The sequence below is a fragment of the Rhipicephalus microplus genome, chromosome 10, assembly GCF_043290135.1.
Source record: "Rhipicephalus microplus isolate Deutch F79 chromosome 10, USDA_Rmic, whole genome shotgun sequence".
Taxonomy (NCBI): Eukaryota; Metazoa; Arthropoda; class Arachnida; order Ixodida; family Ixodidae; genus Rhipicephalus; species Rhipicephalus microplus.
Window position 1 is genome coordinate 89,160,974 of NC_134709.1, and position 60,948 is coordinate 89,221,921.

The 60,948-nt window shown below is 46.4% G+C and overlaps 2 protein-coding genes across 2 annotated transcripts; both read right to left on the reverse strand.

Moving 5' to 3' along the window:
- Positions 1-15,907: 15,907 nt before the first annotated feature.
- On the reverse strand, positions 15,908-25,162 carry LOC142774474 (uncharacterized). Its single transcript, XM_075874813.1, has 2 exons — positions 25,048-25,162; positions 15,908-16,640 (listed from the first exon to the last, which is right to left on the reverse strand). The coding sequence occupies exons 1-2, from the start codon at positions 25,148-25,150 to the stop codon at positions 16,234-16,236; spliced, it is 510 nt and encodes a 169-aa protein (XP_075730928.1). The 5' UTR covers positions 25,151-25,162; the 3' UTR covers positions 15,908-16,233.
- Positions 25,163-30,363: 5,201 nt separating this feature from the next.
- LOC142774325 (uncharacterized) lies at positions 30,364-60,154 on the reverse strand. The gene is made up of 5 exons (XM_075874720.1): positions 60,062-60,154; positions 53,655-53,961; positions 52,454-53,033; positions 46,964-47,143; positions 30,364-30,694 (listed from the first exon to the last, which is right to left on the reverse strand). The coding sequence occupies exons 1-5, from the start codon at positions 60,152-60,154 to the stop codon at positions 30,364-30,366; spliced, it is 1,491 nt and encodes a 496-aa protein (XP_075730835.1).
- Positions 60,155-60,948: the final 794 nt, after the last annotated feature.

A 60,948-nucleotide genomic window follows, 5' to 3' on the forward strand; every position in this document is an offset into this window, starting at 1 on the left:
ACTTTAGACAGCTTCCATTCCGCAGGTATCCAAGCTTTTGTCAAAGAAAAATTCACCAGATTAAGTACTTCAGTTGGACAAATCTCGAATATTACTTTTATCATTGAATTTGTTACCCCGTCTGGTCCAGGTGCCGAAGGAGATAAGTGCCTTATTATCTCTGCCAGCTCATCTAAAGTAACCTCCTCGAAATCCTCGCCTGCCATTGGGTTCACATTGTGCAGTGGTGGAGTTGACATAAATCTATCTTGGAGCCCTTTCGCAATATTTTCTACTAAATCAGAGAGCTCACGGGGGGAAAGAACAGAAGAGTCAATATTTTCAGTGGGTGGTAACATTTTTTGAGATCTTAAAAATCTGAAGAGCGCTTTTTTGTTTTTAGCCCTAGAAAGATACTCATGTCGTTTCATATTATAACCATCTTTTGCTGTACTTACTGTGCGTTTGAAGTCTGCTGCTGCGAATTTATAATCACGCCAATTTTTTGGACATTGGTTGACCAGCAGTTGTTTCCATGCAGCTTTCCATTTTCTATAGCTCCTCGTGCACTCTTCAGTCCACCATGGACTAAAAGAACCTCTTGTGGCCGAGTCTAATTTAAACGTTGCGTCTTTTACTGATCTTTTTAACACTGCACACAGACTCATAGCCCTAATGTCACCTTGTATGTCCTTGCGGTGATCAAAAGTAGCCCTCAAGTCTTTTTCTAATTTTCTATAGTTGAGGAATGAGCGGGCCTTTTCGGCGACATGTATTCTTGGAAAGTTCAGTACAAAACTAATAGGCAAGTGGTCACTGTTAGTAGCACAGTCTAAAGTTTGCCACGAACATATATTTAGAGATGAGCTTGAAAATGTCAAGTCAATTACAGATTTAGAGAGACCTCGGACAAAAGTAGCAGATTGCGAATTTAAACAAGATAAATTCTTGTCAATAGCCCATTCCCACAATCTTTTTCCGCTTAAATCTGTTTTAAAACCCCAGGCCACATGATGTGATTTGAAGTCTCCAGTGATTAATATATCCTTTCTGCAGGCAGAGAACATATCGTCTAGACTTCGTGTATCTTGCACCCCGGCTGGAAAATACGCATTTACAAACGACAAGGGAGAAGCGTCTGGTAATATTATGTCTACTATTAAAATTTCACAATCTGGAGTCACACAACGATAAGAGATCGTAGCTTTGTGACTGAACTTAGTTGCTATCAAGACAGCAAGCCCACCACCTCTGCTAGGTCGGTCCAATCGAAATAGCCGATAATTTTTAAGTGAAACTTCTGGCTGGTTGAAAGCCAGGTTTCTTGCAGTGATATAATATCCGGGGAAAGTTGTGAAGAAAGGTATGATAGATCTGTGGCTGCGAAAAATATAGATCTGCAATTCCACTGTAATATGGTTAGTGAACCTATTTTGACGACAGAACCGTCGCAGAAACCGCTTGGTCCAAAATGTCCTTTCGCAAAAAGTCTTTCTTAGACATGTTCTCAAAGAATTCTTTTTTGGATAGATACTTTTTAGATTTCGAATTATGCGAAGAGTTTTTTGATTGGGGAGATCGGGTTCGCTTCAGAGCCTTATGAGAGTCCATATCCATATCTGCACATGCTTCCGAATCATCCGTAAGATCGCCGTCTTCCGTTGTTTTGGAAGTCCCTGCCTCAGGAGAAACCGCTCGCTGACGTGTTGTCGCACTTTCTATTTCCGTACGCTGCGATACCAATGATGTCTGAGGAGCCCAATCGTTCGTAGATGCTACACCTAGAATTTGAGATAGTTGATTGGAAACCAATTGTGCCAAGCTTTCAAAAAGGTTGTTTGCGAGGCGTTCCATTGCCTTTTCCATAGCCTTCTCTACGGCCTCTGCGATAGATGTTGCGAGAGATGCATCCATGGCGGTGGTATTACGTGCTGCAACACTGGCATATCCTTTGGATCTCTCCTGCATTTCTGCAACGGCTTCTCTCCGAGAGCACCTCTTGCGTTCTACAATATCCAATATGGCAAGCTCCCTTTCTTTTGCTGCACAGTCTGCGGAGTCTGCAGGGTGCGCTCCATTACATAAGCAGCACCTCTCTTTCTCAGAGCTACACTCGCGGCTGTCATGATTTTCACCACACAGACGGCATCTAAGAACTGATCGGCACCCTCTGACGCTATGTCCATATCGCCAACATTTCAAACACTGCAGGGGTTTGGGGGAAAGTGGCTCTACCTTATAGATCAGTGGCCATGCCTTAATTTCGGAAGGTCGGACTGTTCCTAAAAAGGTCACTATCACCGATTCCGTTGGTGATTTTATGTTGTCAATTGTACGGGTGCACCTGTACACTGAAATTACACCCGCCACCGAAAACAAATCGAGCACATCTGCAGGTGTCAGGCTTGTGTCTACACCGCGGACTAATCCTTTCGAGCATGCGAGGTGTGCCGGAATAAATGGGCTTACCGGATGCGCTGCGAATTCGGAACATTGCAGGAGCTCACGAATGCATTCCTGATCTGCGGAACAGCACAGGATGCCTCCGCGACCAAACTGGCGGACCTCAGTGATCTCCTGGGGATGCGAAGTGGCTTTTCGAAGCTCCACTTGAATCGCCTTTGGGTTCTTCATCGGAATACTGCCCCCATCTGTAGGTACCAGCGCCACAGGGAAACTTCTCGCTCCACTGCGTAACAAATAGTCTATCGGCCAATCCTTGGCGGGAGTGGACGCTAACCAAAGGGAGTGCCCTTGGCCGGGGGAAGAAAATGACATCAAAATGGAATGACTCGCTTCAGCTGAGAAAGACCAATACAGTTACCGGAAAATAAAGAACTCTCAAAGAACAATAAGGATACTGCCGCCCGATCCTGAGCCCGGGAAGCCTCTTCACGGTCAAGCCTCACAGTCGAAATGCGACGTGGCGTTCCAAGCGCACCTCCGTTCTCAGGCATAGATGGCGGTGGCTGTCCACGTCCGACGCGCCAGGTGCGTGCGCTCGTTCTAATTCTCGAGCTAGCACCAGCTGCGCGAGAGGCGCGGCGCGGTGATTGAGGAATGATGATGGTGATGATGGCACTACACCGCCAAGGCTGGAGAAGATACCGGGACTTAAAAACACATTTTATGCAGATGATATCACTCTATGGGTAACCAGGGGTAGTGACGCGCATCTGAAAGAAACACTACAACAGGCAGTTAATATTGTTGAAGAGTTGGCAGGGGAGGTGGGACTTTCATGCTCACAGCCCAAGTCCGAGCTCTTTGTGGTTCAGGACAAACCCAGAGGGCTACATGCAAGACACTATATTCCGCCGCCGCCGTTAGAGGTAAAGTTAGGGGGTAGGCTGGTAGCTGAAGCTCAAACGATTAGAATTCTTGGCCTATATCTGCAAACTAACAGGAAGAATAGGGTGGTCCTTGAAAAACTTAAGACCACGGGGAATGCTACTGTCAGGCTAATCAGAAGAATGGCTAACCGTAAGAGCGGGGTTAAAGAAAAAGAATTCTGTAAGCTGGTACAGGCGTTTGTGCTCAGCTGGATTACTTACGCGACACCTTATATGAAGTTGGATGCCGCAGAAAAAGGTAGGGTTGAGGCTATGATCCGGCAAGCTTACAAGGCAGTGCTTGGGTGGCCTAACAACGCGCCTAGAGAAAGGCTGTTAAAACTAGGGGTACACAACACCTTGGATGAATTATGGGAGGCGCATCTGGTGATGCAGCACGCTAGGCTTTCGACAACCAAAGCGGGCAGGATCATATTGGAAAGGATTGGCATTGGAGCAGAGGCTCACACTGGGGACACCAAAATTCATGTGCGGTGAGAGTTACATAAGGCCCTGTACACAAAACCTTTGCCCAAAAATATGCATACGATTCACCATACGCAGCGCAGGCACGCAAGAGCCAGAGCTTTACACGTTGAGTACGGCGAGTACAAAGCGGCAGTCTATAGAGATGTTGCGCAATATAAGGACAAAAACGCTTTTGTGATTGTGGTGGTGGACAGGCGGAGACGCTTGGTCGCCTCTGGATTGGTCGAAACCCGCTTCTAGAAAATTGCAGAGGAAGCGGCAATAGCGCTAACTATAACTAATTCGCAGTCGGATTTGATTCTCAGTGATTCAAAGACAGCCATCCGAAATCTGGCGAGGGGCTGTATATCAGCGACCGCCACGCGATTTCTGCACGGGGCCATGGGACGAGAAATTAGAGAAATAGAAATTGTCTGGGTATCAGCACACTCTGGGAACCCTGGGAACGAGGCGGCTCATCTGAAGGCTCGAGGTTTCGTCAGCCGGGTAGGTGAGCCGCCAATTTTGGGGAGGTCCGCGAGAGATGGGCTGGTGTCCTTTCATGACATAAAGAATCATTATAAACTAGAGCGGAGGTTTTATCCACCCCCGCACAAGCGGTTGGCTGAGGCGCAGGAATGCATCTGGAGAAAACTGCAGACGCGATCTTTTCTCAACCCTTACTTGTTGAACAAAATGTACCCGGAGGAGATTAAGCCGCAATGCAAATGGTGCCAGGCTGTGGCAACATACGATCACATGCTTTAGGAATGTAGCATAGTGCCGCCGCCTGTGGATTTTATGCGTGATCCCTCTCTTGAGCACTGGGAGGCCGTGTTGACTAGCTCAGACCCAGTTGTCCAGTTAAGGGTCATGGAGTGGGCCACACATGTCACCGCTAACCTTGGGTTGATGGCCATCTAACACGGAATCATCCTCAGTTGCTCTCTGACGAAATAAAGTTTTTCCATCCATCCATACGCCACGCTAGCAAAACACGAGCGCTCTATAGTGTGATGCCAGGTGCAACCAGCGCGATCAGCGTCCGTCGGTGTGGCCCGAAGGCAACCCAACGTTACTAGATACTTTTTTCAGTTTGCAAACTGCGGCGCCGCGAGTGCCACCATTCCCTGTACCCAACGTTACTAGATACTTTTTTCAGTTTGCAAACTGCGACGCCGCGAGTGTCACCCTTCCCTGTACCGGTCAAAAAGCCGCAAGCGCGCCCCCTCTCGGCGGTGCCCGGACCCACGCCGGCGGAGCTACTGCAGTTGTGTTCTTATTCCGCGTGCTGCTTTGTTGCTTTCAAGTGTGCTTCGTAGTCATCGCTGTCACTGAGTCCCAGCAAGATTTATTTCGACGTAACTCGCGTAGTGTGTGCTCTGGCTGCAACTTACTACGGTAGCGATCAACGTGGTGCCCGGCGTGGCACCGACGCTGTCTGCGTTGGCGTGATCTGCATGGTGCCGGGTGTTTTTTAATGTCTTCAACTCAGTAATCGCTTTCCTTGTGAGCTACACAGCTCACATGTGTCATGTGACGGTTCTTGAATGTGAGAAAACATGCCTCGCTGCTTTGTGACTGGTTGCCGAAGTGGGTACGATTCGACGAAATCCGCGGCCGAAAAGAAACATTTTTTCAAGCCTCCCGCTGACGAGGTGCGCCTTCAGCTGTGGCGACGGGCTATACCGAGATCGGATAAGGAACTGACAAGCTCTTGCGCTGTTTGTGACCTTCACTTCCGAGAGGAAGATATTGCGAAGGACTACGTGCACCACGTTCATGGTGACGTAGTTCTCATTCCGCGTGGTAAGTGGGCTCTTAATGAAGATGCTGTGCGGCGCATTTTTCTGGGCTTTACGCTTTAACATATCCGGCGTCATTACATGGCTGTAGTGCGTGGCTCATCGTACAATAATATCGAAGGTTCTACGGGCCAAAACCACGATATGATTATGAGGCACGTCGTAGTGAAGGGCTTTGGAAATTTTAACCACCTGGGGTTTCTCTAACGTGCACCTGAATCGAAGTGCATAGCCCTCTAGCATTTAAACTTAATGCTGTGGCCCACTGTCAATGGTTTTTTTTTTACATAGGCAATTGAATTTTAAAGAACAGGAACGCAAAAGAGCTGTATGAACAGAAGTCCCGCAAGATTCGGGCATCGCGCTCACGTCTCTGCCGTGTGGCATCGCCTTAGCGGCTCAACTGGTGATTTACTTGCACACTCGTAATAACCTTCGCTCACCCTCTCGGGAAATAACTCCCATTACACAAAATTAACCGCGTAAATTCCGTTTAACATTGCGCGAAGGCTCCGTTACGATGCGGCGACCGGTCAAATGGCGTCGGAAGCGCCACCTAGAGAGCGGTAAACGAAGGGGGCCGCGTTTCGCCGCCGCATCCCGGCGGAGTTTGCAAACTGAAGTAATCTAGTAACGTTGAAGCCAACCGGTGCCATTTGCGACATACTGCGTTTCACGCCGACGAATTTACTTATGGCGCGTTCACACTTGAGAGTTGAAGAAAAATGAACACGCCAGAGCGGCCGGAAAACCCCGACCACGCGCGTCGAAGATGTTCACATTAGTTCTGCCCCATCCCACCATCGCTGCCGTCGATACCTTGACAATTAATTCAATTTCACCTGCTTTCTGAGAACTACAGTTCGTACCGAATTGCAGTTATTCACGCAAAGTAATGAAAAGAAGCAGCTCGCACATTTACTAAGGTTGTTTTTGGAAATACGCCAGTCGAAACGACACGAGCAAACGCACCGGCGGCGGCGCATTGAGCTGGGTGTACACAAACGAGAGACCCATTGGGGTATACCGACTCGCTGATGCTGCACCGCCTAATTCCCGAGTTCTCGGCGATAGTAATCAAAGTCAGGCTCTCGATGAGCGCGTCCTCGTGGAGACCATCAATCTTCGTCATGCTTCGTCAGCTTCGTCGATTTCAGCCGGTGCGAGCACCGCCGATGCCTGTGCCGCCAAGTTCAATACGCGACAGGCTGGTTAGGTCACGTGGTTTGATATAGCGCAGGAAGGCTGTGAAGCGGAAGCCAGATCCTGTTTCGCGTGGCGGGAAAATCGTGCTCGGACCAACATTTTGCGCGCAGGCCTCACGGCTTGGTTTTTCGGCCGCTTGGGCGGCGATACGAGCCAGTTTCCGGAGAATTTCGCCGGTTTCGTTCTCGCCGAGGCCAAGGATGAAAGCGCCTTTAGACAGCACCGCGTGTGCCTGTCTTCGTCACGGAGGGACGCCGTGTGCGCTCAAACGCGCATGCGTCAAAGCGACGCAGTGCGGCGTGGGCCTGCGAGTATATGGCATGCAGATCCACAATGAAGGTCACTGGCCAGATCCACTGATCTCTACTAGGAGGATATCAGCGTCTGGCGTGGCATCACCGGCAAGACACGATAAAACGAATGCCTGCGCGCACGCGCGCTGGCTCACTTCGAAGTGTATTGGTGCCTTGAGTGTGCCCTGTATTAATGTTCTCACGTGACACGCATCTCAAAAGTATTATGTTTGCACCAGTCACATACCTTCGTCATCCGTTAACGTGAGGTAATAACAAATTTTGGCATGTGCGAAGGTAGCGAATCGGCCACAAGCGCATCATGAGTGTGGGACGTAGTCATGTTGTTACATAACACGCATGTCATGATTATTTTGTTTGGACGTGTCATTTACCTATGTCATCCCTGCGCGTCACGTAATACTGAATTTGGTACATGTGAAGCTAACAAACTGCCGCGTTAGTGCATCATCAGCTTAGCATGTAGCCATGTCTTTACATGACACACATCTCATGATTATCATGTTTGCACCAGTCACATACCTTCATCATCTATTCACGTCCCGTAATACCAAATTTGTTATATGCAAAGCTAGCGAAACGGCCGCGAGCACATCATGAATGTGGCATGTAGTCATGTTGTCACACGCCACGTATGCCATGATTGTGATGTTAGGTCTGTCGCTTGCGTTCGCCACGCAGTCATGTCATACCATACTAGTTTTGCAACGTATCATGTGAATGATACCACCGCCAAAGCAGCAAGACAAATACATGTAAATCATGACATTTATGACATGCATGTCAAGATTTTTATGTTATGACTAGTCAATTATGTTTGTCATAGTCATGTTATATCGTGCCAAGTTTGGTATAGATACCATTATCCAAACCGCCAGGAGAGCTAAAAGCCGTAAGCGGCTAGATAGATAGATAGATAGATAGATAGATAGATAGATAGATAGATAGATAGATAGATAGATAGATAGATAGATAGATAGATAGATAGATAGATAGATAGATAGATAGATAGATAGATAAGCTCAAAGTCTGCAAAGTTTGCTAAGAAATGCTTCGCATTTAAATATTTTATTTATTTATTTATTTATTTATTTATTTATTTATTTATTTATTTATTTATTTATTTATTTCGATACCCTCAGGGCCCGAGGGCATTAGAGAGGGGAGTGGGCTGCATATTTAACACAACATAATGAAAAAGTGGAAAATTGGTGTTTACATAGAGCAGTGAAAGAAACCAACAAGAAATAGTGCACATTATAAGAACAAAAACAGGTATTAAAGAACGACAAAGCGTAACAGGTCTGGTACTAAAAAAAAACTATATAACATTTATCCACAAGCACGCGCCTATCGACAAAAAAAATGCATCGTTTCAACAGCATATGAAGAAGAACAATGTGCTACTGAAAAATAGAAATACCATATTCCTAAAAATTATTGCGACAGGTTAGTTATAGCAGCCTTAAACATAGAGTTATTACTAATCTCGACTAGTGATCGGGGAAGGTGATTTCAACTTGCTGACGTACGGGGGATGAATAAATTGTAAATGTGGTTGGTGTGGCTTGTGGGAATGCCAACCTTATGACGATGGTTGATGCGAGCGGATACATAAGAAGAAGGGGTTATCAATTTATTCTTAAGGAATGAAATGTCCTAATATATCTTGTGAAAGAGGCAGAGGCAAAATATTTCCCTAGGTTGTGAGAGCAGAGGTAAGGATAATGTTGTTTTCATGGAAGTCACGCTAGAGGTGCGATGGTAGTTAGAATGAAACGAGCAGCCCGACCCTGGATGGATTCAAGCTGATGAATGAGTGTTTCTTGGCTGGGGTTCCACACAGATGCAGCGTATTCCATTTTAAAATGGACTAATAATTGATACAGAAGGAATTTTACTGAAAAAGAAGAAAGATGAAATTTACGGTGTATAAAGCCCAGCGTGCGATTAGCGTTATTGGTTACATGTGTTACATGCATCTTCCAGGAAAGATCAGAAGTGATGAGTGCGCCGAGATATTTGTAACATGACACAGGTTCTAGGTTAGTGTTATTAGGAGGATAAGAGGGCACTGTTGTATCGCGACGTGAAACGCGCATGTACTTGCATTTGTTAGTGTTTAACTGCATGTCCCACGTGTTTGTCCAGTCACGAACACGGTTTATATCCTATTGAAGAAGACCGACGCCAGGGTCACTGTTAATAACACGGTATATAACACAGTCATCAGCGAACAGGTTTATTGATGAACATAGATTATCAGGTAAGTCTTTTATGTAGATAAGAAAAAGCAAAGATCCCAGCATAGAGCCTTGAGGCACGGCCGATTCATCTGCAGAAGTGATGGATGAGGTGTTATTCACAGTGACGAATTGGGAACGATCAGTGAGAAAAGAGTGAAGCCATTGAAGAACGTTTGGATCAATGTTAAGTTTGCTTAGTTTTGAAAGAAACAGTTGATGAGAAACCTTGCGGAACGCTTTTGAGAAGTCTACAAATATGCATTCGCCAATGGAACCCCTATCAAGAATGGAATTTAGGTCATGTGTGAGTGTCAAAAGTTGTGTTTCACATGAAAATGACTTGCGAAATCCATGCTGGTGATCTGTAAAAAAGGAGTTTGACTGTAGAAAAGGTGCGAGATGAGAGCAAATAGCATGTTCCATAACTTTACATGAAATGCATGTGAGTGAGATTGATCGATAATTATATGGGGAATGCCTATCGCCAGACTTGAGCAAGGGAATCACCTTCCCTACCTTCCAGTTTTCCGGAATGCAACCGGTATGAAGCGATTGGGGAAATATATTAGTGAGAATAATGACACTGTACACTTTAGTACTAATTAAGAACTTTGAATTGATGCCATTTACACCCTATGATGATGAAACTTTTAGATTTTTTTATGATTTTTTCTATACCGGCAGCATCAAAGACTATGGGGTCCATTGTTAAGAAATCCGGACTAGCATATGTGGGAGTTACGGAACGCACAATTTGTGATAAGCAGAAACAAATACAGAGTTAAGAATGTTTGTCGATTTATCAAGTTAGTTTATGCGATTGTTTGTATTTTAAGGGTGATTGAGGAATTGTCTGTTTTGTTCACTACATTCCATAATTGCTTAGGGTTGGTAAATAAAAGAGATGGTAATGTAGTATTGAAAAATGAATCCTTGGCATCTTTTAGGGCTTGTTTGTATGCCGTAGCTATGGTCTGATAATCACTCCAACGTTCTTGAGTGCCAGTTACCTTTGCAGAGCTGAAAATGCGTTTTTTTTTATTGCATAGCTGTTTAGGCGATTGATTGAACCATGGTGATTACAAGTTAGATATGATGACTATGCGTGGCACATATTTTTCTATGAGTGATATAACCTTTTCTTTGAATAAAGTCCAGTTAGTATTAACAGAGCGATCATAAAAGTTGTGCATGATTACTTGAAAAAGCTGAAAGATCATGATTAATAGTATCAAAATCTGCACGCTTATAGTCCCGGATATATTTTTTGTGGTTCCTACTGTGAGGTACTGTGCAGGTAAAGAAAAATGAAGCAGCAAGTGGTCGCTTAGCTATTGTAAGTAGGATATGGAATAGAAAACATCAGGCGCAGTGGTGAGCACTAAATCTAAGATGTTAGATGTGGTAGACGTAAATTTTGTTGCCTGTGTCATTAGCTGGGACAAGTTAAAATCGTTGCACAAAGTAAAAAACGCGTCTCCCGCTTCGGAGAAAGAATGACAAGTGGAATTCACGTATGACCAAACTATATTCGAGAAATTGAAGTCGCCTAGTAAAAGGTGCGGACTATTCAAACACCATATTGTTAGCATGTAAATGGCATCATGAAGCTCGTCAACAAAAGTGGATGAACAGGATGGCGGTCGATAACAAGCCATCAATATCAACTACTTGGAACACGTTTGCATTTCAACCAAAACAAGTTGCAAAGCACTACTAAAATGAATTGGAAAAGACGAAATCGTGTCTGAAACCGCGATAAGCGCACCGCCGCCACACCGAACAACCTCTGTCACAACGGTAAATGTTGTAGTGTTTTTTGCAATCAAATAATTCACTGTTATCAACCTGCGCAGACAACGAGGTTTCTGTAAGGCAGATTATGTCGGCGTTAGAAGCATCGATAACAGAGCAGAGATCGTCAGGTTTAGGATTTAGGCTTCAAATTTTTGAGAAAAGGAACGAAAGTTGGTTTGCGACTGGTAGCTTTGATCCACTTCTTCTCGCGTAGCGCTATTCGGCGTTGTGCGACACAGATGCACGCGGTGACTCATGCGAGAGATGTGACGGTTTGACTGGTGATTTAAAGGATTCGGAAATTTCACGCACGCAATCATCAGAGAGGTTGTATATGTAGCACTTTCTATTTACGTACAGTCTGTTAAAGCGAAACTTAAGTCTTCAGGATTGGGTCTTGCCAAATTCAGCCAGTTTCTTTCTGGCAAGGTGAGTAGCTGGCGAATGGTCTTCACTAACGGCAACATTTACTTCTTTCAGCTTCGAACTACTCAGAAGTATTGCTGCTTGAGCTTGAAGGAAGAAAATTTGGTAATTGATTGGCGGGCACTTATTGGAAGAATAAACGCCAAGGCTGTGTGCTCGTTCGATTAGTATTTCAGCGGGTGCTATTTATAATCTGGATGAAAACACATTGATCAGCTTTTCATCTGAATGGGCCCAGGACTCTGACTGGGCATCAGGTAGCCCATAGAATAAGAGGTTGTTTCGCCGCTGCATATGCTCGAGCTCACCTTGCCGAGCACGAAGTTGATCGTTTTCGCTGCCATCGTGGCTGATCGACTGGCCAAAACGCTGTATCTCTTCATGGACTTCGTCAATCACGACCGTTTTGCGTTCTACTTCAGTTAATCGTTTGTCTAAAACAGTAAAATTTTCTTGAAAACTCACCTGTGTTTTTTCAAGCTCCTCAACAGATTTGATTAGATCTCCCTGGTCCCTTTCCATTTTATTGGTATGCGTGTTTACAGCTTGTAAAATCTTGGACGTATCATTAAACTTCTTAGTCTGTGAATCAGTAAGAGGACTTTGTACTTGGGCTCTAGTGTTAGGTCAGGGATTGAGCTCAACATCACTGGACAACATAAGTAATTGAGTTACAAAGTCAAAGCACTCATGAAAAATAGAAAACAAAACTATAGGGCGTGGGAACAGCAACAAACAAACGTTATTCGACTTTTTAGCATACAGAGATGTAACCGAACTAACCTGAACGACAAAGCAGAGTGGATTAGTGAATCCGCACTTCATAATGAGAAACTTCATGGTGCACATACTCGGATGACGCCGTGGCACGGTGAACGGCCGCATAAGCTCCAACTTCTATGATCAACTGGAGATCCAGCAAGCTCGTAGGCAGTGACGACAAAGGGTCTCCATTCCTCTTCGGAGGCAGCCTATGCCCAGGCCACGAATTTGCCGAAGTTTTCAATAAGGTTGTTACCATTACGACACATCGAAGCTACCATCTCTGCCACTACCTTTCACAGCCGCAGCACCCATGGCATCCCCTGTATTTAAAATGCTTGGGATTTGTGCTTAATTAACATATGTAGGCTAATTGAATCGTCAAACACCTCCTTAGTGTAATTTTTGTAGGTTTAACGTATTATACAGTAATAATTTATACATTCAAGTAGCTTTATGTAACAATTTTTAAAGTGAATTCACTTCTGTGAGGCGCAGGAGCCACTTCGGTGTGGGGCTGGCTGCGGCGCCGCGCGGCGCAGGAGACGCTGCCAAAAACAAGTTGCTGCGTGAATGTCAGCCAAGGTCAAGTAGAGGCGCGACAAACCTCCTTTGACATGACGTTGGCGCAGTAATACGTAGCAACCGTGGATCAATCCCACATTAAAAGAACGCCCAAACAGCAGCGCACTGACGAAGAACAGCGATGGCAGTTCCAGACCTATTTTTGTTGAAATTCAAGTTCACAATAAATATCTGAACACTAGATAGTAGCGTACATGTTTCTCCCTTTTCTATACACTCCCCTATACTTGTATACCTCCTATACTTTCCCTATGCCATACTATACTTATCCTATGCTATCTCCTATACAAGTATATCCCCTGTACTTTCCTTGGCACAATTATCTGTCAGGGCTCAGTTTTCGTTTACATTGCTTCTACCAAAGAGAACGAGCCCTTAAGTTTGCTCTTTTTTCCTTCATTCATATGAGGGTCTCGTTCTGGCAAGCTTTGTGCCTTTAGGTGGTATGAGAGGGATTATTGGTCGGCTGCCGGATTGTAATAAGTACACGTGCCACGTGACGCCAAAACAGGCATATAATGAATGTTGTTGTTGTGGTTAGTGGTTCATAAGGAAAAGGAAGAAGGCACCTAATTTCTGTCTGCCTACAGGCGACACAGCGCAGTGCCTGATGTTCCACGCTCGCGGTCATGGCTACTAGTGGCGTTCACAGACTCTCTGACGTTTACTGCACATACATACGCCATATAGTATACCGCCATGGAAGCTCAATTGGTAAAGCATCGGACGCGTTATTCGAAGATAGCAGGTCCCGTCCCTGCCAACGGCAAGTTATATTCTCGTTGATATTTTTCTTCAAATTTACATAACAAACACTTCTAATAATACCCTCTATACTTTCCTTGGCATAATAGTCTGTCAGTTCTCGTTAATAATGTTTTTCCCACGCGGCTCTACAAATAATGAAGTGCAGTATTTGAAGTATATTTCATCGTTCCCACTAAGAAGACACCATAACAACCCTCAACCATGCTAAATAAACAAAGACTGTTCAAGTATCTGTTTTGAAAATTTGTTTTCTCATCTTTTTTTTTTTCATACATTGCTTAGGGGTGAGCCCAAATTCTGCTCACACCTGAGCAATGCAGGGGGAGGGGGCGTAGTCAGGCAGTTAAAATTTAGTTAAATAAAACTCAAATTCAATTCTTGTTTTTCTCGAATTCTTGTCATACAGACGGAATTATTTTGCTATAGTTTTTGGTTTATAAAAAGGTACTTCATACTTTGTTTACTGCGTGATCATAACAGTTTACTAAAATGCTGAATACATCGATAATAGTTGCCAGCACTTCTGGTAAATTACCACGTTTCGTAAGTATTATCAGTTGCAGAAAGATAATTTAAGCGCGGACTGTTGTCTAATGACCTCATTAGTCTGTCTTAATGAGAAGTTTGTTATGAACCTTTCAATTTAAGCGAAAGCCATAGATGATTCATCAAACGCAAAAATTGAGCTTCTGCGTCAGCAGGACTGATGCAAACATCTGTAATTTGATGACGTCTCTGTATAGGGTAACAGATTTTGAAATAGTGTGACGTCATAGGGACGTCCTCACACGACATGGTTGCTTGGTTATAAGCCGGCGGATCGCGGAAGCAGCAGGTGACGTACTGGAAGTTTGCAGTGCCTGTGATCACGTAGTCTATGCAGAAAACTTCAAGATTTTAAGATAGATTTTAAGAAGGGAGAATGAGAACATCGAAAAAGAATTATTATGCAAACACTTGAAACGACGCTTGAGCGTCGCCTTCAAGAATAGTACGCGATAGTGTAATTGCGCCCTGAGCGCATCGACTTCAACCATGTCTCAATAGGGACAGAGAACGTTTGTCCACGTAGTGGTTTTAAACCATTCTAAAGTACCAAGTGCAACTGCAGTTGCATTATGCCCACTACGCCCTCATTCTGCTCACCGGAAAATAAAGAACAACAACTCAAGCTGATCGACAGAGCTTGCAAGATGACAAAGGCCACGGGGGTCCTGGACTGAGGCTCCACCGTCGCAGAAAAAAAATATTCGAAATAAAGTTTTGCATTCATTCATTCAAGAATTACAGACATGCCCGGCCCAATGGAGCTCGACACAGTAAGGCGATTTATTGTTTGAATCATTGCATGCTGTTTACGTTTCACGCACGGTATCTTCCTATGTGGCAAAGTTTTACTCAATATCGCCGCCGTCAGCCGACCCGCACTGCTGGGAAGAATACCCGCACGAACGTTTCGTGAAACACACTAGGAAAGAATTAATCAGAGGTGCTTCATTTTGCTGCAAGACTTAAGAAAATTTCACTGTTGTAGTATTTTCCGTACCCCGAATTTACCATATACAGAAAAAAAGAAAGAAAACGGCCTGTCCGTGCGTCGGCCTATACACGACCGAGTCCCACCGTTGCTTTCTTGCATTCAGCCTATATACATGAAGTGCAAAGCTTCAAGTTTATTGTAGGTGCACAACATGTGCTGCAATGAGGCTGCGAGTGGCACCCAGGCCATCTACAAGCAATTATCCCTGTACGTTTGCTCTTATTCTGCACAGAAGTTCCGCTTTCCTGCTCGTCTCGGCGGCAATGGTGCCTCAGACATCGGCTCACCTTCCTCTCGCCGGCGCCAGTTGCACGTGCGCAAGCGCACTGCTGCTTGACCCATACAGCTTCCTATACATACACTAGAGGAAACTCTGGCGCTAGCGCATGGGATCTGTAACGCATGGCGCTTCAGCAAGCACGAGAATGATTGGTATAGTATATGGATTTGCCTAATCTTCATACTTTAGACTTCGTTGGGCTTGGCGTGGCTTGGAGCTGTTTTGACATGAAATGACAATCAGCAAATGTTCAGCAGTTGCAGTTCGCCACCTTAAATCTTTAGGCTCACTGATTCAAATTGGGTTACGAAGTTCAAAACGGTTTGTCCTTTTATTTGAAACAAAACCAAAACACAGCAATCAACGAAGATACAAGTGCTTTCAAAGCCCACAAGCAAAAAGACGAGAAACGTCTGTGTACTACCCATCATTTCCATGTCCGCTGAACGATCACCGGGTCAGAGTGTCCTGTGGTTAATATTAGGAAAGTTTATGGCTTGACTGACCTTGCGAGGACGAGCCATCCACCCTTTCCCACTCCCGTCTTCACAAAATGGGCCGACCTCTGCTTAGTATTCCTTGATCCATGCTGAACAAGCTATGGTGTCACGTAATTAGGTTATCACGGGACGAATTTCATTGATCTGCGATGTCGTCATGGCATTGCGTGACGACATCATGAAGTGATCATTTCTTGAACTATTTGTGTTGACGCCATCGACGGCCTATTTCTCGCATTTGGTGAGGCATCTAACAAACCATTCGTACCTTGCACGCAGCGCCCTATGGATATCACCGTCGCTCATGTTCAGGCCCAAACGCATCCCGTATCTCTTGAAGCACGCCTTATGCCTGGCGAGTCGATCCACAGGCACGCTGTGGTTGAACATCATTTCGGCCATTCGCACGCCCAGTGTGCCGTAGTTGATGTTCGTCTCCGCTGCCGTGGGGTAGAAGAAGTCCGGTATCAGGTACACGGAAGGCACGACGTTTCTTAGCGTCAAGTTCGGGCTCAAGGCTGCCTTAGCATGCAGCCGGCTACCCGTCAAAGACACGTGCTTGACCAGGTTGGACACAAATGCGTCGCCGTACTCGAGGCTGAATCCGTGTGGCACGTTGAGGGTGTTGTCACCTGGTGAAGAATAGTTGAGCATGTCGAGGATACCGCTGTAGACTAGCGCGCACGTGTAAACAGGCTCACAGGCTCACACACGCTGTGGCGCATAGGTGTGTGTATAGTGATCACTATTAGACGGCGTAAAAGGCAAGATTTACCGCACTGCCCCATCCCCTCCTTTGGTCGAGTCCGAAAGAACACGAGCTTCACCTCCTCCTGACGGCATACGCCTTGCCAAGGGAGTAGGCTAACGATAATAATATAAATTGCTGTGGTTTAACGTGCTAAGACCACGTCATTGCTACGCGTGCTCCTTTTATTGTATTTCTTCGTAACCGGTCCGTTGCACGTGTGACCGCTGCTTTTCGCAAAACACGCGCTAATGTCTGGGAACTATCTAGATTATTTTAGAACCTTCCTATTGGTTTAAGCACGCACATCTGGACAGCTAAGTTTATTCTCAAACTCGCGTGGCTACCAGCTATGAGGCTGGAATTTTGATGCCACATGTGTAAACGCCGATGCACCTAACCTAAGATCAGACTATACCAGATCGCCGCTGGCAGTGTTGATTGATTTATTTATTTATTTATTTATTGATTGATTGATTGATTGATATGTGGGGTTTAACGTTCCAAAACCACTATACGATTATGAGAGACGCCGTAGTGGAGGGCTCCGCAAATTTTGACAGCCTGGGGTTCTTTAACGTGCACCCAAATCTGAGTAAACGGGCCTACAATATTTCCGCCTCCATCAGAAATGCAGCCGCCACAGCCGAGATTCGATCCCGCGACCTGCGGCGTCAGTAGCCGAGTACCGCCGCTGGCAGTGTGGGACGTGTATTGCTTATACCGTGAATTTTCATTTCTTTAGAAGCACAATTTCGCCTGAATAAACAGTATCTTTGAGGATGTATATGCGGTCACTGACCAAGTCAAGGTGAAAAAACGCAAAAATGTTTCGAGACCCAGACGAGCTTTTTGTTCACACTAGGCAGGCAAAAGCTTTTTATTCTAAAATGTGACGTAATGAACGGATGTAGCTGGCAGGTAGACTTCCATCTGTCCTGCTGATGGTGTCCTCAGTCGGCTGAATAAAAGAAGATTCCAAAAGCAGTCTTTTCCTTGGCTGTATAGTGGCGTAGTCCCAATTGATATAATGGCCGCGACTATCGGCGTGCTCGGCCAAGGCGTTTTACGCTTTCTTGTTACGCACGTCTCTTCGGTACTCGTTTAATCTTCCGATGAAGTCACCAGTTTTGCCCATGTAACTTTAGCTGCTGTCTGTGCATGGCACCTTATAGACAACACCGTGGTATCGTTTGCTGTCCAAGCAATCCTTCACGTTCACAAGCTGATTCCTAAGCTTGTTTGATGGCATGTGTTCAACGCGAAGGTCATATCTTGAAAAGATACGTCTTAGTGCTTCGCTGACCCCGGGACATACGGCTCTTTGCCTGCTTTGTTTCAGGAACGTCTGTTTTTTTTTTTTTTTTACGTTGACTTGGGCAGTGACCATATCTACCTCCTCATCATGATACCTGACGAGACGAAGTTTTGTAGAACTCTTGACTACGAATAAAGAGTATCGTCTTGAAGCCACCGACTGCCGCATTCTCTTCATGGTGTGAACGGCGGATGTCCGCCGCTGTAGCTCAGTTGGTAGAGCATCGGACGCGTTATTCGAAGGTCGCAGATTCGGTCGCTGTTAGTAGTAGGTTATATGTTCATATACTTTACTTTCTTCACAATCCCGTCAAAATAGCATCCCTTATACTTTACTTGGCTTTCTTGTCTGCTAGTTGCGATTATTGTTGTACATTAGCCCCATCCTATTTCTATATATATTCATTTTGAAAAAGTCACAGCTTTTCCAGGAAGCCAAAGAAATGAATGTGATAGCAATAAATTGAGAGGTCACGTGCCAAATTGAAAGCAAATCGAAACATGCCCCGCGTTCCTAACGCATAAATGCCGCACAAAACGTACTCACAGGTACGGATGCACGCGAATAAGCGTCTCATTTGTTACTTGCTGTGTCTGAAAAGCGCGCGCTTTTCGCAAACGGAGACTTCTATGATTGCGGTGACCTTTGTGCAACAGGTAACTACAGCAGACTCGTTCCACGTAAAACACGAGGTCAGCGAAGGCGTACGACCTTCCCCTCCTCACCGCCGCGAGATAAGGGTGCGTGAGGGGCCGTCGCTTCCTCACGCACTCTTTTCTCTCCGGGCAAAGTGCGCGTAGGAGATCGGGCGCCGCCACCCGATGTGGCGACGCTCGCTTTTTGCGCTATCTTGCTGGTAATGCTGAAAACACAATTTCCTCCGAGATACTCGTGAGCAGCGGTAAGCGGCAGATATAAGTAGCTTGCCGTTTGCACGATGACGGATGTGCTCCGGCATAGCTCACTTTCGGCTTCAGTGGGAGACGGACGTGTGATGGCTCGCTCCGTGCGAGGTGCTTCGGCGGCCGCTGCTGGCCGCGGTGTTAGGTTCCCTTCTGCACCATCGGATTACCGGTTTTTGTTGCCTACATTGCCGTCGGGTGATAGTATGGAAGAGTGTGTGTTTCTGCACGGAGATTTGGAAAAAAGACCATACCGGTTGGAAGACTTTCGGGCCCCGTTGGAAGAAGTGGGACTCATCGAGGCGATCACTGGCATTGGAGCCTTCCAGATGAATCACGTCTGACTGGTGAAGATGCGAAGCAAGGATGACAAAGAGGCATTACTCAAAACAGGTGGACTCCGAGTCAAGGGTGGCTTCTGTGCTATCATCGACCCTATCCAACATGATGTAACCGTGAAAATCCACTTGATTGACTTTGCGGTCTCGAATGAGAGCATTCGACAAGCGTTAGGTGAGTTTGGTGAAGTTCTGGAGGTTTCCAACGACAACTGGACCGTCGCGGGCTTTGAACACGCGATATCGACGACGAGGGTGGTGCGACTGAAACTGAAGGAAGGTGTGGTGCTAGAAGACTTGCCGCACCTTTTTAAGATTGGAGGGAGCACCGTCTTTCTTGTGGCCCCGGGTCGGGCACCACTTTGCCTAAGGTGTCACATGCAAGGACATATACGACGAGACTGCCAAACTCCCCGCTGTGGTGTATGCCGAGCGTTTGGACATGAAAGTCAAGATTGCGTCAGGAGTTATGCCAAAGTTACGAAGACCGTGCTGCCAACAGACGACGCCTAAGATAATCTAATGGACGCCGAAGAGGCTGAGAAGTTGGCCCCTGGCAGCAACGCCGTGGGACCCGACGCCACGGTTCAGGCAACTGGAGAAGAGACAGCCGACGCGACAACGCAAGATGGCAAAGACTCAACGAAATAATCCGAGGAGTTGGCCGCAACAGGCGGCCAGCAGGACATTCAAGAATCGATAGAGGAAGACATGGATACCAGTGGCGGGATCGCTACGCCAGAAGCCGGCACAAAGTCTCCGGAAGCGACCACGGGACGCGGCAAGCGTTACCGAGTGGAGAGCACGGAACGCAACCTGAAACGCCCGGAGCGTCTGTGGCATCGCGTCACGGGCGCTAAGAGTAAAAAATATGCCCTCGAAACCCGGTCGGCGTCATCGTCGCCAGTTCGGGGACAGGATTTAGACGCGTAAGACCCCGGTTTTCCCACTGCACGGTATACGAGACACGGTAAGCGCAGCATTGTAGTTTTCATCTTTGTCATTAACATGGCTAGCATTACTGCGCCTTTACGCATTGGTACGCTGAATGTACGTGGTCTAGGAACGCGTCGCAAACAGTACCAATTGAAACGCTTGATGCAAGAAAAAGACCTTGACTTGCTCGCGGTCCAGGAGACAAAAGTTAGTACTGAGGACGCGACTGATAGCTTGGTAGCAGAATTTTCATTGCAGTACAATGCGTGTGTGAGCTATGCAGTGGAAGCATCAGCCGGATTCAAGAACTCTCTTGGTATTGTAGTGGAAGCGGTCACAAGTTGCCTACATGGGCGTTTTGTTTTGTGTGACTTTTGTTACGGGAACACTCAATTTAGAGTTATCTGTGTATACGCACCTACAAATTCGAGAGGCAGATGTCTGTTTTTTCGCGAAATGCAAGCGTACTTTGAAGGTCACAAATGTGTGATTCTGTTGGGTGACCCAAGAAGATTGCACGTATACTGCTAAATTAGGTGATGAAAGCGTTGGTTTGCTTAGAGACAGCCTTAATAAGTACTTTTTACATGACGTAGCTCTGTTTGCGATGGGTGGCAGTCGCCAACACTTCACACATTTTCAAGGTTCGAGTCACGCACGACTAGATCGAGCATATGTTTGTTCTGAGATAGTACCTTTATGTCAGAACTATGACGTTTATGCTGTTTCCTTCAGTGATCATTGCTTAGTTTCGTTCGAGATAGGTAGAAAGTGCAAAAAGAAGGTTGTATGGGAAACATGGAAACTGAATACTAAGATAATTACGCACGTAGGGTTTGTAGATAAGACAAAGAAGGAAATCGAGAATTTTTTCAAAAACGCAGAAAGGAGTGCCATGGAAAGATGGGAAATATTTAAGCAAAACATAAAAATGAACGCAATAGAGTGTGGTTGCTACATGCAGTATCAAGCTCGAAAACGGGAACGTGAGCTACGGGCAGAGCTAAATGATTTGGTGAATATTGAAGCAGAAAACCCGGGCTTATTCACACATCAACTACAGGTTGTCAAAAACAAAATTGAATGTCTTGAAGATAAATATAAAGGCACAATTATACGAGCAAGAGCTGAGAGATACCTCGTGGGTGAAGCCCCGACAAAGCGAGCCTTGTCAGATGAAAAGGCATATGCGTGAGCTCACGACATACTAGAGATGGAATGGAATGGTAAAATATTGAAGGAACATAAAGATATAATGAAAGCTTTTGAAAACTATTATCAGGACTTGTTTGCCTATCGCAAACCAAAGGAGCCGGGTTTTGTAGATGAGTTTTTTTATTGGAAAGGTCTATTAGTATAGGGGAAATTGAGAAGGCTATCAATGACCTCGGCATGGGCAAATCACCTGGTTCAGATGACATTAATGCCGCCTTTTACAAGGCGTTCAAGGAGGATATGGCCGCCGCATTGAAGGAGGTTTTTTCAGAGTCTTTAGATCGCGGAACTCTGCCTCCATCGTTTAATCGAGCACACACCGTGCTGATTCCTAAAGGGAAAGAGCAACATGTTTTACGCAAAGTGACAGGATACAGGCCAATCACGCTAACAAACGTAGATTATAAGGTGTTTATGAAAGTTCTGGCTAGGAGGTTGCCAGGAGGTATATACAAGTTGGTCGGGTCACATCAGACTTGCGGCATCAAGCGTAAGAGCATATTCACGAATATTCATGTTGCCAGGAGAATTTTGGAGTATTGTGATGCTGCGCTCCTAAAAGTAGCTATATGTTGCAAATTGATCTAGCCAAGGCTTTCGACATGGTTCCACACAATATACTCTTCATGCTAGCTGAGTACGTTGGTCTTGGTGCGATCATATGTAAAGGTATTAAATTGGCATACAAAAGTTCAACCACAAATTTAATTGTAAATAGAGAACTCTCACAGCGCATACAAGTACTTTCCTCCGTGCGCCAGGGGTGTCCTTTAAGTCCTTTGCTCTTCGCTCTATTTTTGGAACCATTGTGTCAGAAAGTGATTCACCATGCAGGGGTTAATGGTTTCAAGTTGCAGTCAAGTGAAGTGCGTGTTTTGGCATACGCCGACGATATTGCCTTTTTTGCTGTTGATAGAGAGAGTGTCACTTCGTTATTAAAAATCACTCAAAGGTTTTGTGACACGAGTGGAAGTTTAATGAACAAAAAAAAAGCATTGGTTTATGGCATGGTAATTGGGACCTTACGCCCAGTTCCTTTGCAAATATTCAGTGGCTCACGAGGCCTAGTCATTACCTAGGGGTACCATTGGACAGGTATCAAGACAGTGAAGCATTTTGGCTTGAAAAGGCTGAAGAACTGCGCGCGACCGCCGAAGGATGGGGTGGTCGTGGCTTATCAATTTTCTCTCGGTCAGCTGTATGCAACGTGTTTCTGGCTGCTAAAATTATGTACCTTTTGCAAGTACTTAGTTGTAAGCGTAAAATCATTCACAAAGTTCACAGGATATTTGTCACGTTCATCTGGAGCTCTACGTGGGAGAGAACATCTAGAACGAACTTGTTTCGGCGAGTTAAGCAAGGAGGGCTGTCTCTGTGCCATCTGTTTCTTAACCAAGTAATATCACGTTTCCTGCTCATTAGAGACCAGAGAGACTCTTTTTTACGTTCTTTATTTCAAACAACGTTGTTTCACCACATGCCTCACTTCTTTGTATCTTCAGACAGGCGAGAACGACACACCTTGTCACCGTTCTTGCGCGAAGTTGTGTTCTCATATCGTTTTTTAAGAGCGAGGTTTTCAATAGATTACCTAACTAATGTGAAAAGAAAGCGCCTTATGAAAGACCTAATACAGAATGTTTTTCCTGTGCCCCTGTACCGTTCAAGGTACGAAAAAGTATATGGTCATGACGTACTAAAGCGAGTGAAAAACATGTGTATACCACCAAATGTGAAAACCTTCTTTTTTAAACTTCATACGGGAACCTTGCCAGTAAAAACGTGGCTTGAAGATAGAGGGATGTATGTACCATGGGGAAGCAGCTGTCTCCTGTGTAACAAACCTGAGATCATTGAACATGTGTTTATTGATTGTAAGAACGCTATTTTCTTTTGGGACATTTTACAGAGGACTTTAAAAGAAGATTTACCTCTTACTTCATATGGAATTCGTTTTTTGCCTTGTGATAGTTCAGTGCAAAATTTGGAAGTTATATTTTTGCTTGGTCTTCATTCGGTTTGGCATAGTATGCTATCGTACAGACACTGTGATGTGAGAGTTCTATCCGTTAATGAGTGTTTCGTGGAAGCTGTTATAAAAGTGCGAGATGTGTAAAAGACTACCGACTGTGTTGAAGATGTAATATCTTTGTTTGACGCGTTATCACGCATGAAACACGTGTGATAGTGATTGTCATATTAGCTTGACCTGTAGTCAAGAAGGCAACAAAAAAAAAGCTCCGGCATAGCTCAGTGGTTTACGCCTCACTTTCACGACGCAGAGATCCCACGTTCGATTCCGTGCACCGGAGTGTTTTATTTTTTCATTTTTTTTTCTTGAGTTTTCATATATACAGATAAGTATACATATATGGTGCATGACATCGACGCCCACGTCGACGCAGGCGGCAAAATCCAGCCGAGAATGTCCATATCATTGCTATCGCAATAAATTGTTTGGCTTCCCGAAGAAAAACGGGTTCCTAATATTCGAGCACAGCACATCGAGAAGCCTCTCGCGTCCCCCGACGGGCTGCCTTCGGAAGCAGCTTCGTAACTGCTGTGCTCGTTGTGACGTCATCATGGAGGTCGGCGGTGAGCTTTGCACTGGGCGGAGCCTACGCGCTGCGACGTCGCCACAAGTGCCTCAGTATGTCGACATTGTGCAGGAGGTATCTGCTACTTGTCAGTTTTTCTTAACGCTTCTCGCTCAATCAGAGGCGCCGATCGCGCCTATACAAATCGTGCTTAGAAGGTTGTCACTTTCATGAAGGAGCACTGAACGAGCTGGTCCCTGAGCTATCGTTTTAGATAGCTAAGGTAATATTTAAATAAAGAGTCATTTACGTTGAAGATAGGGACTCGTTAAAAAGAGTGATATGACATATTTTTTTTATTCTTAGAGTGTACCAATACGTTCATGCAGTCTCGCCGACTGTAACCATAAGAAGTCTTGTCGTCGTATTTTCGCTCTCCTTCGATAGGGTTCAATTGGTACACTCTAAGGGGAAAAAACGAATCGCTGCGCTCTTTTTCTTCATTATTTTTTATGAGTCGTCATGTGTCACGAAGGGGACTCTCTTTAAAGATACGCATGCATTGCCTTGGAAAATCACATTACTCTCGTCACACAGTTGTGGGATCCAAAAAGAAAGCTCACGTGGCTCTCCAAACAGGGCGTTTCACCTGTCAAGTCGGAGTCATCGAAAAGGCTAACAAATTCTGTTGCACAGAGGATTACTCTCCCGCTACAGTGGTCTAGTGGGCAAGCTACTCGGCTGCTGACCCGCAGGTCACGGGATCAAATCCCAGCTTCGGCCGCTGCATTTTCGATGGAGACTAAAATTCTGTGGGCCCGTGTACTCAGACTTGGGTGCACGTTAAAGAACCCGGGGTGGTCGAAATTTCCGCAGCCTTCTGCTATGGCGTCTGTCATAATTGTATGGTGGTTATGGGACGTTAAAACCCCACATATCAAATCACAGAGGATTACTTACACTGAACACGCTCAAACCGCAGCCCTTCAGTGTTTCATCACGAATACGGTTTCAGCCTATCTCGCGCAAGCGCAGTCGAACGCACCTTCAGCCTTCATGTCGTAGTGCATGAGCTCCATGTCGCTGAGCTGCACGCCTTCGGCCACGGTGCGCATGGAGGCACCGACGTGCCTCAGAGCGCTCCACATGGCTGTCGCCACGGCGATGGTGCCATTCTCCTGCAGGGAGCGCGCCAGAAGCCACGCGAAGGGTTTCTGCAGGAAGCGGTACACGTTGGCGAGGCAGGTGCGACGCCGATAGCCGTACGGCATCTGGCCTCGCTTGGTCGACACGCTGTACTCGACGCTCATGAACTCGGCCACCGGCAGCAGCAGCGTGTAAAGCGCGGACGCCTTTAGATGCGCGCCGTCCATCAACGACACCAGCGATTTGACTGCCAAGGCGCTGTTCACCATGACCTGCACTCCCTGGACCTTCGCGGCGGATTCGTTCTGCACCCCACGATGTCAGGCCTTGCATCAGTCTATAGAGTTCTTTTATTTTGACTACAGTAGTAGTAATAGTAGTAGTAGTAGTAGTAGAAGTAATAGTAGTAGTAGTAGTAGTAGTAGTAGTAGTAGTAGTAGTAGTAGTAGTAGTAGTAGTAGTAGTAGTATGATTATACTCGGCAACAACTTTTCTTAGCAGCACTGTAGAAGATACAGAACCAACTTGATTCCCTGCGTGTGTGCCGTGAAATATTATACCCTCATTTATTTTTCCCCTTTTCAGAGTTTCCTAGGTCAAATAATAAATAATTCTTCATTGTAGAAGTTAAACGAGGGTGGGAAGTCGGTGGAGAAGAATTATTGTGCACTTTATTTTGTTGTGTTTTTGTTTTGAACGGCAGCATGTTTTCCGCACACCTGTTCTCGCAGTAATGATGGCGTCCGCTATGCCAGCGTTACCATGTGGTTCCACAAACCTGCCTTATTGTTCTCCGAAAGTTGTACGCAATAAATGTGACAAAGTGGCAGTTAAACAAATGAATAAAGTTACCTGCAACGTCTATGCAAGGACAAAGTGCTGTCAGCCTGAATTGTCGATGAAGGCGGTGGACAAGCCAAACCAAAACTTACACTGAAGTCGACTGCAAGCTTGCTGGACTAACTAAGCGGTAACGTAGAGTGCATCCACCCTACTGCAAAGATGAGTTGCCACCATTTGTAATAGTTGTGGGCGTCATTGAGACCACGTGACCAGAGAAGTGAGTGAAGAATGAGTAAAACATAATTATCACGACTACGTCGCATTGAAGTCTCAAAAATACAAAAGGAAGCACCAAATACCTGTCGATTAGTGGCAAGACAGCTCCTACGAACGATATTCAGCGCTCACTAAAGGCAAAGGCCTTTAGATGCCCGATCAAATGGAGAGGGACCGCCGGCATCAACGCAAATCGCGCAAAAGAACATCACGCAATGACGTCACCCTACGGCGTCAGTATGGCGTAACTAACGTGACACCAAATGATGACGTCATCACATGACATTGTTGCTGGATCCCCTAACAGAAGCGCTGCTAAACTACGTGAATTGAAGGAAGCTTGAAACGCCTTTCTTCAGAGGCCGTGCAAGGACACGTCAAGCGTTGACAGAGGCTGTGTTCCATTTCTTAGACAGCACGTAGGCAGTCTGACTAGCCTACTTAGAAGACAGCACCGATAACATGCTGTCCGAGATTTGGAACACATCTGGACGGCTTTTACGCAACGAGGAGCCGCCTCACGTCGAGAGAAAAAAAGCCAAAAGAAACAAACGTAATGGTTGTATTATTGGCTTATTTCGCATTGAAACCTAAAAATATATTGAACATTACTCACATCGAGCTACTGGAGAAGCTTCTGCCAGTGTGCAGATAACCATTCCGGTTGATCCGATCTAATACGAGTGATTTGCTGAGCCACCATCTTGTTTGGACAGCAAAGTAGCCTGCATCGTATACGTCTACGATGCGGTCTTCTCGGAGCTGTCTGTTTTGCCGACTACGTGAGAATCGGAATGGGACTTAATATGGCCGCCGTCCATTTAGCTGTCTATTTAGCCGTCTACGGTGAGTAATGAAACACACCAGGATTGCCATTGGGTGAATTCAAAAAAGAGCCAGAACTAAAGCCGTGAGTAGCCAAAGAATTTATGTGACTTTGTGTGGCTGCTCAATCCGTAGCCAAATAGAAAACAAAGGGTAAATGGAGCACCACTTTTATTATTACTGAATGAATAATTCATATCAACCGATAGCTGATATGACAAAAAAATTACAAGTAATGCGAGAAATGGTTACCTAATGCGCTGAATCAAAACTCCAAAAGTAGCCAAGAAGTAGCCACAGAGCTAACCTTCAATTTAATATCTACAGACGGGGTTGACAAAAACCTAATCTAGCGCAATGTAGCCTAGAGCACTGCACGGGCTGATTTTTCTGGCCCGGGCCTGGCCCAGCCCGAAATATCTATGTGCAGGCCCGCCCGAGCCCAGCCCGGAGCTTTCGAGTACAGCCCGTACCCAGCCCGGGCCCCGAAAGAATTGGGCCCGGCCGAGCCCGTTTCAGCCAAATATGTCTTCAGCATAAACGAAGCACTGTTCAATCTTCGGTTATTGTGTGGATACCTGAAGCACACAAGGCAGCTTCTGAAGAGTGTTTTGATAATTTCTTCGAGAGCAACAGCTTTAACCATTTCTGCGTATATTTCCAGTTAACGACACCTTTAGCACTTTTGGGAAATAATTGTAGACCAATGTCAAATGAAATCTGAGTCATACCTGGCTCTCTAATCAACACAGTGCTAATTACGCTACCCCATTTTTGCATTTCAAAGAAAGAGTGCAAAATTTATTACCCTCGTAAAGTGGGAACAATGCCAGACTTTTATACTGTGACTCAATATAAATAGCATATGATCTGTGGCTATTGAGCTAATGTAGCAAGTCTTCTTCAAATTTTTTTTATTGCACAATGGAATATTAAAAATGCCGCCTGCGTCGTCCCAGGGGTGGGAGCTCAAATAAGTGCATCGCAGAATGGGGGGGGGGGGTGTAATTGGGCATGGTTGTGCATGCTTAATCGTTGATAATGATCATCATCAGCCTGACTACTCCCACTGCAAGGCAAAGGCCTCCTCATGATCTGCCAATCAACCCGCTTTCGTGCTTTCTGCTGCCACGTTATACCTGCGAACTTTTTACTAACTTACTGTATTTCCATCATGCATTGCCTTCTCTGGCAATCCAGTTAGTTACCCTTAATATTTACCTAATAAAGTTACCTGCTTTTTATTCTTTGCATTTGTCAGATCGAAGCTGCTGATGTCAGCTCTTTCTTAGTGTCCTTGCGTTTAGATTACCAATGCCTATTCTCACCGTTTCTAGGCAGATATGAACTGTCATTTCCCTGTGGCATAAACCTGCATATCTGCTCATCTTGAAATTTTTGCGCAAAACATACGGGAACGAAGATCAAAAACACAAACTGGTGCTAAAAACTTAAAGATGAATATATTCAAACAAGACCGACACGAAATTTGCCGCATACCTATGGCACACACCCGCCCGTGGTATATGGGTATGTGCCGTGTCTGTCGGAAAGGGTTTGACAACGTGCGCGACGGGATTATCACAACTTGTATGTCATGAATAGCTAGTCGTAATCGTCCCACCATCTCGCATTCCCTTACAAATTTTGGTTTACCCTTAGTAAATAAGTCATCACGCGAGAACCCAGGCGTATACGAGATAGATAGATAGATAGATAGATAGATAGATAGATAGATAGATAGATAGATAGATAGATAGATAGATAGATAGATAGATAGATAGATAGATAGATAGATAGATAGATAGATAGATAGATAGATAGATAGATAGATAGATAGATAGATAGATAGATAGATAGATAGATAGATAGATAGATAGATAGATAGATAGATAGATAGATAGATAGATCAGTGGTGCCTGCAGCACGCGAAGAAATGATTCCCAAACTAAAGGCACATGTCCACCAGACATTTCGACGAGTCAATGACAGGTATTTTTAGAATTTTTAACTACATACAGTATGCAGTGCACACGGCCCCCTCAGGTCCCCATAATTCAGGAACTATGCAGCTTGCCAAACAATATGAGGCAAGCAAGTTGGACCTCTGCAGACACGAAGAATACTAGGTGGGTGCGTACGACCTGTGTACATTGAAATTTTACAAGATAGGGGGATGATGTCTCCACATTTGATGCGGTTTAGTTTTTTGTTGATATCCCGAAACGGTGAAAGCATAGGGAAAATGTTTCAAAGAATTTAAAAGAAACCTTCAGCAAGGAGTGTCACTAAGTTTTTATAAATTGATGCGATAAAACGTGTCGATACTGGCGTGACAGTATAACTCCGTGTTGCAAACGGTACAGCAGCAAATCATCATAATATTCATCTTTTTAGAGCTTTTACTAACTTTCACCACGGGAGATTTTTTACGTGTTTTAGCCCAATGAGGTAGCACTTCAACAAGTTAGTACACTTATGAATAACTGACAAAACATGGCAAAGACGAAAGAGGCCGTAAAACTAGCCCAAAAATATGCTCTATACGATAAGAATTCAAGTATCGTTTTCTAATTACCAGATGCTACATATATGAAGCTAGCCTCGCTAGCACAACAAATCGGCAACACTGGTATCGACGGGCGCGTCTGAAATAAGAGTCACTCCGCATCATGCATTTTGAGTGCATGAAAAACAGGTCCTGATATATTATCGATTCACTGGTCACATCTACCCGTCTACGGGGTCACGCAGCTCGAAACAGGAGTGGTGAGCGTAAGAGCGTAGCTGCATGCTCGAAATGTTTCCAATGATGCGCGTGCATATTATGTACACTACTGTAGGCAATGCATTGATGCTCTTGCACCAATACTACCTGGTAAACGTTTTCTTACACGGTAATCAACAGCGCCTTTCACTTAATGGTGTACAGTCATATTAGGAGTTTCTTAAAATAACGTGTAGCACGCCGATGGAGCAAAATTCGATACGTTTTGTAATGTGCAATTACTCTGCAGGCTAATCGAATATAAGTGTTCTAAATTACCCAAAGCCCTTATCTGCACTGTTTCAAATAGTATGTGTCACATCGCTACAGTAAACCCCACAAAACAAATTGAAAGAGCGTACCTACGTTGATTTACCTATGTGTATGAGACCCGGGCCTGATTCGGGCCCGACTCAGGGCCGGGCTCGAGCATGGCCAAACACGGTCCAAGGGCCTGGCAGGGCCGAGGCTATCGGGCTGGCCCGGGCCCGCGCAATGCTCTAATTATTGTAGCCATCAACGGCAAAATTGAGTGGAGAAAACGCTTGGCAGGGATCTACTCAATCAGCTTAGAAGGAAAAAAATCAAGATGCTGGCTTTCTTCTTCCAGTCATTTCGGGCGAACGCGTAAAAGACTCTCCTTTCTTTGAGGAATTGTAAAATTGTCTTCCGGCGTGAAGGTGGCCAACAACGTACCACGTGTTTGAGAAGCAGCTGTTCCCAGTGCACGCCACGATTGCCGTTGTCCAGCAAGCTCGCATTCACGACGTTTTTCGCAGTTGTACTGCGGAACTGTTCCGTCAGGTTGTAGACGGCATCATCCAACCTTACCACCCGGCGCTGTATGGACGACCAATCATAGCGGGGATCCAGCTTCATCACTCGGAAGGCTTCCCTGTGTAGAGACAACACACAAATGAAGTCTTGGGTGATAATGACATTACACGACAGGCGTACTTCCTTAGACTGGGTGCAAGGGGCAGCACTCGTAAGGCTAAGCCGTTTAGCCAAACCAAAAAGTCATCTACAAACCAAATTTTGCTTTTTATTGAATCGGATGGTCGGTATAAAATGGTCGCAGAAGTTTTGAAAGTCTTCAAGAAAAATAGTAGAGGGCTTGAATTTACTCATGAATTACCAGTCAATCACAAACTGCAGTTTTTGGATATTGAGTTAGATGCCACAGCAGAACATGTATGCTGGTCATACAATCCGCGAACGGAAAAACCCTTACTTAGCTACTGATCGGCACATTCTAAAGTTGTCAAGAGTGGCATAGCCTTTTCATGTTTGAGAGCAGCCTTAACAAAGTCATGTCCAGAAAAGATTAGCGAAAGCTTCAACCAACAGATTATCAGGCTAAAAAATGCTGGGTACGAAAAACACGTGTTGTGTAGATCAGCTAACAAGCTGATTAGTCACGTACGCAACAACTTTCATAAAAAAATGACAAGTAATGAAAACAGGAAGAAGATATTGTCAGTTCCATATGCGCACAAGATTGCCCATAACTTAAAAAACGTAGGTAATCGCTATGGCCTAGAAATAGTTTTGTCGGCACCCAACAAGCTTAGTAAAATATGTTCCAAACTAGACCGTAAAGTTTTCTTAGCAGTAAACACTAATGCTGGTAGTTGTACGGTAAATCACACAACAAAGTTTGTGAAGTGTAGCCTATCAGTCGTGTATTGCTTGCCGCTAACGTGTGGAAAGGTATACATCGGCCAGACGGGTCGTTGTTTGAACACCCGACTTTTAGAACACAAGCGATCATTAGAAACTGACATTCATTCTCACATAAAGAGACACTGTTCCCATTGTGGCTGCTCACCACTGTACAGTGACACAACCGTAGTCTTCCGTCATGGAAACCAACTAACCAGAGAAATTGTCGAAGCCTTTCACATTAAAAAAAGAAAAGAAGGATGCATTAGTCAGTCATCGGTTTCGTTAAGTAACCGAGAAGCCAGCTACCTCGAAGAACTTAATTGAGATCAGTGTTTGCATGTGTCATACTCTCCTTCTTGTCGTTTCAAAATTTTGTTTCAAACACGTAGGAATTCCCGCAAAATTTTTTGTTTTTTTTTACTTGATGTTACCCAGGGCTGTTTTAGTTATGTCATCTAAAAGTGTCTGAGCTTAACTGCCGTGTACTATCGCTTGAGTCTGCGCAAAAGCTTCTGTTGGCAATGATTCAGTGTTCGTAGTTCTTTTCTGTGTCGCTAGGGTTATGGGTTATATATGAAGTGCTGCTTCTAAAATAAAAATTTGTTGCGAGTGTAGGGAGTGTCGTGTTTTCTTGTCCTCTTCGTCCTCGTGAATTTGCGCTACTACACCGTATGGTTAAATGATGTCTCCCCAACTAGCCCAGCTCTCAACCCTACTGAACTTCATCTAGCGCTGTGCTCGTCCAAGAGGTGCTTCAGAAGGTGCCAGGACTTGCCATTTCTGATTTGACCGTCGCCGGACTCACACAGCTCGTCCCACTGCTCTTTGTACAGTGTGTCACAGTGTTGTTCGATTTCTTTGTTCAATTTTGATATTCTTTGCTGCAGCCTACGGTTGTGCCTCTGCTTCTTCCATCGAGAAAATAGAGCTGTCTTGCCTTCGAGCAGGGGGGCAAGCCTACTGTCCATCTTCTCCACATTTCAGTTTGTCTTCATGTTCCTGGTAGCATTGGTGGTATCTCTGCGGATGCCCTCGCACCATTTTTTAAAATTGTCAGGAGCACAGGCGCTTGTACGGCGAATGCTGCGAAAAAGATCCTTGTCAATCATAGTGAACTCTAGGACTCTGCTACGGTCCACTATATAGAAGTTTGCAGAACGTAGTGGTCGCTGGCAAAATCCTTGGCAAGGCTGGGCTATGTAGTCATTTCGACATTCTTGATGAAAACGAGGTGTGGCATCGTGTCTCTGGTCGCAGAGTTACCTATCCGCGCAAAAAAGCCTTATCAGTGATTAAGGTAAGGTCTAGTTTGGTGGCGTCCTGCCAGACGTCGCGACCTTTTCTCTTCTCATACACGTATCCCCATAAGTCATGTGGGGCATTGAAGTCACCGACTACGACAACGGGCCGAGGGCCAGCTATTTAAACTGCCCTCTCGAGCAATGTCTTGAACTGCTGGCGCCTGTGCCTGGGGTTACTGTAGACATTCAAAACAAAAACACTGTTTTTCCGATATTTCGCAGTGGTGTGTCAAGGAAGATCTCTACCATTACATATTCGATATTGCATTTGGCCAGCTTCAAGTTGTGGGCGACGTGTATCAGCTTTTTACTTGCTAGTGTGCAGACACCTCGTCCTCCTGACTGGCCAGGAACAGCCCGGTAACCAGAAAAAGATGCTGCAGAGGCTAAGGTCTTTTGAAGGACTATAATTTGACGTTTCTCCGTTATTGTTCTAAAGTACTGCTTCAGGAGTGCTCTTTTACCAGTGTACCCCCTGCAGTTCTATTGTCAAATACAGACAGTCTCTTTATCGTTATCCATTATGGATTCTACTTTGATCACCGCCCTGGGGGGTCAGTGTGGCTCGAAAAATCTGTTCCTTTTCGTAATTAACTCCTGAGCTATCGACGAGTATGGGAATGGCCATTTCCACGTTGCCAGGCGACGCACCCTATGGCGCCGATATAGGCAGTTTGGCGCGATTTTCTAGCGCAATGGTGCGCTCGTTCATTGCCCCAAGCCCATCTACTGGGTCACTGAGGGCAGCCTGCATCTGCCTAACACTCTCCGTGAGGCAAGCTACACTCTCTGCCACCATCTTAATGTTCTCTGTAATTTTACTCTGCGTTTGCTTGATCTCCTCGAGTTGAGATTCCGTGTTCTTGAGCTTACTCACTACAGTTCTGCGTTTGGTTGACATGGGCCCATATCCAATAGGGTCCAGAACCGGCGTATCGGTGGTTTTGCCTTCAGTATTGCCGTGCATCGTGCTCAGCATTCTTTTAAACTCTGCCCTTTCATTTGCCATTTTAGTAAGCGTATCCTTAAGCTCCGTGTTTTCCTTTTTTATTCGTAATATCTCCGCGTCTCTAGCATGCACTGTACGCGAGTCGCATTGCATGGGTTGCTCGCCGTCATTACTACGAACCTTGTTGGCCTAGGTTAGGTTTGCCTTGCCCCTGCTCTGATCCTCGGTGGCGTGGACTGCCCCGGACACCTGGAGCCCCTGTGCATGCCCGCAGTCTGCCCTGGCCGAGGAGTTCGGTCTGGTGCTCGTTGCACCAGTCTTTCCCTGGTCAGGTCCGAGACAGGATTCGAAACGAGCACGGGAGAGGGAACGCGGTCTGGCGCCACCCCTGAATGGAGACCGTGTCCTGGACATGTAGCAGGCCCCGAATCTCGAATGGGATCCGAGACGCCACCTGGACGTGGAATGGCTCCTGCAGATGCCTCTGGTTCTGGATCTCCCTCGTGTTTTGAATCGGCCTCTAAGAGCCGATGGTGCGGGCTGGCCCTGCTGTTGACAGTCGTTGAGCTCGAGGAAGCCATCAACATTGACGAATGGAGACCTCTCCCGAGAGACGCGGGCCCTCAGGCCTCGCCTGCGCTTGACGACATAGGGTATCTTAAATCGGTCCTGGCATTCTTTGGATGCGGTGAGGTGTTTGCGCCACACCAACTGCATATTGGTTCAAAAACATCATCCTCTTCTTGCTGGATAGCTTGTCTGCAAGCCCTGCAGACTGAAGCGTCAGGGGTCGGGCAAACGTCAGAGTGATGTCCTAGTCAGCCGTAGGCATAGCAAACATTTTTATTTATTTATTTATTTATTTATTTATTTATTTATTTATTTATTTATTGTGAACACATTGAAAGGCTGACGACAAAAGCTGCATACAAGCAGCTTAACAGGCCCATCAGCCCACATCAACTTGCTTCCTGTATAAAGTGCACTTGATGATGCCCTCATAGGAAACGAAATTGGGAACCTTGCACCCGTTGAACAGCACTATGATGACGCCAGTATTTTTTATTCTGTTTGCTCCGAGAGCAGTGGAGTTTTTTGCGTTGATAATCTTTCGGTCGATGGCTCCCGAATCATCACTAAGAGGGCTCCCATGGATGACTCCCTTGCAGGTGGCATGCTGAGCAGCCACATATGCACTGACTTCGTGGCGCTGTCTGGCTACCGTAATTCGCAACTTTCACAGATAGTGGCATCACCATGCGGCATCCGTCGTAACTGACGTTTGGGGGAACCCGCGCAGCCAGCCCATGCCGTCGTTCAGTCGCTCTCACTTTGGCGGCTCGCTGGTTATTTATATTTGGATGCTGGCAAATTCTACTACGTTTATTGTGAAGCCAGGCAGTTACTGCGAGTCGTAGTAATGATTTATTCTTGATTGTTTGCTTGCAGAGCTAGAATAACCACAAAATATTGCGACCATCGATGAACGAGCCGCTGTGGTTCATACCCGTTCTGGGCTGCTGATAGGTAGAGAACACTTTTCATTGCTCGAGTTCAGGGGAACTCCTGGCTGCAGGTCTTGTTTTGCTCGCGACATTACTGGTGGAGGTGCTGGGTACGTGTACTTCGGCTGTGTCGGCCATCGAGGAGACAGCTACATCTCCCAGAGCCAGAAGCAGCCGCCGCCTGCGTAGGTTACCCCCTGAGTTTGGTCCCTTGACATCGACACCAGAAGGATGGCAACTCCGATCACAAGCCAGGCGGTCCAAACCAGCGATGCCCATGGTTCTCTTCTCGTCCATGTTTTTCATGCGCCACAGACACCAAAGCCGTTCCATGGAGACATCTTCGAGGATGTTGATGACTGGCTCGACCACTTTGATCGGGTTGCCAGTATCAACGAATAGGATGATGTTCGCAAGCTGCGCCGAGTTTACTTCTACTTGGAGGATTTTGCGAAGACGTGGTACGAGAACCCCGAGGGCTCCTTTGCAACCTGGCAAGAGTTTAGTCGTCAGCTCCGTGACGCCTATCGGAACACCGAGAGAGAGGAGGGGGCTGAACAAGCCATATCCTGCAGAAACCAGCAGCCGAACGAACGAGTATCCATGTTTGTCGAGGACATGCTTCGGCTCTTCAAGCGCGCGGACCCTGCCATGCCCGAGGAAAAGAAGGTGCGGCATTTGATGCGCGGAGTAAAAGAACAGCTTTTCGCTGGGCTCGTGCGCAATCCGCCGACGACAGTCGCCCAGTTCATCAGTGAGGCGACCACTATGAAACGTACGCTGCAGCAGCGGTCGTCACAATACGAACGCCAGATCCCGGCCACCGCATGCTCTATGGGCTCTGACAGCGAGAGACAGGCCCTCGTAGACTTCATTCGAAGTATTGTTCGGGATGAACTGCGACAGTTTCAGGCAGTGGGATCCCATCAACCTGTGTCAGCCGTCGCGGATGTCCTCAGACAAGAAGTCCGGCAGGCCGTCACACCCCTGGCCCCAACCGCACCACCGATTCCCGAGGCCCCAGTCCTGACATACGCAGCGGCATTGCGATCCCCTGCGCCACCGGCTACAGATTCCGCTATGCAGCCCAGGTACCAGGCTATGCAGTGATTCCACGCCACTGCTTCGAGCCCGCCTCTCGGCTCAAGGTTTCCGAGCACACCCACCTATCTGCCGTCTACCTCAAGACAAAGTGGTAGCACGTCAAGCACGTGGCGCACCTCAGATAACCGTCCGCTCTGCTATCACTGCGGCGAAGCGGGTCACGTATACAGGAACTGTCAATACCAGCCACTAGGTCTCCGCGGCTTCCGTCCTGATGCTCGATGCCCGCGCTTCGGTGAGCGCCCCCGTGAAATCGAAGCCTATCTCATGGGCCAGCGAACACCTTTGACTGTTCAGTACCACCAGTCGAGATCACTGTCGCCTTGCCGGTCTACGTCACCCAGTTTGCCCTCATCATCTTCCGCTCCTTTCAGGAGCCGGTCACCAAGTCCCCGCAGGAGAAACTAGGAACGGCGACTTCTGGGGGTGACGTCGCGGCCAAGCCAACTGTAAAAGACCCTCATTCGACGCAACGACCAGACGAGGACCATTCTGGTTTTGCAGTGTTCTCTGACAGCAGAAAGATCGTTTCTGCCGAAATCGCCGTCTTCGTCGACAATCATGCTGTCAACGCCCTCGTCGACACCGGTGCCGACTATTCCGTAATGAGCGCCACACTGGCATCTGAACTGAGGAAGGTCACCACACCATTGCAAGGACCCAAGTTGCGCACGGCAAGTGGCCATCTGGTGATGCCTACCGGTTTGTGCATGGCACGCATTCGTATACGTACGTCGACATTTGCGGGCTCTTTCCTCGTATTGCGCGTGTGCTCTCGGCCAGTCATTCTAGGAATGGACTTCCTTCGTGAATACGGTGCCATCATCGACCTCCGTGAATCATTTGTGTCATTCGAGGATCCTTTTTGCGCTGCAACTGACAGTACACAATTGCGGAAAAAAGCGCTCTATGTTAGCGACGATTCTCTGACTCTCCCACCTCGAAGCAGCCTCTTTGTCGAAGTACAATTGAGACAGGACGTTTCTGACGCGGTAATTGCAGAGGCCAATTTGTCTCTCCTTATTTCACGACAAATTTGTGTTGCCCGAGGAATCATTCAGCTTAGCAATAGGCACGTTCACCTGCTGGTCACGAACTTCAGCGACGAATATCGCCACCTAACGAGACACACTACCATTGCATATTGTGAAGAACTTGCCGATGCCGTTGGTTCGTCCATGTTAGCTTTATTTTCATCGAATGGCCACCTTGACGAGGCCTTCGCGACTACTCTCGACGTAAGCGAGAGACTACCTTCGGCTCAACGAGAAAGCCTTTTGCATTTACTCGGCTCATTTCAAGACTGCTTTGCCACTACGTCAAAGGTTAAACAGACACCACTTGCTCAGCACCGTATCATCACGAAACCCACCGAGAGACCCATCCGACAACACGCCTATAGGGTGTCGCAAAAAGAGCAAGACGCTATACGTGACCAAGTCCAGCAGATGCTTCAGGACGACGTCATCCAGCCATCAACCAGTCCCTGGCCTTCGTCAGTTGTGCTAGTAAAGCAGAAGGACGGTACGTTGCATTTTTGCGTTGATCACCGTAAACTGAACAAGGTCACCAAAAAAGACGTTTATCCTCTACCCCGGATAAATGACTCGTTGGACCATATACGCAACGCTAAATATTTTTCTTCCATGGATTTGCGTAGCGGCTACTGGCAAATCGCTGTGGATGAGCGTGACCGCGAAAAGACGGCGTTTATTACTCCCGACGGTCTGTACGAGTTTAAAGTGTTGCCTTTCGGTCTATGCTCAGCGCCAGCTACTTTCCAAAGAATGATGGATACGGCTTTCACAGGGCTCAAATGGCAGTCATGTCTTGTTTACCTTGATGACGTCGTGGTCTTTGCAGACACGTTTGAACAACATGTCTAACGCCTTCATGCAGTACTTCAGGCAATCAGAACAGCGGGGCTTTGTCTCAAACCCAAAACATGTCATCTTGAATATGAAGAACTGAAGTTCCTTGGTCACGTAGTGAGCCATGCCGGCCTCCGCCCAGATTTGGAAAAAAACCGTGCTGTTGCCACGTTTCCCGTGCCCAGAAATAAGCGCGACCTACGCCGATTTCTGGGGCTCTGTGCGTATTACAGGCGCTTTGTCAAAAACTTTTCTAAGATTGCTGAACCCCTCAACAAGCTTACAAAAGATGGTGTCTTGTTTGTTTTGTGTCCCGATCAGTGTTATGCGTTCGACACCCTCCGAAACATCCTCCAGGCTCCGCCTGTACTGGGTCATTTTGACGAAAACGCTGACACTAAATTACAGACTGACGCCAGCAACGTTGGACTAGGAGCGGTATTAGTTCACTGGCATAATGGCTTAGAGCGCGTGATCGCTTATGCGAGCAGAACATTATCCCCAGTGGAGAAAAACTATTCTGCAACCGAGAAAGAATGCCTCGCTGTTGTCTGAGCCATAAAAAAGTTCCGCCCATACTTGTATGGCGGCCCATTCAGGGTAGTTAGCGACCACCATTCCCTTTATTGGCTCACAAATCTCAAAGATCCCTCAGGTCTTCTAGCACGATGGAGCCTTCGGCTACAATATTTCGATGTCACCATCGTCCACAAATCTCGGCGGAAACACACCGACGCCGACTGTTTCTCACGTGCACCGGTCGAAAATGCCAACACTGACCTTGAAGACGACGACACATTTCTTTCTGCCGTATCAGCAACGGGCTTGGCTGAGCAACAGCGTCACGACTCGGAGCTCATTCTGCTCCTTGACTACCTGGAAGAACGCAATTCCCACCCTCCCCGAAGCTTCGCACGCTCGCTATCCTCCTTTTGTTTCCGCGATGGAGTGCTTTACAAAAAGAACTTTCATCCTCACAAGCTATCTATCTGCTTGTTTCGCCAACTACGCTTCGTGGTGACATTTTACGTGTGTGTCATGATGAGCCATCGTCCGGACACCTCGGCTATACGCGCACGCTGCAACGGATTCAACGCTCCTACTACTGGCCACGTCTCACAGAGACTGTTAAGCACTACGTTCACACGTGTCGCGACTGTCAGCGACGTAAGATTCCACCTTCACGACCAGCGGGACTACTGCAACCAATAGGCCCACCAAAGGCGCCCTTTCATCAGATTGGCATGGACTTTCTGGGGTCATTCGCCACGTCTTCGTCTGGAAACTGGTGGATTGTTCTCGCTACCGACTACTTAACACGCTACTGTGAAACCAAGGCGCTTCCAGAAGCAACCGCAGCAGATGTCGCCCAATTTTTTGTGAACAGCACCGTCTTACGTCATGGTGCTCCAGCTGTCGTCATAACTGATCGTGGGGCAGCTTTCACCACAGAGGTGCTGAAGGAAGTCTTGCGATTAAGTGGCACGGAACATCGTAAAACAACGGCTTACCACCCGCAAGCAAACGGGCTGACTGAACGACTCAATAAGACAATTGCAGACATGCTGTCAATGTGTGTGGACATCAATCACAAGAACTGGGACGCCATACTCTCTACGTAACTTTTGCGTATAACACTGCTGTTCAAGAAAGTACTGGTTTCACACCTTTTCGCTTAGTCCACGGTCGCGAGGTCACGACGATGCTCGACGCCATGCTCCTGCCCGACAACTTAAGAATATGCCGCACCGATGCCACCGAATACGCGCAGTGTGCAGAAGAGGCCCGTCAACTTACTCGTCACCGTATTCAACATCACCAAACCGCAGACGCGCGCCGCTACAGTCTTCGTCACCGTGAAGTTATATTCAAGCCCGGTGATGAATTCTGGGTTTGGACCCCTATCCGACAACGGGGCCGTTCAGAAAAGCTGCTTCGCCGCTACTTTGGGCCTTACAAGGTTGTACGACGTCTCAGCAACGTCACATACGAGGTTCTCCCAAAAAGCACTTCGATACGTTCCAGTTTCACCCCGCGAACTGAAGTCGTTCAGCTTTCACGGCTCAAACGATACTTTTCGCGCTGTCAATCGCCAGTGAGTGACTGACTTTATTCCTCTCTTCCTTACATTCTTTCCTATTTTTCTTATTTCTCACTTAACTCTTGGCTCCACAACCACCTATGTTATTCCAGCTTACGTCATTCATTTTGCTTGCATAGTAATTTTTATCTCATTTTCTTTTTTTTGCCTTCATGTAGAGCATCGAGACAATGCTTCTTGGGAGAGGGGGTAATGCCACCATTGATGAACGAGCCGCTGTGGCTTATACCCGTTCTGGGCTGTGAAGAGGAAGGGAACATTTTTCATTGCTAGGGTTCAGGTGAACTCCTCGCTGCAGGTCTTGTTTTGCTCGCGACAATATGTTGTTGCGAGCAAAACGCCGTGCAGTCAAAGGCGCGGTTTCTTGCTTTGCACGAGCACACCCGCTTGGTCTTCCTCGGCCATGACACGAGCAGCGTTCACATAGCTGTACACCGCAGCAGACGATGTGCAAGGCGTTCAATACTTCTTTTTCCTTAAATACACGCCGCACACGCGTTTCTCAAGATGCAGTGTGGGATATTATACATGCTAGAGTCAATGACCTTCTCAGCAAAGCCTTGAAAACACTGTGACTGCAGCCGAAAACATTACACAGGTCGAAGTGATGGGCACACCGCTGGCGGCTGCCAGCGCGCCGGCTGCACTATCCTCAGTGGATTTCTTGCGTTGACAGTCTTTCAGTCGATGGCTCCTGGATCATCACTAAGATGGATCCCATGGATAACTCCCTTGCAGGTGGCATACAGAGCAGCCACATATGCACTAACTTCGTGGCGCTGTCCGGCCACCGTAATAGCTTCAACGTTAACGTAGCGCTTAACATTTTCTTGGTTCAAAGTACTGACAACCATAATATTTTGAAGGTAATTAGGGCACATTGTGTCCGTGTTTCTTCCGGACCGAGCCCCGCCGCACTCCATATTGCCTCTGCCACGACTGACGTGCCAGACTTGCTAATACACAGACCGCCTCTCGGCCTCACGACGACCTTAGTTTCTTCACATGGCGGCGGTGGCATCTTGCTTCCCCTTATAATGTTTTTCTTAACGTCTCTGAAGCTGTGACGGCCAGGCATAAGTTTTTGAGCGTTCGTCTTAGACGCCAGCGTTCCGGCACCAGCAGCTCTACTGGTTTCCTCACTTCCAATCGTCTTTTAGTCTCCGTAATCCATGCCGAATCCTTGTTATTCTCTTCAGCGCCTCCCGGTGTCTTCGATGATTTATCTTCCATCTCTTAATGTGGCGAGAACAAGTCCTATTCTGTTTGAGACGCGGTGCCTGTGCACCACGCAGACAGCGGCGCGGCCGGGCCAAACGATGGCGTCTGTAGCTGCACACTCCAAATCACGTGTTTATAACGGCACATAAAAGGTCAACAATTACAAGAATTAATAGAAATTTCTAATTTTTATTATTTTCAATTTTATATATATATATATATATATATATATATATATATATATATATATATATATTGTAACGTTCCACATAGAGAACAAGAGCCAACACCTGATCCTGGGCCAGCTGTACTTATTCTGCCTTCCTTTTTCTCGCTCGCCTAGGATGCGTGTGTGTGCCAGAGTGCCAGTTTTGGTCTTCGTCGTCACACTCGGCTATGACTGCAAGCATTGTCGATTGGCCACACGACAATGTTCATCTGGGTGAGGCCAGCAGCAGCAGTTAACATTGCTTCAGGTGGGCGGGCTTGGCTACATCGTCGTGGTCAGCCCCGACCACGCTCGAAGTTTGTCGAACTTGGCTCCGGTGGCCGACACTGGCTATGTCGCCTGGGTCGTTCACCATGTCGTGGTGGGACCTGGGTCCTGGTTGGTCCGTTTGTTGATGATGACCCCGTGGGACGACATTGACTGTCGCGTAGCAGTCTACAGCCTCGGCCACGCTGTGACTTTTCAGAGAAAGTAGTTCGACTCCGGTTTTGCTTTGGTGGACCGAGCAGGCATTCTCTCGTAGTACAAGTTTCCTGCGGTGGTGTGGTTTTCTTGGAGATGGTTCTGGTGGGCGGCCTTAACTGGATCGACATGGTCGTAGGTTGACACAAAACGCTTTTCTTTGTCCCACCACAATTTAAAAAACAGGGCCGGAAATGATGGATCCGACAACAAAACGAGTAGCATCTTATACAGCCGTCTGCGCATTTTTTGCGGATTGAGAGAAGTTTTTTGTTGCGATTAGACATCTGCGCGAACTTGGGGTTAAGTCCTCGTGCTGACCTGTGGCTTGGCTCCTGCGCCGTGACTTGCGTAGTCCATGATTTGCGCAGCGTTGTCGCTATGGGGCTCCCGGACGCTATAAAGTCAGCGATTTTTGTAGCCACGCTGCGTACTGGCGGGAGATCCTCGACGGAAGCCGTTCCGAAAATGGGAGACTCTACCGATTCAGGCAGTGCATGCGTCGCACGCATATCCTCTTCCGTCTGGTCAGATGGGATGTTATTAGACTCAGCGGAAAGACCTGTCTCATTAGGTGCTAGTATGTTCAGTAGGATGGGGGCCGGTGCCTCTAAGTCGACCAGACGACCTGCCTTTGGGCCTCTTGTGGCGTGTTGTGCAAAGCTTGCCATCAGGGATCCGCCAGACACAGCTGCACCATCGAACCGGTGCTCCTCAGAAGCTCTAAATACGACAGCAGAAATGCCTGTGCAAGGCAGAGTTACACATTCGTGATTGTTCCCTACATCTTGGTCACCGAGAGATGACAGGATGGTAGGGGCTCGAGTCGCATCCTTTCGGTCGGGCTTTTCCCGAGTTCCGTCCTGAGAGAAGGTCGAGTTACATGGGCAGGTGGCACAGGGAATCAAACCGAAAGCAGCTATGAGCTTGAAGCTCCACTCCGCCCATGACTGCTGCTTCGAACCTTCATACCAGTGCCACGCCACTGCACCTTCCTAAAGACGGTCTATGGCCACATACCACTTCGGATTCTCTGTCCAGGCCACGCGCATTGCTAGCGCGTTGACGGTTGCCACCCAGCTGTCGGCGTCGTTCCGGACCCCGTCGAATTCCGGCAGTTCGTAGGTGGACGGCGATGGTGGGGCGGCACATGAAAATGCGGATATCACTGAGGCAACGCCGTCGAGCTGGTCTGAAAGCTGCAGGAGGGTGCCCCAAAGCTGCCTGCGTTGCTCCAACGGGCTTGCCTCGAGGTCATGCGATGCAGCTACATCCAACACGGCGTTAGTGGCACGAAATGCTGGCAACATTGTAGGAGCTTGCTCGGAGATTGACGCTGTCAATTCGTTGGTCTTGACGCGTAGTAGTGAGATGGTACGCAACAGGTTCGCGGCGCTGTGGTGTGTGAAGTCCGAAGTGTCGGTGATCGCGGTCTTCGAATGAGTAGCGGTTGCAGCACTCACGCCGATGAGGTTAACGAGCAGAAAAGCCTGCACGGCGTTACCTGGTAGCTCGTATGTTGAAAGAGTGCGGCAACGGGAATGTAGGCCATGGGCAGCGTGAGTGGCATTCCCAAACGACAGGAGCCGGTGTGGATCACTGCCGCGAAACGGTGACAGGGTGTCAATAAGGTCAAGCCCTACTACCCCAGGGGAGGCCTGGACGCCGTCCACTGGTGGACGCCGTCCACTCGATGGAGAAGCCCGTGATGCCGACGAACCACGAAGACACTTACCGGTGGCTTCCCGCAGATGATTCACTTTTTGAACTGTGCCATTGTAATGAACCAGACAGAGAACAAGAGACAACACCCGATCCTGGGCCAGCTGTTGTTTTTGTTTTGTTTTGTTTCCCTGGGATATTGGCTCATACCCACTCAGAGGGATTGGCCAAGAAAGTGTAGTGCAGTTTTTCTTTGATCATTTTAACTATGTGTAATGAATTGGTATTATAATAAGACTAATGTAAAAAACAACATAAAAAGAGCAAACGAAAAAAAAATCAAGTTGAGCAATTTTGAGATTTGAGGTGTTATGATTACCACTCAGCTGCGTTTACTTCACTCTGCCCTGGGGAGTAATAAATAATTTTTTGATTAAAGATCACAAAGGTATACGCTTGGTTGCCTGAATATAATCGCAAACGGCATTGAAAGCATCCCTGTGGCAATGTCCCAAAACTGAGGCACCAAAGCTTAGCGCCGTTTCCGCCGTCAATCTAACGCCTATTTTCAGAAACGGCATAACTACTAACCTTTTTCTAAGTATATGGTAGCGGCGACAATATAAAAAATAATGATCTAGTGATTTCATTTCTCCGCAGAATGCGCAGAGGGGTGATGTTGTCTGACCAGCTCTGTGTAGATACAGGTTTAGGGGGGGGGGGGGGGACACGACATCGAAATTTAGTAATTAGGACTTCGAGCTTTCTGGACTGACTCTAGTGGGGTTGGCATGGAAACATGAGGTGGTTATAGTCTGTCCATGTAGTTACTTTTTCTATCGTATCAGTGGAGATTGCTGATTTTCGATATCTTATTGCCGTGATATATTCAACATCTATGCGCAACCTGGCGCCCGGTTGTTTAAGGGCATGCCTGAGAAAACTCCCGCCGCCGCTGAATGGAATGTTAGCGGTATGTAGAAGGGGAATCGTAACCTAACGGCTGCGTGGGCCAGCTAATCTTATTCTGTCTTCTTCTTTCTCGCTCGCCTAGCATGCACGTGTGAGCCAGAGTGTCAGTTTCGGTCTTCGTCGTCACAATGTGTGTATATATATATATATATATATATATATATATATATATATATATATATATATATAATTGCTTTTTGTTGGATGGCGTCCGTGGCCGACGAGCCGCGAAGTACTGAATACATGCGATTCTGTTGAAGTAATGTTACCAGTTTACACACAACTTTGGGTAAACATGTACGTCTATCGCATCTCCGGCGGAAAGTTCTCGGAAGCACATGTGACGCTAGCTGCGCTACCCATTACGTAGTGTCACATATTACCACTTTGTGACTAGTTACTAAGGCGGACCGGCAGCTTCCTTTGAGAAGCGCGCGTTTGCGCTGGCATTAGAAGAAAAAAAAATTACGCAGCTATCTCGCAAGAGTGAAGCAATTAACACGATAGCGAAAAATTGGAAGCTCACGTGCTGAGTGGCAAGCAGATTGAAACATGCCCCGCGTTTCTCACGCACAAATGACACACGAAATGTACTCTCAGGTAGAAATGAATGGGAGTAAGCATCTCAGTTGTTACTTCGCTGTGTCTGGAAAGCGCGCTCTTTTCGCGAACGGAGACTGTGCAACAATCGCAGTGACCTTTGTGCACCCGGTAACTGCTACAGAACCGTTCCGGTGAAAGCCGAAGGCCAGCCAAAACGCACGATCCTTTCCGCTGCGAGATAAGGGCGCGCGTGTCAGCGTCCACGCCCTCCTCTCCGCGTAGCAAAGTACGCGTGGGAGACGAGCGCGCACACCGCCGCATCGTGACGATGTGGCTACGCGCACTCATTATGCCATCTTGCTAGTAATACTGAAAACACGATAGTTCTGGCTGCGATACTCGTCACCAGGGGTAAGCGGTAGATATAAATAGCTTGCTGTTTGAACGTTGAAGGCCGTGCTCCTCAGTGGTTAAGTGGTTAATTAACGCCTGGCAGTCACTTTTCGAAGGTCCCACGTTCGATTCCACGCGCTGAAGTCTTGTTCTGGTATATTTTCTTTTTTGTATTTTCAAATATACAGATACGTATACATATACGGCGAGTGACACTGACGCCAGCGGCAACAGCCAGCTGAGAGTGTCTATATAACTGCTATCGCAATAAAAGGGAGGCATTGCCCGTGCAATAAAATACGATATTCTCACTGTTTTTTGTTTTGATATTTGAAACACAGACAACACAAATAAAAAAACAGTGAAACCACTAAAAGCACTCGGCACGTCCGCACCGGTCTTTATTACCACATCGATATAAAAAGCAAAAATATTGCATTATAAAGTGATCGCACGATGCTGGCAAACTGTATGTGTTCACCTTTCAATTGTGATGACCCTGCAGAGTGTACCAGTGCTTGGGCTACGCGCCCCGTTGTTCGCGAGTTATTTGACGCTGATATTATATGTTGCTTTTACATCGCGCAGAGCATGGGCTGGAGAGATAGCCAGGGTAAAGGTCACTTTTCTCGCAGCAGTGGCCGCGTTCCTTCGAGACAGTGTTTTGTATGCTAACGCATGTTCGGATGCTAACTTTATGTTAGCTGCTAAGTCTACCTCTTATGACGTTCTGATTTCTTGATATCGTGTTCTTTGCTTCGCTCTGCGGAGACACTGAGCTTCAAAGGATAAATTCTTAGATGTCTGGTAGAACGCAAAAATAGGTGGTCGGCGTCGGCAGCGTGCCATGGCGTCGGAGTACGCAGGAGTGACGAGAAGCAGCATCAAGTAAAGACATCTATGTGACGTCATCATGGCGTAACAGTTAATAAAACTTTTTTCGTTATCGTGATAATGTCCCTGTGACTAAACGTAACGTAACGCCACACGATGGCGTCATTGCATGACAGTGTCGCTTGGTCCAAGGTGGCCCAATCAGGGGGCACGGTGATACCGCATTAGGTGCACCAAGTTCTTGGAGGGGTGAGGGAGATAATCAGTGCGTCGAATGAGAACAGAGATCTCTAGAAGGCGGTTCTCGCCTTCGAGTCGTCTTCGGTGAATATATTCATTTTTTTCTTACTTGAACAACTCCTTGATCGCATGGATAGGTTCGACGGCGTCCGTCTTCATCGAGCGTCCGGTGGCAACGATGGGGAAACCCGTCCCATTCTCAATTCGGAAGATCGACTCGAGTCGATTTGTCATCGCGGTATCCACGATTAAGGTGAACAGCTCGGAGAAGTTCGTGACTGCGAGCCACCTGGGGGGAGAGTTGAGGCGGTGGCCATGTAGGCTTGTTCTGTCATACTTCTTGGACATGTTTCAAACTCCCTGCCTTTCCTCAATCCATTTTCTCTCTCTCGGATATGCGCGCGAAAGGGCGAAATAAAAAGAGTACACGCATGTAATGGTGCTACTCAAAACAAAAACGACCAGATTGACTTTTTATTTTTCTGATTTTTTTTATTTACTTTTTATTGTCAGTAGCCCCAGTGTGTGTGCACATTGATTTTTTGGTCCTTGTCCTTTCGCGCTCATTCGCGAGACTCGCTCTGGTATCATATGACCATGACAATGGAGAAGGGTTGAATGGTATCGTTCACAAGCGGTACAATCACGTTGCGACAGCAAGGTTCTCTTAGTCTTCTGAACACTCGCTTTGAGCGAATTACCCGCTGCACAACTGTGATTTTTTTTATTATCCCGCAGAGAAGCAAATAGTGGGCGCACGATCTAAGAATATAGCTCTTTCAGACAGTGACTGAAGTAAAATGAAGTTGCTCAATTTCTGACGCTTTTGAAGTCTCAATCAATCAATCAATAAATCCCCCAATCTGTCAATGAGTTAATGAATCAATGAACGAAACCTTTATTTATCCGCGAGGAATACGGAGCTTTGGGAAAGAAGCTGCAAAAGCTGCAGTTTAATAATGCTCCTCTGCGTACAGAGTCCAGGTGCACAGGAGTATATACTGTACTAAGTAAAATTTTGAACGAAATAACAAAGCATATACAAATGCGGGCATTTCAAATAAGTAAGAAAACGTTAAGAGAGTAGGGACAGAAAGGATTTGTTTGGTTGATATACTATGATACACGAAACTTTGAATAAGTGGCCGCGTATATACATGTTTCACTGCAAGTGTCATCAAAAGATGGTAGTCATCTGACAGTCAAGCAACCCTTCATGCTTTGCCTTGTTCCAGACGGCACCTCCTCTAGGTTGTTTAGGTCGCATATATTTCGCAGGAGGTGCTACATTAGGAAGCCTACATTACGACCGTCATGTAGGCTCCCTATGCTGCATGAGAGAGAGAGAAATAACTTTAATAAAGGTCCTGAAGGGGCCTGGGCACCCCTTACGGGGGCCAGCCCGGTGGCTCCGCCCATGTGGGGACTGGGAGTCGGAGCTCGCCAGCCACCTTTTGGGCCTTCTGGACGGCCTGGTGTTGAAGGGCCCTGTCGGGGCTCCTGAGGTGGTTGAACCAGTCGTCCTCGGTGGCAGGGGACCCGAAGCTAGCGTTTAGCACGGGACACTGCCACAGCATGTGACTTAAATCGCACCTTGAATTTTGGCATTTGGGGCATTCTGGCCTTATATCTGGTAGGTATTTGCTGCAGATATAGGGGCTGGGGTAACTGTGCGTTTGCAGCAGTCGAAGCGTTAATTGTTGTGCTTTATTTAGTGCTGAGTGAGGTGAGGGGAATTCCTTTCTAAATAACTTATAGTGCGAGCAAATTTCATGATATGATAGGAGCGGCTCCCGGTGCGTGTTGGTGTCCCCGGCCAGTGAGCCGGACCGCGACCCCCCGCGGCACGTAAGATCACGCGCGAGGTTATGGGCCAGCTCATTACCGTTGGGGACCCCTGGTTGAACGTTGATTCCTTCATGACCAGGGAACCAGTGGATATGCTTGTCTACAGTTATCTGAACAGATGTTAGAACTCTTAATGCCGACTGGCAAAGTGTACCGCGGCGGTATGCCAGTGCAGCGGGTTTAGAGTCGGTAAATATTGTGTCGCGCTGAGGGAGTGCTAGAGCAAGGGCAATGGCCACTTGTTCAGCCTCGCAGGCTTTCTGAGTTTTTACGGTAAGAGCATTAAGAGCTTTTCCGTCTGGGGCGACCGCTACAGCTGCAAAGTAGGATTTGTCCACGTATTTAGCGGCGTCTACGAAAACCACGTCTGTCGCGTGTAGGTTGGCCGCTTTTAGTAAGGATTGAGCTCGTGCCCTTCTTCGAGCCTGATTGTGCACCGGGTGCATGTTCCTGGGGAAGGGTAGCACTGTGATTTTAGCGTGAAGGTGTTGCGGTAATGATTCTGCTTCGTTCACTTGAGTTGGGATAGGAAGACCTATGTGTGAGAGGAGTTCCTGACCCGCAGCTGTTGAAGACAGGCGCATGAGTTGGGACATTCTTTGTGCTTCGATGATTTCTTGGAACGTGTTATGTACCCCAAGGGATAGCAGGCGCTGCGTGCTTGTGGACATGGGTAGACCAAGTACTCGTTTTGTGCATTTTCGGATGAGGTTGTCTACTTTAGTTTCATCGCCTTTGCTCCACGGGTGAGCGCAGGCAACGTAGTGAACGTGGCACATTAAGAACGCATGAAAGATGCGTAGTAAGCTTTCTTCTGTGAGTCCTGCGTGTCTATTAGCGACGCGTCGGACGAGGTGCATGACTGCCTCAGCTTTTTTGGTGAGATGTGTGATAGTTAAGTCGTTTTTGCCATTCTCCTGTAGGGTAACGCCCAGAATTCGAACCGACGACACTATCGGGATAACCGAGCCATCCATTGTGGAGAGGTGTATGGTAGGTTCGTCTTTGGTGCGGCCGTACTGTGGTGGCAGAAGCAGCAACTCGGACTTAGATGCCGATAGTCTGAGGCCCGTGGGCTTTAAAAATGTTTGTACTGCAGTGACTGCTTCCTGAAGGCTCGCTTCGATTTGTCCATCGCTCCCTCCAGTACGCCAAATAGTAATATCGTCGGCGTAGAGCGCGTGTTCTACACCTTCGATGTGTCGAAGCTTTTGCGAAAGTTGCCTGAGGGCTAAATTGAAAAGAAACGGTGAGAGCACCGACCCTTGCGGGGTGCCGCGCGGGCCTAGGTTGTAGGTGTGTGACTTGAGATCCCCAACTTTAAGTGTGGCCGTTCTGGCTCTTAGGAAAGAGCGGACGTATTCGTAGAAACGGCGGCCTAAGCCTGCCTCCTGAATCTCGTGTAGTATATGAGCGTGGCTTATGGTATCAAAAGCTTTCTCTAAGTCAAGAGCTAGGATTGCTCGGAGGTCTTTGCTCCTTACTTTAAGTAACGTCTCCTGCAGCATGAGAAGTACATCCTGCGTGGCCATAGCCGGCCTGAACCCTACTTGATTGAATGGGAAGAGGTGTTTTCGCTCTGAATATTGTGTGACTCGACGGAGAATGACGTGCTCCATGACCTTACCCACACAGGATGTGAGGGAGATGGGTCGTAGAGAGTCGAGTTCCAGGGGTTTGTTCGGCTTGGGAATGAGTATGACGGTCGCGGCCCTCCATTCTGGCGGGACGCTCCCTTGCTCCCAAACCTCATTCATGTGGGTGGCTAGTGATTCAATGTCATGGTCAGCCAGGTTGCGGAGTAGCTTGTTGGTGACTCCGTCAGGACCCGGGGCTGACTTAGTATTGAGCTCTGCTATTACCGCGCGTATTTCAGCGCTAGTTATAGCATGCTCAAATGGGTCGTCTGCGGCCCCCGCGTAAGGTGGATAGTCTTCATGTGAGGTAGGTTCTGTGCATAGATACCGGGCTGCTGTAGCATCTAAAATCTGCGTGTCGGTAAGTTGCTGTCCTCGCGCTTTGTGTAACAGTCTATCTAGAGTTAGTCGTTGCTCTGACTTGGTGGGCTTGTCGCCGAGCAGATGCCTGAGAAGGTCCCATTTTAGACCCTTTCTCATGCGTGCGTCAAGCGAATTACACACCTCATTCCACTGATTGCGTGCTAGTGTGTGACTGTACTCTTCGATTTGTCGGTTGAGCAATGCAATTCTTTTTCGTAGCCTACGATTGAGTTTATGCATTCTCCATCTTTCTTGAAGACTTTTGTGAGCCTCCAGGAGATGTGCGAGGTGGCTGTCCATGTGGTCTATGTTGCGTGTTGTAGAAATATTTTTGGTAGCTTGTTTTACGTCCCGCTGTAGCCTCGCAAAGAGTTCAGAGAGTGAAGAGTAATGGTTGGTGTCTTGTTTGCGTATTTGCCTAAAAAAGTTCCAGTCTACTACTTTAAAGTCTCTGGGCTCGAGGCTGCCTATATTGACTGTTGTGCTACAGATAAAGTGATCGCTACCGAGGTTAGCTTGCAGATTAACCCATGTGGGGTTCGAAACGTTGCGTACTAGGGTCAGGTCAGGGGATGAGTCCCGTGACACTGAGTTACCTATGTGTGTGGGGGTGGAGAGGTCGTTAAGTAACATCAGATTGTGTTGAGTGATGTGTGTTTGTAAGTGGCGTCCTTTCTGTGTTGTGCGATTGTAACCCCATTGTACATGGGGGGCGTTGAAGTCCCCCGCGATGATGAGGGGATGGTTGCCTGCTATCTGCGTCGCTTTAGTTAGTAGTGTGGTGAATGTTTCTGTGCTGTGTGAAGGTGAACTATACACGTTAAGGATAAATACCGATTGCTTAATCTGAGCGCTGGGGATAATCTCTATCATCTGATGCTCTATTTTGAGGTCTGGGCGTACTGCATGTGTCGTGTAAGCATAAGGCTTAGCCACACAAGTGGCTATTCCTCGAGCTTTGTTCCCACAGACGGCCTCGACTCTGTATCCGCGAAGAGCAGGAGGTGCTACATTAGGAAGCCTACATTACCCCCGTCATGTAGGCTCCCTATGCTGCATGAGATACGGACGCTATCTGGCAGCGTCGTCGGGAACACGAGCTTGTGCATAACACAGGGACAATGCAAGGCGCCAACGCCATATTGTCAGAAGAGCGCTTTTTCGTGCATAGCGTCGCAGTTTCAGCGCAGAATAAGAAAAACTCTATGGTATTTCGAATTATATATCCACGCATTTTAAAGTAACGGAACGCACTGCCCAATGTTTACACATATATGCTTCGCCTATGCGCATTCGTAATGTTTGCTCCTTGATCGACAATATTCACAAGTATGAACGTGGCCACCAGTTCAAGATGGCTTGGCGTTGAGCAAGTGCTTAAATTTTGGCCGGGTGACTGGACCGTGAGGTAGACCGACAGACAGAGACACCAAAACTTCGGAGTTCAAGAGTCCCAAATGAGAAAGACTATCATATTTAAAACTTTTGCATCTACACACCAGTGGTGCGAAGCACAGTAGCTGAGCTAGCTGCCTGGTTCCCCGATATAATTATCTTTCTTTCTCTCTTTCTTCATCTTTCACCTCGCCGGAGACTGTCTACCGTGTGCAGTGACCTGGAATCACAAACTCGCTTGTCTTTACCGCAACCCGTAGTCACGCTCAGTATATTGAGTTGCAATTACAGCAAGCAGCATAAATATATTTCCTTTTTTTGTGTTTTTTTTCGTGCGAAAGAGATGCAATTCTTACTTTTCCGGATCCATGCCGGACACATTGAGCACGTCAGTCAGCCGTGCCCTGTTATCGGTCATGAAGCTGACACAGGAGCGGTAGATCCTGGACGGCACGTACAGTTCCGGCCGGCTCTGAGTGCTGTTCGCGGCGAGCAGCATGTGCACCTTCCACTCGTAGCGGCCTTTAATTAGGCGCTTGTACGTCGCCTCCTCGCCGTGTTCGTCCATGAAACGCCATTTGCCGCACGTCATAGCGTACGCATCCTGGCACGGGTCAGCGCTCGAGTCCATAGAGAGATTGAGGATCTCCAGGGCCATCGCGCACTCCTTGCTTCTGCAGGCCGGCAGAACGCCCGACAGCAGTGGTTCGGGACTGGCGGTGTACGCAACTCCGTGGCCGCCGAAGAGCATATAGGCGCCTAGGCTGACCGCAGCAAGCGAGACGAGGATGACAGACAGGGCCAACACGAGCAACTTGTGAAACCAGAGTACTTCAAGCACAACGAGAAGCTTGCGGACAACGATGCCCCGAGTACTGTCTGCATCGTGTTCGGGGGCGCGATCGTGGTGGCCGCTCAGTTGATCGAGGAGCTTGCCTGAAAAGCCAAAATTAAGTCGTCATCGTCGTCGTGAAATCGACGTAATCTGTGAGCAATCGAGTAATCGTCCTAATACCAACCAAATGCGTGACTAATTGGGGATCATCATCATCATCATCATCATCATCAGCCTGACTACGTCCACTGCAGGACAAAGGCCTCTCCCATGTTCCGCCAGTTAACGCGGTCCTGTGCTGCTGCTGCCAATTTATACCCGCAAACTTCTTAATCTCATCTGCCCACCTAACCTTCTGTCTCCCCCTAACCCGCTTTCCTTCTCTGGGAATCCAGTTAGTTACCCTTAATGACCTGCGGTTATCCTGTCTACGCGCTACATGCCCGGACCATGTCCATTTTTTCTTCTTTATTTCAACTATGATATCCTTAACCCCCGTTTGTCCCCTAATCCACTCTGCTCTCTTCTTGTCTTTTAAGGATACACCTACCATTTTTCTTTCCATTGATCGCTGCGTCGTCCTCAATTTAAGCTGAACCCTCTTTGTAAGTCTCCAGGTTTCTGCTCCGTAGCTAAGTACCGGCAAGATACTCTCCTCCTCTCTCCTCCTCGTTCACTCCACCCGCTATGCCGGCCGCGACGCCACTCAAGAGACGACTCACCGAACGGGTCCAGCTTATGCGATGTCGTCCCTTCCACGCGCAGCCTGGCCCTGTCGAAGTGAGCCTCACCGTCTTTCTCCTCCTGAGCGAGCTCTTTGATGAAGTCCCTCACGTCCGTGCTGAGTAAGTATCCCTTGGAGGTTGCCTGGGAAGACTTGCCCGTAGTACCGGACGCACGGGAAGCGGTGGACTGTCCAGCGACGCTTTTCTTGCGCGCACGCACAGACTTCACTCGCTCCTCATGGTCAGCTGACAGTGCAAAGCGGGCCACGTTTGCCGGAGCAGTCGCGATCGGCTTGCCCTCGCCCTACGTGAGGCAGCGTAATGTTATTCAAGCGCCACATTGGTCGTTTTCCTTACTTTGGACTGCGCCTAGAGCTGTAGTAAACTTCAAGATCAGTCACTATAAGAGATTATATATAACAGATTGAAAATTAAAAAAGCAAAAGGCAATCCTGTGTCGAATCAGCAACATGCGCCTTCTCCATTATCACAATCTACAACAGATTGTTCAGGAACCAACACGTGACAGCAATATTTTAGACCTTATAATAACCAATCATCCCGACCGCACTAAAGTTGAGATCTTAGAAGAAATAAGTGATCATAGGGCAGTTCACTGCTCTCTGCCTCTTCCGCATGCCAAGAAAACAAACGTTCGAAAAAATACACTTAACTAAGCACGCGCAGACACTGTTAAGCTTAACAGATTGCTAGAATTTTTTTCGGATGAATTTATATCTAACTATTCCAATCAGTCTACCGAACAAAACTAGTGCTTATTTTGTAATAAATTGAAAGAAATAGAACGTCTTTGTGTGCCGGTGATTACAATAACAGAAAGAGCGGATGATCCATGGTTCACCCGTGACATTAAAAGATGACTTAATAGAAAAAAGAGAGCGTACACTAAAATGTCGAGAACGAACGCGTCGGAGAACTGGCACAACTATAAAAACGTTTCCAAACAAACAGAAGCTGCAATTTCTGAAGCGAAAAATAAGTACTACAATGACACGCTACCTAACATGTTCAAAACGGACTTTAAGAAGTTCTGGAGCACTGTAAATCCCAAGAAAAGAGAGTCGGTGCCAGCACTTTGTGGAGAGAATGGCAACACCCTGAGCTTAGCCGACTGTGCTGAAAAACTTAATCTTTTTTTTCCGAAGTTCACACTATCGAGAGACAGCTCGATAGCAACCTAAACTTGGCACAGCTAACTATCTCTAATCAATTTTCTCCTATCACAATTACTGCACACGGTGTAGCTTGTGCAATAGATTGTTTAGCTCTTAAAACCAGCCCCGGCCCTGATAATGTTAGCGCTAAGCTTTTAAAACTAACCAGCCACTTCTCAGCCTCTTTTCTTGCGTTAATTTTTCAACGATCTTTAGATACCGGTTGCTTACCAGAGGACTGGAAATCTGCTTACGTAATCCTAATATTCAAATCTGGTGATAATACTCAGCCCAATAACTACAGACCAGTCTCTTTGACGTCCATAGGCTGCAAACTTCTCGAATATATCCTATTAACAAATATAATGGCCTATCTTAACTTAGATAACTTGCTCCTAAACAACCAACACGGTTTTCGTCAAAATTTCTCATGTCAATTGCAACTTTTCGAATTAATTACTGACTTTCATTCTGCGTTTAACTCTTCCCGTCGTGTCGATGCCATATTTATTGATTTCTCAAAGGAATTTGATAGGGTCCCCTACAAATGTTTAGAACTAAAAATTCGCAATCTTAAGCTTGAAAACAATACAACACAATGGATACTGAAATTTCTTACTAACCGCTTCCAATCTTTAAAATTAAAGAGCTACATCTTTAACCCTACTAGCGTTTTATCCGGTGTTCCCCAAGGCTCGGTGATTGGTCCTCTTTTGTTCTTAATATACATTAATGACATAGCATGTAACATAAGTTCGCAAATTCAGCTATTTGCAGACGACTGCGTAATTTACAAATAAATAACTTGCCTTACCGATAATACCATTTTACAATCTGACCTTGATTGGCTGGCTGAGTGGTGCGACACGTGGCAGATGAAAATTAATATAGGGAAAACTAAGCACTTGGAATTTAGTTCTGCTCTAGTCCCTTTGCATAAGTTATACACCATAAATGACATTCGAATTGATTCAGTACAATCCTTTAAATATCTTGGGGTATTTTTCACAGGCAATCTGAACTGGACCACTCACAATGTACATATCACTACTAAAGCAATAAAAAAACTTGGCATCCTCAAAAGGCGAATATACCTTGCCAACAAAGAAACCAGACTGCATGCATACGTTTCTCTGATAAGACCATCGCTGGATGCTTCAATAATATGGCACTCTCACACTGAAAATTTAACTTACCTGGTTAAATCAATTAAAAAAAAGCTGCGCGCTTCATAACGTCGTCATATTCATCGTATGAAAGCGTAAGTCCCATACTGAAATCGCTTAATCTGCTTTCCTTTGCCACGCGCCGTAAAATTGCAAGGCTATCTAATTTTCACTCACTCTTCCACAGCAACTGCCAGTTTGCGCGCAAGCATATCCTCCCGCCATCAAACATTTCAGCCCGTGTTGATCACCCTAACAAAGTTAATCCCTTCTTCCCAAAAACAAGAAATACCAAAACTCGCCCTTAGCCCTGCCAATAACCAAGTGGCATTCCTTGCTAGCTCATTTAGCCACTCTAATAGAACCATCATCCTTTCTGAAAGCGGTAAATGTGTTCTTAGAAGTTCCAATCGTATAATGTAGTTATGCGGTGTTGTTGTTCATGTGAATTACTTGAATATTTTTGTGTGTGTTATTCGCGCCTACACTTGTTACCTGGAGCCTATTGTATTTTTATAAAGTACCTTTTCTTCTGCAGAGTTTATATACATGTTTTTTATTATCCTTATTACCACTGTTGTGTGTACTCTTCTTTTTCCATTTTTTTCCATTTAAGTTTTATATAATGATGCTTCTGAACATTTAGTGTATCTTACACATGTTGAAAATCTTCCTAATCCCCCCTATGTAATACCCTCCCGGGTCCTTAGGGTATGTAAATAAAAGTAAATAAATAAATATTGATTGTCAGAGCGCGGCACTAACCACTACGCCACGGTGGGTACATTGTCTGGAATGACAGCGGCAAGCCATTTGTATTCACCATAATACCATTTGGCACTTCTCCTGGCTTCGAAGCTTTAGCACGTTTTCGTAATCAGTGGTGAGATGGCGCGACGGGCTCGCGCTAGGCGTGCTCTAAAGGTCGCACCCTCCACTAAGCGCCGCCTCCACTGAGTGTGGTAGGTGTTCTGTGGTGTGGTCCCTCCTGCGCGCGCGCTTATCAGACTCATAAATCGGGAGAGGACGAAGGTCGCTTCGCGCACTGTTCCGGCCGCGTTTACGAAAGGAGCGCGCTGCTGATACAGGACGCAGGAGGAATTGTGACAGTTGTTCGCGCTTGTCCTGTGTATACCTGGGCCACCCAGAAGAAAATAAGCCAATATACGTTAATGAGCACCTGATGTCTGATACTAAGTGGCTGTTTTCTAAAGCACTTGCTCTCAAGAAACAAATGAAGTGGGCTTTTCTGCGGACTGACAATCGTGTTATTAAGGCAAGACAAACTCTTGATAGTGTGGTGCACAGATTAGTCAGTGAAGTCAATCTACATGTGTTCAACGCATAAGCGTGAAATAACGTTAGGCTTGGAAAAAAAGAAAACATAATGGCTTATTTTCTTCCGGGTGACTTTAATAACATTTCTTCGAAGAATTGGTTTTTTTTATTATTTTAACTGTTTCTAGTCTTCCTAAAAGTGATGACAGTATTACCACTCTACTAGCTTTCCTTAATCATCAGTTCTCGGCTATCTGTTCCTCTGAAACTTGGTTATCACCTGGTCATGGTGACTTGGATGGTTTTCCCGGTTATATAAGCAAATATTCTCACTGAACTGATAATCATCATGGTGGCTTCGCCATTTTTATATCAAATAACATTCTGTATAAAAGGCGCAATGATTTAAACCTAAATGTGGCGAAATGTGAATCTCTTTGGCTCGAAATTGATCTGCCATGTCTTTGTCAATATCAACAAAAAACTATTCTTGGTACTTATTCTTGCTACTCTCTATCGATCCCCTTCCAGTGACCCCTCTGGTTTTTGTAATGCGCCTCATCACTTGCTTGATAAACTTACTGTTGAGCGCAAGAATATCATAATTAAGGGCGATATGAACTTTGATTTACTTGATCCCTCAAACCATTCTGCTCTCGAGTATGACTTGTTTTTATAGTTTTGGGTTTAAATCGCTAATATCTCCACCAAGACGCTGTTCCGATAACGGCTCACAGTCATCAATCGATCACATCCTCACAACATTGATGACGTCAGTCATGCTAGTGTCATTGAGAGTGACATCACAGATCACTTTCCTGTATTCCTATATTTTGAACAGGTCATCACTCGTAGCAACGTAATACGTCAAAAGTATCGCTTTGATTCAGACAAGTACTGCATGCTCATTGCCGATGAAGATTGGTCCAGTATATATGCCGCGAATGATCCTGAATAGGCCTTGACCAGGTTCTGCGACGCTTTTTATTAGGCAGTTGGGCGTTCAACTACAATTCAATCATCTAATAGACGCTACTTCGCCCAACGGTGCCCTTTGTTATCACAATCATTGATACGATCTCTTCGCAAAAAGAGAACTTATATAAAAAGACGAAAAGTCAGCCTTTTATTTGCGCTTGAAATTACGCTACAAAATTTATTCCAGCACCTTGGCTACACTTTTAAGAAAGGTGAAACAAAGTTATTATGAGCAGGAACTACAGAATTGTGGACATAACTCAGGGAAAAAATGGCAGCTTTAAAAAAATTTTAAATTCCACTCAGTCGCGCAGAAAAGAGACCTCTATTCGTGTCGACAGCGTCACCCTCACTGTGCCCAGTGAAGTGGCCAACGCCTTTAATGTACACTTTCCACTTGCCTTGCAGTCCCCTTCTCCTCAAACTATGTACCTCCGTTTTCACCCAGTCCTCCTTCAATGTTTTTTTCCTACTTGTGCTTCTGAAATTATTTCAATTATTTCAGGATTAAAAGCTGCCGGAGCTGGGTTAGACAACATCCGCTCAAACCACAATAAACTTGTAAAATCTCTTGTAGCGCCTATATTAGGCCACGTTTTTAACCGCTGTTTGAAGAACGGTGTTTCCCTGGATAAATTGAAAGTTGCGAAACTAGTGCCAGTATTTAAAAAAGGTGATCCCCTCAGCATGTGCATTTACAGGCCCATATCTGTCCTCCCATCTTGGATAAAACTTTGAAAAAAAAATAATTAAAATAAGAATATCTAAATATTTAAGCAAATTTCACATACTCCCTACTTGTCAGTTTGGTTTTAGGGCTGGTCTTTTCACTGATACTGAAATTGCTTGTTTCACTGACAAAATCAGATCATTCATTAATAATGGTAACGTCGCAGGATCTGTCTTCGTCGACATTACTAAAGCATTTGATAGTATTGATCACTTCATCCTATTTCGCAAACTCCAGTACCATGGCATAACTAATCTCGCACTAGTGCTATTACAGAGCCTTTCTTCCTAATAGGTTTTAGGAGGTCTCAATCAAAAATTTTACATCCAGTTCCAACTCCATTACCAGAGGTGTTCCGCAAGGTTCATTTTGTGTCCATTATTATTTTTAGTATTTATAAATAATTTACCACGTTGCGTTAATTACTCGTATTGTTTACTTTACGCTGATGACACGACTCTTTTTTCTCATCACTTGGATTTACCGACTCTCGTGTCAAGACTTCAAGCTGACCTTAATTGTCTTGTTGACTGGTGCAACTATAATAAATTGTTGATTAATCCTTCCCAAACCTGTTTTATGCTTTTTATTCACCAAACAAAAATCTAGCATTCATTCCTAACCTTTTTGTGAACTCAGTAGTCATTTCTTTAAGTGATCATACGTCATATTTAGGAGTTATAATGGACACACATCTGAAATTTTAGCAACATATCAATTCTGTTTGCAAAAAGATTTCAAAGGGTTGCTAATCAGGTGAGTTGGATGACCAACTCACCCGATCAGCAACCCTTTGAAACATGTCCAGTGAGTGGCTGATGGCCCTTCTCCAAGCTTTACGCTATCACCGCAAGGGAGAGTTCGAGCTCCCCGAAATTTTCAGTTTTTCGTGTGAACACATGCAGACGCACGCAAGAACATAGATTAGGGTGAATGAACCAACTCCACCTCACAAATGAGGGACCGTCCATTTCATGGCCGATCCCCCATGATGGGTTGCGCCAGGACTCTGAGGAACAACCAACCAACCCTGCCTCCACCGAAAATATTTCTGGCAACGCCCCATGTATAGCTCACCTCTTCGTGATGTGTTCCAGATTGCGTAGGCGAGCTCTTGTGAACCTTGGAGAGAGCGTTGCGGCCTCCGTGATGCTCCTGCGACCTCTTCATTCCTTTTCTGCGTGAAGCAAAAACCGAGAATTAACCTTTCCGCTCGAGGTCGAAACACCAACCGAAGCGCGCTGAAGCCTTCCTTCTTCTTTTTCTTCCTCTTCTCCTTAGAGTACTAATTGTGGATATACAGGTGATTGGCTATGGCCATGAGAATAAGAAATATTTGTGAGATCATTTGAAAACATATAGGATCATCGTAATTGTGCACCTGATGCCAATGTACACTGATGCAGAAAACAAATGGCACATAATTGCGCACAGTTTCTCAATTCGCAGACAGCTCAGTTCCTGAGTTTTATGGTTAATTTTATTTAAGTCCCAAATCTCACATATTGTTACTAATGGATGTGTTCATGTACGCATTACGTGAAGTGATATAGAACCGGAAAGGGTCACTGTGGGTCAAGTCATTGAATGGTTGTGTGTTTCACCCATACACACACACAACCACTCGATGATGATGGTGATGATGATGTTGACGACGACGATGACGATGATGATGCTGATGATGATGATGATCAAGAGTGGGGCGGATCAAAATACTGAAACAAGATGGAAAGTTGGGCGAGTTGGTTTGAAGGCATTCTTGGTAACATCTCGGCGCGCACACAAAGGACGGGAAAACGGAAAGTGAGAAGACAAACAAGCGCGATCCATACATTCTGGATTTATGAAGAGTATTTTTTAAAAGCTAAAATAAGTTAGAGACTGACTTTTTGTTGTAACGTCAATAATGAATGATTGTAACTTTAAATTACACAAGCGCCTGCTGATCTTCCTCCTCTTCTGCT

Bases quoted from the DNA above. Each gene is read 5' to 3' on its own strand.
- LOC142774474 (XM_075874813.1), bottom strand. From the start codon at position 25,150: ATGTGGAGCGCTCTGAGGCACGTCGGTGCCTCCATGCGCACCGTGGCC. The intron at 16,641-25,047 runs GTGCGTTCGACT...ATTCTTCACCAG, and splicing joins CTACGACATGAAGGCTGAAG to GTGACAACACCCTCAACGTG.
- LOC142774325 (XM_075874720.1), bottom strand. From the start codon at position 60,154: ATGAAGAGGTCGCAGGAGCATCACGGAGGCCGCAACGCTCTCTCCAAG. The intron at 53,962-60,061 runs GTGAGCTATACA...TGCCTCACGTAG, and splicing joins CTGGAACACATCACGAAGAG to GGCGAGGGCAAGCCGATCGC. The intron at 53,034-53,654 runs GTGAGTCGTCTC...TTGGCTTTTCAG, and splicing joins GCATAAGCTGGACCCGTTCG to GCAAGCTCCTCGATCAACTG.